Source organism: Pollicipes pollicipes, unplaced genomic scaffold, assembly GCF_011947565.3.
Source record: "Pollicipes pollicipes isolate AB1234 unplaced genomic scaffold, Ppol_2.1 Scaffold_5724;HRSCAF=6776_pilon_pilon_pilon, whole genome shotgun sequence".
Lineage (NCBI taxonomy): Eukaryota > Metazoa > Arthropoda > Thecostraca > Pollicipedomorpha > Pollicipedidae > Pollicipes > Pollicipes pollicipes.
The window spans coordinates 11,483,548-11,555,024 of record NW_023596746.1 but is presented as its reverse complement, the minus strand read 5'-3'; the positions used below and the strand labels follow the sequence as shown (position 1 = coordinate 11,555,024).

General features: G+C 54.4%; 2 protein-coding genes across 2 annotated transcripts; both read right to left on the bottom strand.

The window, feature by feature from the left end:
• Positions 1–53,417: 53,417 nt before the first annotated feature.
• On the bottom strand, positions 53,418–63,720 carry LOC119102665 (trithorax group protein osa). The gene is made up of 10 exons (XM_037226125.1): positions 63,688–63,720; positions 63,525–63,575; positions 61,103–61,291; positions 59,803–60,007; positions 59,130–59,243; positions 58,318–58,462; positions 57,937–58,010; positions 56,105–56,136; positions 54,727–55,638; positions 53,418–54,672 (listed from the first exon to the last, which is right to left on the bottom strand). The coding sequence occupies exons 1-10, from the start codon at positions 63,718–63,720 to the stop codon at positions 53,578–53,580; spliced, it is 2,850 nt and encodes a 949-aa protein (XP_037082020.1). The 3' UTR covers positions 53,418–53,577.
• Positions 63,721–66,365: 2,645 nt separating this feature from the next.
• LOC119102664 (basic proline-rich protein) lies at positions 66,366–69,370 on the bottom strand. Its single transcript, XM_037226124.1, has 5 exons — positions 69,355–69,370; positions 67,836–67,906; positions 67,007–67,469; positions 66,843–66,898; positions 66,366–66,425 (listed from the first exon to the last, which is right to left on the bottom strand). The coding sequence occupies exons 1-5, from the start codon at positions 69,368–69,370 to the stop codon at positions 66,366–66,368; spliced, it is 666 nt and encodes a 221-aa protein (XP_037082019.1).
• Positions 69,371–71,477: the final 2,107 nt, after the last annotated feature.

The window sequence follows — 71,477 nt, the reverse complement described above, 5'->3', positions numbered from 1 at the left end:
CAGATGCCGGGCAGATGAACATTTGACAAATTAATACACTAAGTGCCTTTCTCTCTCTGGCACCGCGATGGGCAGAAAGTCTGGGTCCAAACAGTCGTGCACTGTCGCGACTTCTGTGTTCTCACTTCTTTCTGCAACGAAACATTGATGCAGCACATTTGAGTTTTCGCAGATTGCCATATTTCATAAAATACAGTGGTATATGCCGATTAGCCAAGTCCACAAAACAAACCACGCCTGACAAGCACCCTTGAATTGGAATGGTCCACATTTGTACAGCGTTTTGAGCTGAAATGGCTGTCTTGAAGATCATTTGGTGCAGTTCACAGCCCTGCCTTTCTAAGACCTAAACCCCCGTAGTTTCTGAGCTGAGCGCCCACGAAGATGTGCAGATTGATTCGGGAGACTATTTTAAAGTCATCAATGTACCCATGACACCATAATAATTATTTACACTCTGTCATTATCTTGGTCATGCGGTTGTAAAGACCGATACAAATATAATTGTCGCGTCGGTCATATCCGGCGATCAGAAGCACGATTTCCAAATATAACGGCCGTTAATTGGCTTTCAATCAATGCTGTGCAAGGTATGATGACGTGATTTAACAATGTGGTATTGAGGAGTGTATTTGCTACGCAAAAAGCAGTGTTATTTAGAGCACTCTCTCCACTTAAAAGTAAATAAATCACTGCAAGTTAGCTTCTTTCAACTTATCCTCAGTATCTTAGACTGCGAAACATTCCCGTGAAGTGAAAGTGGTGTGAGTTGCAATCTGTTCGGAACTGAAAGGAATCAGTGCCAACTGAAACACAACATTTGTCTTCGTTTTGGCTCCTTTTCCGGAAATTCCCTTCAAAGGTTTCTTGTGTGAAGTTGCCAGCTGACCTTTTTATATCATCGTGGAACACGCGCTTCCCCCAGACGCTCACACCCAGTGTTGTTGGATCGCGAGTCAAGCATGTACTGTTTTTGGCGTGGGTAGTTTAAAACCAGATGCTGGTTGAACAAGTTCGGAGGTATTTATAATGAGGGAAGTGCTTACCTTAAGAAGGAAAACTCGTCCCGTTAACACAGCACATGTTTCGCGTTACGGTGACCGCAATACCCAGCTTGGGCGTCTTCGCAGGGTCTGACCTTGAAACTGCCACATCATTTCCGCCGTTTACCGATAGCAGGGAAGTTGGCACCTCCCGGCAGTATTATCAGGGAGGTGAATCAGTGACGTAAACACTTTGTGTAAGCATTGTTAGACCGAGTGCATTGTTTGATATGGGCCTTCTCAACCCAGGGAGGGAGACTGCCATGCTTTTGCGCCCATGATGCTGTGTATTTTCACTGTTGCTAAGCGCGACAACTAAATGTAGAGAGCTGAGGGTGAAAGTGACGTCAAGCAAGTCTATAGGCATCCCAAATCATTGCTGGTACTCTGCCGCCGACTATTACAAGGTGCACGTCGCCCACAACAGCATCTGGCAGCAGCATGGCGGCACCACCCTGGCCGAACGTTTCCGAGTCTTCCAACAGATCCCGGTCGACTGTGGATGGTATGCGGGCGCTCTAAAGGGAGGCGCTCGGAGAGACTTGCGGGCCGACTCATCGCGATCGGCAGCGGCATGCAACGCCGGCTGCCCATCTGCAGCCAAAGGGTCACCTAGATTAGCCAATTTCATCTCCGGTCAGCCCGGAGTGAATCGCGGATGGGACGACCTCGCCGCCCGTCTGCCGGCACCGCTCGCTCGTTCAGCCGCCATAGGCCAGGCACTCTGTTTTGAAGGAGAGAACACTACCTAGCAACAGTTGACAGAACAGACCGGGGACTTTGCCCGTTGGTCGTGCTGCTTTATATCAAGTAGGTTGTAAGTATGGCTGGAGGCCCGAACAAATCGAGTCAATCGCAGACCTCAAGAGCCATTACCAAAAACTAATTATTTTCAACTATTAAAAATCCCACACACGTTCTTAACTTATAGTTGGCAAAGACTCCAAAAGTGCCAGATCAGCACCAAGGTCTTGCGTTTCTGAAGGCTTCATCTTAGCGTGATGACGTCGTGTCGGGGAAAGCGCAGCCCACAGCCATGACGCTGAATACCGCAGTCAACTTTGTCATCAAGTCACGTCGGAGCTGTGAGCGAGTCGCTGCGCACCGCGCTTCAATAAAAATGTGTCTTTGTTCAGGAGACGATTCGCCCTCCTTCTTTGGCTGTTGCTGACGGTGATGCGAATGCCACGCCCTGCGGAAACCAGTTTCCGCAGTAATGCTCTGGTATGAGATGTGCTGACCTCTTTTCCATCACGCATCGTTGCCCATTCGTTCGCATACACGCCGTATTTAGCGACATCTTTTTTCCGGCATTGCGAAGTATTAATGGTACACGGCTGTTTAAATGTGTGTGGCTTTGGGATGTGGGTCACAACTAAGCACCTGTTGCGCAGAAGCCGCTCCCTATCGCCCCCCCCCCCCTCCGTCCTCCCCCCTCCCAATGGAGCACAGAGGTGTTTCGAATCGCCAAATCGTAAATGTGTCCAGGCTTATACGAGTTGAGGGTCCGTCACCGCGCATGCATCGTCAGTTGAGGGGCCGTCATCGCGCATGCATCGTCAGTTGAGGGTCCGTCACCGCGCATGCATCGTCAGTTGAGGGTCCGTCATCGCGCATGCATCGTCAGTTGAGGGTCCGTCATCGCGCATGCATCGTCAGTTGAGGGTCCGTCATCGCGCGTGCATCGCCATGGCACAGACATCGACTGTAAATTTGCATCTTGTTCAGCAAGCACGATTCTTCTTGATGATGCTTGGTCGCTCACCGGCCATCACTCATCGCTGCCGAAGCCAGCTTGGCATCCGTACCACCATCTGAACCACATCCATGTGACCCCCGCACCGGCGTGACGTCAGAAAGTTAATCGCTGCTCTCACGGAGCACAAACTTCGCCTTGATTCACCCATAACAGTCCTTCAGGTTTGTTACCAATGATCAAAAGAACAGTCATTTCGTTTGTAGGATGTTTGCTGCAAACTTCTATGCAAACATGGCGCCCTGGGGCATTTCACGAACTGCTACCGCCTGAGGAAGGGTACGTTATCCCGCCTACTGTTATCTCGGGATTCATTCGATCGATCAGGTAAACGTTTCGCTGTTGGAGAAATGGCAACAGTCGATAGCCGGTACTTCTTCTCTGGCAACATTAAGCTGACGTCCACCGCACGGTGTCCGATGTCACAGACGTTGTGAAATGCCTCACAATTCCCTAAAATCCTTATCGTTTTGTGTAGCGCTTTGGCACGGATTTATGTTACACGGTTTAGTGACCCCAGAGTATCCTTAAAATGTTCATGTGGAAGATCGTCTCCTTCCACGTCGGAGGCGTATCACTAGAAACACATTAACAAAGGCAAAGAGAAGGTCAGCGGATGTCAAAATGGAGTCACATCAGGACAGACCGCATCATTTTATACTATTTTGCTACGTCTTCGCGCTACGTGATCGATTGTGTTCTATACTAACCCATTCAGTAGTGATTACTTCGGTAAACATAGTCAATGCGGGTGTTACTTCTTAGTTTAAAAAATGGTAAACGTGGGAAATTTGTGTTCCGTTTTTTAGACGCTGATCTGACGTGATGCTTGTGAAAGGTGGTCATTTTAGTTGTAGGAAAGCTCTTGGCAAGCACCAAGTCAAAACGTTGACTGATCATATCAATGCAATACGAAACAGTGAAAGACAGTTCAAGCTCCTGCAGACAACGACAACCAAAACAGATTTTCCTTAATCGCGTTTCATATTTATGGCGTGAGCTGGTGCGCCACATTTCATTAATTTGTCAAGCTGATTACCTGATAGCTACAGACAATTTGTTGAGCCTTCTGGAAGGACTCGGTACCTGTTTCAGGTCACTTAGAGCTCAATGTTCTCCGGCCTGCGGTCCGTGGTAAGGTGGAAATGTACTCGACTCGTTATCCAGCAGCTCTGGGTATCAGAGCAGATAGATGCATTCTTTGCACTGACGTACAGGGAATGTCAGCTCACAAATTGCCAACGAGGCTCAACCAGGATTTGCCCAACCTCGGTTGGAGTTTTGCCGTTGGCGGTTTTGGTTTTGGCGGTTTTGCCCCAACCTCAGCATTGTTCGACGCGTAAAACCCTCCGCGGTCATGCCTGCGAACAAGACGGCGGTAAATTATCTGTTGTACTGAAACAGCTCACATTGGGTGGCGGGTCCGAGAAAGGGAGCAAGTTCTGCTTAACAAGCATTCTGAGGCCACCCGTAGCCGCCCATTCAAACCATGGCAACGCATTTGATAAAAACAAGACTGTGAGTGACGGGGCCAGTAGGGTAAAGACTGATCCCCTGTACCGCAGAGCCACAGTCTAGCGATTTGAGTCATGCAACACGCTATTCGCTAGGCCTGTTATTATTCGCTGAGCACAAAACTGCATCACCGTTTCGACAAAAATGTCTTGGACCTAGCCGCCAGAATGATTACTATGCCGTCGAAATGTAGGTTTGGCAATGTGCGTCACATTCCTTTGTGCTGACTACCTGTCGTGGTGCCAGAGTTCTTACATTTTGAACCCCAGCCTGTAAACTTTTCATTTCGAAATCAAGGTTCCACGCAGGCGCACAGCAATGTTGCCTGTACGTGCCTATGATATCGTGATTCGACGTGACTGATGTGTGCGACGTCTAACGTTACATCCCTTTAGGATCAAGGTCACATCAGTTCCCGCAACTACCCCAAGTAATGGTAGTGAGCATCTCGTCGTGTACACCGACATTACTATTCTTCGCGGGCCTTTATAGCTCAGTGTACAACAGAGGTACGCCTGGCCTGGGATTTTGCCCTGTTCAGAACGACCCCTCCACTGGTAATGCCAGACAAGGCAAGTACTTTCGGGGCCGGGCAGCCCAACGGAGCCGGATCATTGCTGGCGGCCGATGGTCAGGTCAGCTGGTGCGCGCCGTCGTGCGGCCCTGGACACGTGACCGGTCGCCCGGTGCTGGCCTACTGACCGGACGCTGCACCCCTCCCCTCCCCCTTCGCCCGGGCCGCCGACACTGGCGTCGCTCCTTCCATTGCTGCACACCACTGATTGTGATTGGCGCATTGGGGAGCACAGCTCCACTGCTATTGACCAGCCGTGCGTGGCGTGTGCTGTGTCGGTTTTGGTGGCGTGCGGAAGGTCGCAAACAGTTTGCCGTTCGATTCTGTGAGAAGTGGCCACGTGGCATTGGTCACCTGTTGAGGCATTTCCAACTGTGTCCCAGCTTACAATGCTATTTACGACTTCGCTCTAAGTCATGATGCTTATTCATCTGACATCATCGTGCCAGAGAACTGAAATTATTTGTTTTCTATCGACCAGTTGCTTTTGAGACGACCACATCGACTGCCGGGTACAGTACAAGTGCTCCGATCTTCCAGCTCGCTTAGCCGCCGCATGCCAGCCACTCCTCGACCCGTCACGTCGGACTATCAGCTATGGCTGATGTGTCAGAGTTTCACACCCATTTTCTGGCGGGATGAGGGGGCTCTCAGTGCGTGTCGACGCAGCCAGTCGGAACTATCCGATCGCTGTTTTCCTCACGCCTTTGGACAGGCTGTTAGGCAAGTTTTCTCCGTCCGCGACCTTGGCGCCTTTGAGTCTTCGACAGACGTTGAAAACGGGACACAACAACGACCACACTGCAAAAGAACAGCTTCATCAAACGTTCCTGGGCTCCGTAACCTTGAAGGCCGATGGAGGTGTGTCGTGGAGCAAAGCGGGCTAACTTTTTCAGATGAGGGAAACGGTTTAGGGATGCTGCCTGATCCAACCGACCTGCCGCCGAGGAGAAGACGATCCCCACTCCTTTTCCGTGACTTCAGAAACATCACACGCACCCCTTCTGATGAACGAACCCAGTGACCCATCATGCGGCGTCACAATCAAGCCGGGCGGCTGTATTTACCACCTTCAGGTCACGGGTCCGATCTGCAGTGTACCCGTGCGCACGGACCTGGGCGACTGACGGCTGCCACTCTTTTCGGCGATATTGCATGTTTGCAGACTGCGATATCTCACAGCCACAGTCAACAGGGCGGATTCAGCGAATCCTCAGTCTATCTGAACCTTGAGCCAATACTGGCACGGAGCCACTATCTCTGTCTGGCAGAAGTCACTCGCGAACAGTTCACAGCAAACGCCATGCAAGTTTTGGTCCTGCCTAGAGAAACGTCATTTTTTGACATGGACAACTAGCCAGAATGTACGAGGCTTGCAAATAAATGATGCCGCTCCTCAGTGCCACAGACAGCAATGAAGAAACCTGCCGCCTAAGCACAATAAGTTAGGTCCGTAGTCATTACAGGAGAAAATTGCAATATAATCAAACCACAACAGCCTTCTAAGGTATGGAGTAGGTGCTTGCACAATTATACGTAAAAGGAGTCCAAATAGGGTCCTCACCTGGGAGCCCTCCGGAAGCAGCAGATGCAGGTGATCACCATTTTTGGTCAAGATTGACGGCTTCTTCCGTTAAGCTTTGGTATTCAGCAACAGCCAATGTGAAGTTAACACTGGGCATCTTTCAAGTGTCATCGTTTAAGGGTTCCTTATCGCCCCAGTGCACCTGCGTTTGCTAAGGCGGAAGTACGGGCCCGTAAGCCACCCGTGTCCCTGCGCGCCTCCCCGAAACTACGTCATTCGGGAAAGGTGAGCAGATCACAAGAGCACAAGCGTGTCCTGCGACACCTTTTACAACAGTATTTGTACGAGCGGCTACGAGCTGGTTTATATGACTCATAGCTATCCGTGAAACAAATCACAGTCATCCGTGCAGTAAGGACAGCTTCCAAAGCCAGAAAGCGTCTCCAAACCTACAGGCTGAAGCCCTTCTGGACCGCTCCCCACGTCCGCGTCAGCAGCGCGAGTGCGGCCGGCGACGGTGCTCCCCCTCACCTGGTCACTGGTCGCCAGCCGACCGCCGCTGCGTCTCACTCCCCGGGTCACCGAGCCGCGCGCCGTCGTCTGGCTGCCTGGGCTCGAGCGTCGACGTCGCCTCCGAGCCGAGCGTCGCCGCCGACTGGCTGTCGCCGCGTCGTCGCCGACGGAGCGCGGCCGACCGTCGCCGCCTCCGCCGGACTCCTATCGGCCGCCGAGCCGGCAGATAGCGACCGGCGCAGGACGTCGCGCCGATCGCAGCGACCGTCGCCTGCGGTCCGCGGCGGAGGGAGGCCGCGCGCCCGGCGTCCGCGCGAGGGACGGTCCGCAGCCGACGCACCCTGCGAGGGACGGTCCGCCGCCGACGCGCCCTGCGAGGGACGGCCCTGCCGCCGACGCGCCCTGCGAGGGACGGCCCGACCCTGGCGGGGCGCGTGCCAAGCGTGTGTGATAGGCTGCGACGGATTAGCAACACACTGGGCTCCGTGGAGGCGTCAGACGCCCGGCGTGGTGGCAGCTGTCACTTCGGCCGGCTGCGGTTGCTTGTCGGAAGAGGACAATTACGGGCCTCAAAAGCAAGTATTTATGGGCAGGCGTTTTGTGGAACGTGAGTGTTGGGTGTGCAAAAGAGCTGAACGTCACAAAAGCTGGAAATTCGGGGGCATATAACTTATCGGAGCGCGTTATTAGGTGCTATGCTGCGGGTCCCAGGTACCCTCTCTACGATTCCAGGTCGGTCCGGCAAAGAGGACTCGAAATCGTTCCGTGAAAAGACCGACCAAATTCACCTGGCAAGGCAACCTCAAAACAGAAAATGATCCCTGATCTGTTACCTATGATCTTCTAAACCATGGAGTGTTGTGCAACAGCCTTGAATTTACTGCGGTGTGGGCATCCCTGGGAACCCACCCATAAAGCTCATTTTATCCCCCTAGTGATCCTTGCGGTTTTCGCCATAAAATTTCGTGTGAATGAGAGCGTTTATTTCTCCTCAACTCCGCTTCGGGCTTCTGACCCTGATATCGCCCGACATACGACGTCTTCCGCGTGGCGATCGACAGCTTCACCCATCGATTTTGGTCTGGAAACTGCGCACGATTTCGTTTTATGGGTTCCGAGTCCGACGCCATGCCCTACACTCCGAACCATCCCTCGGCCGCGTAGCATTCAAATGCTGCGATAATTCGGTGCAGCCAATTTGGACAGTCTGCAAAAGGCATGAAGTGATGATGGCGTAGCATGACAAACGCGGAACAACGATTGTTTGAAATAGCTAAATCAAAAATTTATTCAAATTATTCTCATGTGATAAGACCAATTCGATATGTGATAAGTGGATGGTCCAAAGCAGCCGTCGTATTCAGGTGTTAAAGTACGTTTGTTGTTTTTGGTGTGCGCCTGTCTCCTGGATCTTCCGCTTGCCCTACCCCGAGGACAGCCGTTGTGACAAAGTCGTATTGGAAGCGCGTACTGCTACGCGCTGACACTAGCTCCATTCATTACACCTTGTTTACACAAATGCATAGCATCAGCTTTGTCCACTTCTCGGAAGCTATTACCGCGGACGGCTGAATCCAGCACAACGTGGTTTGGCGCGCTCATCCCAAACACGGGTTGATTGTCGGCATCAGGATTCATGCTTCGAAAGAGTTTCAGCGGCAGCATCGTAAATTACATACAAATTACATACAATTACAAACACACATATCGTTAATCACATAGTTTTGCACCGCAGGGTGGGACCCCGTGGCACTTCGCTCGACTCTTTCTCAGCTGGGAAATACCTGCTGAATTGGATCTTTGCTGCACGGTACCGTCGAACCATATTGCAGGTCTTCTTTTGTAGGACCCATTTCGTGATGGAACAGATGAAGTATTGATCTTTTAGATATAATGTAAGGATGAAATGAAACTGCTCGTGGGATCCCCTGGGACCTCAGCCCTGTTATAGATCAAGGATGCCAACAGGGGGTGGTTGACTTATTTGAAGCCAAGTAGACAACTTGTGCTAGTTCAGTTTATTGCACCAGGCAACCAGTTCAGTGCGTAACGTTTTGGCACGAGTTTTACGCATGTGTTAACCTATTTAAAAAATGATGCTGATGACACGTACATACACCAAACTATATTGCGGACTGTTATGTATTTGCCAAGGACAGAAGGTGGAGAGTGCAGCATGAATAGACGAAAATGTACCATTCAACCTGCATGGCCATGATTCAAATCTAGATGTGTTTGAAAAATAAGTTCGCAGACTGAATAATTTAATCGAATGTGTGATTTCCTATATTTAGATGGAGACCTGACTGATTGTGAAATGTGATAGTTATGAGCCTAGCAACAGCTCCGACGATATAACACAGGAAGAGAAAACGCATAAAGGTACGGGCAAAATTGCGCATGCTGACGCAAGCTGATGTGTGCAGACATAGCACACTATCGCGTGCAAACTGTGCGTTCCCCCTTTTTGGGCGTGCTTAAAGGGGGTGTCTCACCTCGTTGCACTTCTTACACCAGGTAAGATCACGCGGATCCGATTAGATCGGTAAGATCAGTTTTCTTGAAATGGTTCCCAAATGACCAGAAATTTGCTTTGATGCAGACGCTTCGACGAGATGACTGTCGTTGGACTCCCTGTACATCGCAATTGAATCCATTATTCATATTTGTGCGACCTTGCCAAACGTGTGTGTTATGTTATATCCTCAGTGCACGAATTTGCCCACATCGTTGTGTGATTAATGGTATGAGATCTTGAAACCCTCGATTTAGGGGAAGAACATGCACAAATATGAGGCCATTCCCACACGAAATCCACGTAACGTAAAAGTGTTATACGAAGCCGTAAATCTCTGGGATACTTTCTCAGGCAACACAACAATTAAATGAACATTACATTGACCTATAGTCAGTTATGAAGGTCACACCAAGGTCAAAATTAACCTGCCCTATTACTCTGGGGCTTAAAGCATGGGATAGTTTCTGGTGCTTATTTCGAATTTATTGATGACAGGAACCGCATTAGACACTTTTCAAACACCTTTTAAACTTCTTAAACGTCAGAATAGGTCCCTGACCTTGAATGGTCCAGGTTAATATTTTGTATTTAGGCACATGCTGCCAAGCGTACTCTATGTCGCTTATCAAAATGCAAAACGCAAATCGGTCTTGTATGACCTTGGTAACCATGACCTTCAAAAGATCAAACGAAGTCACTGACTTTAGATGAGCATACGATCTTTTGCTTAGAATAGTTATATAGGTTCCAGGGGCCTTTGGAGACCAACCTAGAATTTAACCTTGTTTGGCCTTATTTGATCTGAAGATCATGACCCAGAAACCTCAAACTTTGACCTAAGTGAGTTCGCTCATAGTTCAACACACCCTATGAATTTGGTGTCTCTAGCTGTCTGAGTTCAGAATATCTCAGCGGGGCCAAATTGACTCCCACACGAGCGAATGATATTCAATCAGCCACCCGGGCGCGTGCTAACACGCGCCCGGGCGGCCGGCTGGTTGCCATTCGCTCGGATGGGGGGTCAATTTAACCTCGTGAGATCTCCAGAACTCAGGAAGCTAGAGACGCGAAACTAACAAGGTGTATTGAACTGCAGGCAAAGTCACCTAGGTCAAAGTTTAAGGTTTCTAGGTCATTCACTTTGGGTCAAATAAGGTCAAACAATGTCAAACTTCAAGTTGGTCTCTAATGCGCCCCAGAATCTAGATAATTATTTCTAAGCAAAAGGTCACATGCCCATTTACGGTCAGTGAAATTGTTTGATGTTTTGAAGGTCATGGTGACCAAAATCATACAAGACTGCTCTTAGTTTTGCAGCTGAATAAGCGACAAAGATTACGCTAGGCAGTAAATTACTAAAAACAAACTGTTGACCCGGGTCATTTCAGGTCAATGACCCATTCTGACCTCTAAAAAGTCCATGAAAGATGTAAAACGCGGTTCCTGCTATCAAACGATTTGAAATGAGCACCAGAAACTAACCCATACAACAAGACTGCGGGAGTAAAACATGTTGTGTTTGACCTTGGTGTGGCCTTTATACTTGACCTTAGGTCAATGTAATTTGCTCATTCTATTTTTGTGTGGCCTAAGAAAGCATCTCAGAGATGTATGGCTTCGTCTAACACTCCGTTGTCGCATCAGATTGAACGATTCTCTAGGCATTGACTTCGCTGCAACCATGGCCTGACTTTGACCTGCCATAGGTCAACGACCTTACAAGGAAAATCTAAATTGTGACATAAAGCGATCCGCTATTCAATCATCTACAGCTGTGCAAAATTTGGCGCGGCTACGCCGCGTCGTTCGGAAACCATTCTGGAAAAACCTTTGGCGGGGTCAATTTGCCCTCCCCGAGCGCGTGTTGAATAAGTTGGAAAACCAACCTTCTCGTGTTGAGTGGAATATTGTGCAACTGGTGGTACAGGAACTATACAAGTTCCAGTCTCCACCTTTTGCTCAAGTGCATTCATCACAGCTTGCACAATTTTTGGTGCATTTAGCCACATTCACCTGTGCTTGCAAGAATACATGAAATAGTAACGGTAGTGCACATAATTCAGTCCAGCACACAATTTTTCATTTGCTGTGAGAGCAAGAGCACAATATGCTGCGTTTAGAAATCATTTACTCGTGTACAAATCACTCCGCAATATTAACGCTGTACGACCCATAGGTGTACTAACAGAGCATGGAGTCGCCAATGTCAGCTTTTGCGAAACCGGCCTCAAATACAACGTGCTTTGGCCTATACCACAGACAGGTCAGCTCAGAAAATCTATGAAGGTCCATGCATGGCCCGACGTATTCCGACTAATACCCACACCAAATATTAATAATTTTGCATTACTCTAGTCACTATCACCCAAAACGTTAACTAGTCCAAAGTCATCGGTTTGATCGATTAAAATGGCCAGGGCTTTCTGCTGCGGCCTACACCCAGCTAAATTCCGAGATATTTTGTAAGTCTCGGATAAAGATGACAAGTTTGTTTACGATAACCCGATCATCTTAGCCTTCAACCTACTGATCTTTCTGCAGAGTGGTGAATATCAACCTTATGAGGCCAAGTTGGTCTGTTGTTAAACTAATGAAGGGAGGACAGCTCAGATGTAGTCAGTGAGCAAGCGAACCGAGAGAATGAACGCAGTAATACGGGCGAGGCTAGATCTGAGTCTATCTTGTGTGTTCGCTTGTTTGCTTGCTATGCCAATCACACTAAAATGCGTATAAAAGACCGCACGAAGGTAATGGAGATACCGACTGCACGTCATGCTTGCTATTCGTGTGACCTTGAACATTTTCCAAAATTCAAGATGGCGCCCACCACCATCTTGAATACTAACTCATTTTTCTTGTTTGATCGGAATGGCATAAGTGGTCGTGCGTTATCTCTTCATGGGGGTTATCCTGGTTGCCGAACAGCTCATTTTAGACTTGTTTGTGGTCTACAAGGTCTAATTCAACGCCAAATGAGAGGTAAAATATCAAACTCAGTGAAACCTTTGACGTTAAGTGCGGCGACATCGGAAGAGACCTTGAGCGCAGTACTCCAAGCCAGCACCCATCACATCCCTCTAGTACTTTTCAAAGTCATGATCACTGTGTGCGCCCAGCTCACGTTCGTTGTCATTGATGCCCATCTGTTTGCTGGTGCAACGGCAGAGCAGCGATTTCTCCCCAACACTTGCAGCAGTCTTTACGCCAAAGACTAGCGCTTTGGGTGTTACATCAGCAGGGTGCAAGGCTGCATGCAAAGCTTCCAGCGGTGCAGCTGCAGGGCACTACAGCCAGGAGCGCTTCGGGAGTAACTGCGGCTGTTGAGACGGCCGGCATGATGGTAGAGGCTTCGTCGCTTCAACCGAAGCTGACAATATCTCTAGCTTTTCTTTTTCGAGGGGGGGGGAGGCACAGGGAAGCTGCTTCGTGGGATGGGGCTAGTAGTGTAATGAGCCGGGCGATTCTCCAAACTTTCGAACTTGCTTTCTGCGGTCACAGGAACTGGTCAGACGACGCGGTACAGCAGCTGACCAGGGTCAACTGAAATCTGACCTGCTGGCACCGCGGTCTCGCCGCCCGAGTGCCACCAGACGTGTGCTCCCGCCAGTCTCTGGCGCGCTGGGGAAGGTGCTTTCTCCGGCCGATATGTCATCTCACTTAGGAAGCACAGTTCACACGGCGAGAAGAAATACGGCAACATTGCCTTGAGACAGCGCTGAAGAAGGAAGTTGTCGTTCCGTCCCCCGCGTAGGAGCATGCACTCGAGCAGCGTGGGCTGAAAGAGGTATTTCAATCACATGCTTGTGGTCCGGTGCTCTTTGGCTCTCTCCAGGTAGTCACTTAACTACTGCTGTGACATGGCGCATTTCGAGCGCAACCTCTGCAGCAGAACGGCGATAGCAAAGTGTTCTCTTTGCGACTCACCCACTAGGTCATGCAGCTGCGGCGCTTGGAGGGGCCTTTCAATCAAGGGACACCTCAGCTCCCGACAAAGTCTCTGTCCACTGAGGAGTCCACTGCTGTCAGTTTCAGTGAGCAGTGAAACGTGCATGACTGTCGGAAGTCTAAAAAACTGAAAAGCCAGCCGAGTGGATGGGTTTCATGATCAGGAAGACAGACTGGTGGTAGGCTCCGCCCTGGAGTTTATGACTCCGGTGGTGTTCGGGCTGATCGCCGACTCGCCGTCTGACAGCCAGACACCCTTTTGTCTATGATTGTGCGTCTCGAAATGACTCTCAGTGATCTTGGGATGCAGCAGAGCCGTCTCGGACTCAACCTTCAATTGTGTCAGACTGCATGCCTGTTCCAATTTAATAAACCTTAGCGCTGGGTTAGCTTCATCCTCAACTTTCTTTAAGATTTTATCCGAACCCTTTAAATGGATGGATTTCAGGGATCAGAGCTCACGCTAAGCAGTGCTTGTTGTGTGAGCCCTGACCCCTACCATCCGATCGCGCAATTCCATGTCAACGGCAGAATTTTGTGGCGAAAGCTTAACGTGCCGCAATGCCCGGCACGGACCGTCCTGCCCCCTGATGCAGCAGAGCCGTCTCGGACTCAACCTTCAATTGTGTCAGACTGCATGCCTGTTCCAATTTAATAAACCTTAGCGCTGGGTTAGCTTCATCCTCAACTTTCTTCAAGATTTTATCCGAACCCTTTAAATGGATGGATATCAGGGATCAGAGCTCACGCTAAGCAGTGCTTGTTGTGTGAGCCCTGACCCCTACCATCCGATCGCGCAGTTCCATGTCAACGGCAGAATTTTGTGGCGAAAGCTTAACGTGCCGTAATGCCCGGCACGGACCGTCCTGCCCCCTGACGTCAACTGACCTTTAGCGCGACCGCTGCCACCGGCCGCAGGCCATACCTGTCAAGGGCAAACAGCGAGCGCCCTAAAGCGACTCGAACCCACCCCGCCACGGGTGGGTGGACCTGAAGGCAGGCGCTCTAACCAACTGAGCTACCGGGACGGACACGGGAACACACTCATGCTGCACGGGCATGCTTCACACGGACATGATGTTCACCCCATAAGTGTACTGGGCTGTGAGGGGATCGGTTGTGAGCGTAGCCATGAGCACAGCGTTTGGTGGCGGCACTACAAGCAGGACAAACGAGAAGTCCTGGAGTGAAGCCTTAATGACACTGTCTCATCGCCGTGCGGCTGCATGCCTTTTAACGGTGACTAGTCATGACGGGAGCTGAGCGACTTCCTGGAGTCAGCTCAAGAGCACTCGGCCGGAATAGTGTGGGCAAGCTCTTTGGGGGCGGCGGTGCACGTAGGCGGCATAGAAATCATTGTAACGAGCGGCGTGGTATTGAGCGTCGGCAGGATCCGGATCAATCATCCCATTGAGCATAAGCCCTAACGCTCTGGCCTCAAAGGTCCTTCAACGGTTACTTGAACGTGGTTTGAGTTTTCTTGTTAAAAGCTTTACACTGCTTCACTTGTACCCAACTGCGTGGGATTGCCTGTTTTTCTTCCTATCCTGTTTCCTAGACGGCAGACAGTCTCGCTTCAAATCATAGTCACTTTAATAAGACTTCAGCAACTTCCTGAGTACCTGCGATATGAGATATCACAGACTTTCTTGTTTCTTTGCTCCTACTCCTCGAAGCTATATAGTTTCGGCAACATTGTTTTTGAGCCAAGGTATCTCGTCCGGGCACAGTTGTGTGCCACTCATCGCGCGTGTCGTTTGGCAGCGACGAGTTTCTGAACGGACACTTTATTACATCCATAGCACGTGTCTGTGTAATTATTATAATCCCTTCAATACAAGCATCGTGCATATAGCACATGCCCATATTATTATAGTTTAAAACAAATAAAGCTGCTGCGAAGCGTACCCGTAATGTACGAGAAGACATGCAGAGGGGATTTTGGTGATTCATGACCGACCTTGACCTTTAAATTTCCATTTAATACTAAATTTAATCCCATATAATAGAAAAAGGCTGCGCAAAGGGGCTCACTCCCATAAAATCCTAAAAAACCTGTATCACATGAGTTTCCGAGTCATCGAGATAAAACCTTAAAACTGGGCCAGCATTCAAAACGGCGGCTTAATATGAGTAACATGTAAAGTTGCGCAAACCGTGATCAGGCCAATTTGGCTCGCCCAGCTACATAAAACAACTTACATCTAAAATATCCGTAAAACGGAAATTTCATTTAAAGGAAATTCGCGATCGCGGTAGTTGCCGCTGCAGGGTCTTGTGTGAAAAGCATAACGATGGCAGCCCGACTTTACGTGCCCAACGAAGTGAGCAGCGTCTTCTGTAGTACGTGCGTCGTATATCTTGCACATGCTTATATAACCATAGTACATAAAACAAGCAGCGTCTATGAGTGGTACCCACGATGCGTGCGACAAGACAACGAACGACATGCATCGATCAAAGGAGGCGATGTTCGTTATTTGTGATCATTTTCACCTTTGAACTTCAAGTTGACGTTGAATTTGACCCCATGCCGGAGAAATAGCTGCTTAAAAGGGCTTTCTGCTATAGAAAACCGCTCTAAAGTGATATCACGTGACACTTTAAGTCATTGAGAAAAAAACTTTACTATCGGACCAAACTTCAAGATAACGGCGGCTGCCAGCTTGGGTTCTCGGAAATGCTCAAAGTTTTACAAGAAGCAGCTTAACTTATTTGGATATTCGCGCCTTTAAAAACATATTTCCGTGAAAAAGTTCGCGGTAGTCGACATTGCAGGGTCTTCTATAGGATGAATATGGGTGGCAACTCGACTACCGCCGCATTCCTACTGCGCTACATGCTTGGCATGCCAATTCATTCAGTAACCACAAGTGCCATGCTGTGAAAGAATACCTCAGCACGCCAGTCTGCGGTGTGTTCGGACACCTGCAGGTGAATGCATAAGGCACGACCATAATTTGCATTGTATTTGGAACGTGCTAAGCATAACTTCATCAGTTGTGAAAGTTCTTAGAGTCTAAACACCGCATGACCTCACTTGTGCTCAGCTATTGCTCGATACACTGCGCACGTACCGAGTTGACAGAGAGAAGCACGGACAAATATTGCATTAGGCACCAATGAATTCACAAATGAAGCCACGCACTATTTCTGGTTCATGCTACTACTCCAACATAATCGCATCATTGGTATGATGTACCAAACCCGACGGACCCCATCAACTTTCTTTGGACCTCTGAGCGGTGAAAACAACCACGCCTTTAACAATAACAATGTTGTCTGCCCTACGGTGCAAAATGTGCTTAGGTGATATCCAAGGTCGCTAAAAGCTCCCTAATCGCTCCGTTACAGATCAATAAAATCTAATTACCTTTATGGCTTTGCAAATGCTTTGTGTATCGTCTGATCAGTGACCAAAACGACGCATTGTAGCGGCTCGGTTCCGGCCTTTCAAACATGGTGCGTCGCCTAATTTGGAAGATGGCATGCATAATTGCGCTGGTTTTTAACAAGAGTGTTATCGGCTTTCCAAGCGCTAGGCCATGGAGGCAGCTCTCGGGACCCAAAGGAAAACTGGTCCACAAGGTCACGCGGTGACGCAATCAACGGGAACAGGCCTGGGTCTTTGGGCAATGGGTGACGGAACATGAAATGAGCAAAGCGAAGCGTATGACGTGCATGGTCTCTGTTCTAAGAGATAACTTCGCTTTTAACAGAGGCCTTGGTGAATCATGGGCCAATCTGACAGTTGCAACAAACTGGGCAGGTACGTACGTCTCCCAGGCACTTGAAAATTTCTTGGGAGAAAGTCCGAAATGTTCCTTGTAGAAGTAAGGGCTTCTCGTTCAAGGAGCGGGCACGATGTGGCTGAATTTCGTCGACCAAGTCCTTCAGATCACCTGTTACGTCATGCCATTCATTAAATGTCATTTACGTGCAAAGGCTTGTGAAAGAAGTAGTTTTACTGTATGAATGATGGCATATGGCCTGTCAAAGGACGCAAATAAATATCACTTGTAAACCTGTGGCGCATGCCTGAGGGGTCAACAGACGTGCCATACAACCTGCTTTATTTCAAAATGGCATGTTCAAAGGAAAGCGCTCAAACAAGTACTACAAGGCCGCGAGGTGCGCCGAATTCGCTTCAAAACACGCAGCATATTTATCGATTTTTACCTAAGGCTGACCGCACGGCCCCGCCAGCTCGGCAGCGGCCCCTGGCTCACGCGACTTGAGTGCAGCATGATCCAGGGCGCTGGTCCGCATTAGCAGCCGGGTACCGATGCGCTGGGCCCCCGTCACTCCCGCTGCTACATCATTATCGCCTGTAAACATTTGTAGCGAATTTAAACACAGCCCGTTGGGGAACAGTAGCTGGTGTTTCCCGGCACCTCCGACGCGTTAGCGGCACACAGCCCTGCTCAGCGCTGTCCAACTCATCGCCGATGCTCGCTGCTCACCTACACTGGCCGGGTATCAAAAGTAGGATAGGTTCGGTGCTTTTTTTTCTGCAGGAGATGGTACCCGTCGTACATGTTTCTTTAGGTGCTGGCTTCAGTTTCTTTTTTGTATTTAGTCCCCGCACCCTCTTTACACCGCCGTGCTCCTGGATGATTATAGCCGATTGAAGGGAAAGTGCTACATGTTTACCATTTTCGCAGAAACGTTATTAGAAGGGCACCTAATTTGGAACCAAATCTGAATGGGTTTCGCCCTGGTTCATCTCATTTACCGCGGTTTGCAGCACATGAAAGCAGTGGAAAGTAGAGTAAGCATGAGCGAAGCTCATGCATGAGCATGAGCATGAGCTAGCATGAGCAAAGCTCAGGCTTACTCTACTTTCCTTTCCTAGTTTGCCGTCAGGGCTGTCAAAATAATTGCTAAGTGTGTATTCCGGTTTTTTTTTTTGTTTAATCACCATGCACGCGGTCGGCACTTCAACTTGCGTTATTTTACGATTTGTAAAACCCGTATTTCTTCATCTTGTATTCGCGGTGCAGCGCGAGCCACGACACTCTTGCAGCGACGGCCGCCCCAACCTTCCCTCCCCCTGCGCGCCCCGAACATGGCTTCCGCTCTGTGCTAGATTTTAGATATGAGGTTCAAGGTTGAATATCTATGTATATATATATATATATACATTTATATTTATATTTATGTGTATATATATATATATAAATATATGTATATGTATATATATATAAATATATGTATATATATATATATATATATATATATATATATATATATATATATATGTATGTATGATATCGTAGCGCCTCATACATAAGACCCTGCAACGTGAGGTGCCGTGAACTTTTGACGGAAATCGTTTATGTGACCGGATTTATGTAGCTAGGAAAGCCACCCTAACAAGCCACCTTAACTTGTTGGTAATTGCGTACCTTCACGCATTTCTTAGAATTAAAGATGGCGGCCGACGCCATTTTGAATGTTAGTCCAGTCTCAAAGTCTTGTCCGGACGACATGGAGGGTCGTGTGATGCCGTTTTTAGTAATTTTCCATGGCAGGGAGCCCATTTCTGTTGTTATTTTTAATGTTTGGGTAAACGTCAAGGTCAAATCGAGAGTCAACGGTCAAACTTGATGATGAATCGCCAAAATTCCCCGTACCGATCGATGCATGCCATCTGTTGTCTTCTCGTAGTTGTCTTCTTTTCTCTAGTTGTCTCCTCGTAGTTGTCTTCTCTCCTCTCCCGTACTCATTGTAAGGATACAAATCGCAGTGGCTACAGGCGTTATAAACCATGATAATGTGATCGCATGCTTTATGCGCGACGCATGTATTATAGGAGACTATAATACATACATAAGCATACATTATCGGATGCACTATAATGTCCGTTCAGGAACTTGCCTCTGGAAAGCAATAAGCCAAGAGTGGCACGCAGCCTTGACAGGACGGGATATTTTAGCTTGCAAATCATACTACTACAGCTACATATCAAGAAAAAGAAACAACGAAACAAGAAAGTCTCCGCGGAGTCGACGACGATTATCAGCAGATTACTGGAGTCCTATTATAATGGCAATGCTTTGAAGCGAGACGGTATGCTGTCTAGGAAACGGGGTAAGCCGAAAGACAGCTAGACACTTACAGCTGGGTAAAGACGCAGTTATTGCATCGGCCGCATTGTGCGCGTGCGCTACAAGGAGCATGTACTACTCCAGCTACTCCAATTCGGTCTTTTTTCGTAAAAGTTCCCAAATGCCTGGGAGACGTACGTACCTGCCCAGTTTGTTGCAGCTGTCGAAATGGGCCCAAGATTCACCGAAGCCTCTGTTAAAAGCAAAGTTATCTCTTAGATCAGAGACTTCGCACGTCATACGCTTCGCCTTGTTCATTTCATGTTTCGCCACGCATTGCCCTTAGACCCAGGCCTGTTCCCGTTGATTGCGTCACCGTTTGACCTTGTGGACCAGTTTTCCTTAAGGTCCCGAGGGCTGCCTGCATTGCCTAGCGCTTGGAAAGCCGATAGCACTCCTATTAAAAGCCAGTGCAATTATGCATGCAATCTTCCAGATGAGGTGACGTACCATGTTTGAAAAGCCGGAACCGAGCCGCTACAATGCGTCGCTTTTGTCACTGATCAGGCGATATGCATGGCATCTGCAAAGCCATAAAGGTAATGAGATTTTACTGGACTACAATGGAGCGATTAGGCTGTTTTTAGCCGCTTTGCTAGCTAGACAGCTAGACACATTTTGCAGTGTAGGATAGGCAATATTGTTATTGCTAAAGACGTGTTTGTTGTCACCACTAGGATATCCAAAACTTGAGTTAATGGGGTCCGTCGTCTTTGGTAACCCATACCGATGCGGCTTCGATCACGTTGGAGTAGTAAACGTATGCATAGCATGAACCAGAAAAAGTGAGGGATTTCATTCGCCAATCGTTTCTAATGCAATATTTGTCCGTATTTCGCTCAGTCAATTCAGTACGTACCCAGTGTATCGAGCAATAGTTGAACACCAGTGAGTTTATGCAATGTTTAGACTCTGTGAGAACTTTCAGAACTGATGCTTAGCACTTTCCAAATGCAAATGAAAATTACGTTCTTACTTTGTGTATTAACCTGCAGGTGTCCGAACACACCGCGCACTCGCGCGTTGAAGTATTCCTCCAAAACACGTCACTGGCGCTTGCTGAATGAATTGGCACGCCAAGTATGAAGTGCAGTAGGTATGCCGTGGTAGTCGAGTTGCCATCCTTTTTATCCTACAGAAGACCCTGCAATGTCGACTACCACGAACGTTCTCCCCGGAAATATGTCCTTTGTAGCGAGGAGATCCAATTAAGTTAAGATGCCACTTGTACAACTTTGAAATATCAGCTTGATATATGTACGGTTCAGTTTTATTGTTTTTATGGATTTTTCTCAGAATCCAAGCTGGCGACAGCCGCCATTTTGAATCTGGTCCAGTTTCAAAGCTTTTCTCGATGACTTGGGGGCCGTGTGACACTGTTTTGAAGGGATCTGCTATAGCAGGGAGTTCTTTCACGCAGATAGTTTTTTAAGTATGTTGTCAAATTCAGGGTCAAATTGAGATTCAAACGTCAAAATAATCGCGAATAATGAAATCACCTCTTTTGATCGATGTATGTCGTTCGTTGTCTTCTCATACTCATTGTAGGGGTAATGCTCACAGAAGCTATATGTACTATGGTGATATAAGGATGTGCGACACATACGACGCATCTACTATAGGAGACGCTTTTCAGTTGGTCAGGTACATGTCGTCGAGTTGCCATCCTTATGCTTCTTAGATGAAACCATGTAATGGTAACTACCGTGAACGTTTGACGGAAATTTTCTATGCAGCTAGTTTCATGTGGCTAGGAGAGTCAAAATGGCTTGTTGCTACTTGTGCAACTTTGCACATTTCTCACAAATCAAGACGGCGACTACCGCCGGGGGAGGTCGGAACCAGGGGGGCCGGAACCTAGTCGGGACCAGACCTGGCAATTCCATGATGACGTCACCATAGGATTGCCCCAGGGCATTTACGTATCGAAGGGTATTGCAATGCGTATTTTTTAAAGAATCGTTTGCGAATACTTCTAAGCCGTTCTCTCCCATAAAACAAGTCTCAAGACGTTTGCCAGTATGTCTCCTAGCCATACCAGGAGTTAAAACAGCTGTGGCTGCTCAGCTATTCCAGCACCAGCCCGTATCCCCATGTACCATGTCTTACATCCAATTAGGGCGACTTTTACGAACATAAGATGTGATTATCACCCTTACTATCACGGAGCGTTTCTAACTGCGATCCAGATGCAGGTTACTTCAAACTAGTGATACGTATAAAAGAGCGGTGAGCTCAATGGAAAGGAAATATTTGAGTGCACAACCGCTGAGAAGGCGGCAACGGCTACATTAAATGTTAACACGCGCCAGGGTGGCTGGTTGGATATCCTTCGCTCGGAGGGTTAATCTGACCCCCTAAGATTTCAGGAACTAAGAGAGCTAGAAACATCAAATTCACCTGGTGTACTTACCTGTACGTGATCTCATGTGAGCCAAAGTTTTAGGTTCCTTGCCAACGATCCGCCATGCAATCGTCTACAGCTATGCAAAATTTGGCGCGGCTACGCTGCGTCGTTCGAAAACCATTTCGCAAAAAAACTTTGTGGGGAGGTCATTTGACTCCCCACCCGAGCGCGTGTTAAGAGAGGCACTAGGAGCGTTGCTGGGCAGAAGGGCCCGAAAGGCAAATACGATCTGATTTCGCATGATGTCGGCGATAGCAATGCATGAATCACTTTTGAGCACATGCATGAGCTCAGAACTGGAACTTTCCCTCAAAAGGTAAGAGCGTATGTGCCATTTTTTGGCCTGCTCCTTCTGTGCACCGTCGTAGCCAAACCTAACCTCACGTTGTTTGCAATTTTGGGCCGGAGCAGTTATTGTCTCTAATGCGTTGTAATGAGATTACACCCAGGCAAACTTAAATGCAGGTAAAAAACGACAGCCAGGCTTCTGCAAGTCATTCTGAGAAGAAACTGTTGTGCTACAGGCTTACATTACGAGCAGGGACAACATGGATTCTCGAATATAGTTTTGAGGAGTTATGTCCGGTCAATGTCCATAGGGTCAGCATTAAATTTTCAGAGAGGTTGAAGACCAGCCCCGAGCTGTACTTTTCTCACCCTCCCCCGCCCCTCCCATGCCCCTGACCTCCAAAAGCCAAGAAATGATAGAAATTGGGCCTGAATATATTGCACATTTGTAGGTAACTTGTGACATAGATGATCCTGGCGCAGCGAGGCCTTACAAAGTTGGTTTGATGTGTCAAACATAGTTAGCTGCACATCTAAAGGCAAAACTTTAAGTGTCGAACTGAAACATTTTGTGTGATTTCTTCGATATCTGCTGGTAGGCCGAGACAGACTTGAGATTTGAGTGTGTAGGGCAGGACATCATCTTCCAAAGTATAAAGATGAGAAAGAAATTACAGCTCTAGTCGGCATGCAATGCCGACTGGCTCCACAGAACCTAACAGGATATAGGGACAGGGTAGTTCATCCATGTGCAGTGCAGTACTAATAGTTGCAGCTAGTCCTTTTCCAACAGCATAAGGAGTTGCCTGTGTGGAGGACACCCTGTGCCAACCTTCGCCTGTGCCCCAAATGGCATGCGCTAGACATACTTCTGTAATTGTACCAGTACTAGAAACATAAGAGCATCATGCGTGTGCTGGGTCACACTTGACATCGGTAACTATAAAGACATGCCTAACACTGACTGTCATTTGGTAAGAGTGTAGTTTCCTTTTTAGTCAGGCGCTCCACCCCCACCCACCCCCCCCAAAAAAAATATTTTGACCTGCAGCCTGACTTTGAGAACAGAATGAGTCAAATCTGGGAAGAAACAAACCTGTTCGTTGGTGTATTTTGAGGGTGGGTCACATCATTTCCATACTGCTCAGTTCGCTGAGGCTGAGTGGAGTGAGTTGAGGTAAGCATGAATTGAAGGCCCCAACTCATTTGGCATCCTTGACCACTTACCACTGGTGTAACACTCAAAACTATGTGTTAACATTATTATCATTGTTATAAAAAGTAGGAAGCATTATGACTGACTGCATGCCAATGATTGTATTTTAACACGCGCTGGGGTGGGGGGTCAAATTGACCCCCCCCCCCGAAGGTTTTTCAGAATGGTTTCCAAACGGCGCAGCTGTTCCAGAATGGTTTCCCAATTTTGCGCAGCTGTCGACAATTTAGTAGCGGGTCGTTTGGCATAAAAAATTGATTTACCTTGTAAGGTCGCTGACCTATGGCAGGTCAAAGTCATGTCAAGGTTTCAGCGAAGGCAATTTCTAGGGAATCCTTCAATCTGATCCAACAGCAAAGTGTTAGACGAAGCCATACATCTCTGAAATGCTCTCTTAGGCAACGCGACAGTTGAATGAGCAAATTATATTGATCTAAGGTCAGGCATGAAGGTCACGCCAAGGTCAAAACCAACTTGTTTTGTTGCTCTAGGGCTTTCTGTGCGGGATAGTTTCTGGTGCTCATTTTAAATTTATTAATAGCAGGAACCGCCTTATACGTCTTCCATGGACTTCTTGGAGGTCAGAATAGGTCATTGATCTAAAATGACTCAGGTCAACATTTTGTTTTAGGAGCATATTGACTAGCGTTATCTTCGTTGCTTAGTCAAATCCAAAACTCAAAGCAATCTTGTGTGATTTTGGTTATATTGACCTTCAAGAGGCCAAACAAGATCACTGACGTCAAATGAGTATGTCACCTTTCGCTCAGAAACGGTTATCTAGGTTCCGGGGGCAGTTTGAAGGCCGACCTGGAACTTGAACTTGTTTCCCCTTTTTTACCCGAAGGTTATGACCTAGGAACTTGAAACTTTAACCTAAGTGAGTTCACGTACAGGCCAATATACCATGTAAATTTGGTGTCTCTAACTTTCTTAGTTCCCGAGATCTCAGGGGGTCAAATTGACCCCCACACGAGCGACGGGTGTCTAGCCGGTTACCCAGGCGCGTGTTCAACATCAAAACATGGTAGGTGACAGCCTGAGGACAACCAGTGCATGGCTTGATGCTGAATGCTCTTGGTATGTTTCGCCTCATTATGTCTGAAATTGTATTATTGGCGTGAAATAGCACATACATGTCCTGATTGCAATGTCTATGAAGAGATACATCTGGACTGACACACAGATGGACCTTCCATGACAAATTTGAATGTAACACCGGTGCAGGGTCCAAAGATTAGGGGTTTTGTTTATTTGTAGGCTACTTTAGGACACAATTTAGGGAAGATGATTACATAAACGTCCGGAAAGTGTCATTGTAGTTACTCTTTCGAAAATGTTCACCAGGATTGCCGAGCAATGAACGGCGGAAAATGGCTGTACTCCCCTGCATGCTGCCAGTAGAAACAGTGCAGTTTTGCTATGTCACCGGAATAACATAATTCCAACATTGCCAGATTTAGTCAAAGTTTTAGGCTACCGAAGATGCTAATCTACATATTTCTTCTAACAAATTATAATCCTTCGCCAGATATTTTGTGTTTCCCAATTTTTATTTAAATGCCAATATTGCAGAAATAATCGATAAAAAGCAGCATATGAGATCGTTGCACTGGTACCAATTTGATATCTAGTATATTCTGGTATTATCCTGCCACCCAACCTGCTGTTTTAGGGTCTTGGCTACCGCCACTATGAATGTTCGTCCAGTTTCAAGATTTCATTTCGACGACTTGAAGCGCGCGTGATGCAGTTGTTGGGATTCTGTGGCAGGGAGATCATTTTTACAGCGTTTCTCATGTACCGGGCTGAATTCAAGATTAGATGGGAAGTGAGATGTCAAAGCTGATCGTGAATCACCAAAATGCCCTCTACTGATCGAAATATGCCGTTTGTTGTGTTCTCATACTCATGGTAAGGGCAAGTACGCTTCTCAGCAGCTGCATTTGTACTACACTATAATAATATGGTCATTTGTTGCATGCACGATACGTGTATGAAAGGGGATTATAAAGCATACATTGACACGTACTATGGATGTACTAAAGCTTCCGGTCAAAAACTCGCCAGGCGATACGCGATGAGTGGCGCACAACTATGTCAGGACGTGATACCTTAGCTAAAAAATAATGCTAATAAAACTACATATCGGGGAGTAGGAGCAATGAAACGAGGAAGTCTTTGATAGCTCATATCGCAGTTCCCCAAAAGTTGCTGAAGTCCTGTCAAAGTGACCTTGATTTGAAGTGAGACTGTCTTCCGTCCAGGAAACAGTGTAAGAAGAAAACAGTTAAGCCCACGAGGTTGGGTTTAAGTGAAGCAGTGTGCAATCGTACGAAAGTGTAGCGAGATCACGTTCAAGTAACGTTTGGAGTATCTCTGAGGCTAGAGTGATGGTGCTTATTCTCAGTTGAGTGACTGATCTGTATTTTGCTGGCCCCCAATGCCATGAACCTTGTTGCAATCGTGTCCGTGGTGTTCCCGTGCAACGCCCCTCCACCAAGGAGCATCTCCGTATTCCCCCGATCGATTGCTCTCTGTCTGACTCCAGGAAGCCGTTCAGCTCCTGTATGACTTGGTATCATTAAGTATGCAGCATGGCGACATGCGACACGCTCAGCCTTCAGCACAGCACATATCAGCAGCACGGCGATAATGAGGCGTGGTTGCCCTTTGGGTGTTGTTCCAGACCTTCCCGTTTCTCTGCTAATGACACCGCCACCAGACGCTGCGCTCATGGTTACGCCCACGGCAGATGCCCCCCCTCCCTCCCCCCCCCTAATCAGTGTCTCTACATAGCCCAGGGCACTCATGGGAGTGCGTATCATGCCTGTGTGAAGCATGCCCGTGCATTATGAGTGTGCGTTATGCCCTTGTGAGTGAAATATGAGATTGGTCCAGCGCTGAGGGTCCTTGGATTATCCACGCATGCAGTCGAATACAAGTGGAGGTTGGTTGTGAGATGGTTCTGCTGCATCCCGAGAACGTTGTGAGTCCTTTCAAGCCTTCAAGCGCAGATGGATTATCGATATGATAGATACGTCTGGCTGCCAGGCGGCGAGGCAACCATCAGCCCGAACACCCCTGGTGTCGAAACTTCGGGGCAGAACCCGCCACCAGCCGGTCTTGCTGATCAGTGGAACCCGTCCACTCGGCCGGCTTTCCAATTTTGTGGACTTCCGACAGTCATGCACGTTTCACTGCCGACTGAATCTGACGGCAGTGGACTGAATCCATGACTCTTCGGCGCACAGAGCCTTTGTCGGGAGCTGAAGTGCGGTCAGACTGGAACGCCTCTTACAGCGCTGCAGCTGCATAGCCTGGTGGGTGGGTCGCAAAAAGGACATCCCACTGTCGCCGTTCTGCTACAGAGAATGTGCCCGAAAGGCTTCAAGACATACCAGGAGCTGGCAGACTATCTGGGGACAGCTAACGAGCACCGGACCAGAGGATGTGAGTGGAAGGCCTCTCCAGGCCGACACTGCTGGTGCTCATGCTCCTGCGCGGAGGACAGAACGGCAGATTCCTCCTCCAGCAGCACTGTCTTAAGGCAATTCTGTCGTACTTTTTCGTGCCAGGTCAATTATGTCACCACAGTTATGTTCGCTGACTGGGCTGACATGTGAGACAGATGAAGCACCTTTCCATCGCGCCAGGGATGGTCTACTGGCGGGCACGCACGGCTGGTGACGCTCAGACAGCGAGACTGCAATGCCAGCAGATGAGATGTTGGTTGACCTTGGTCAGCTGCTGTACCGCGTCGTTTGACCAGTTCCTTGGACCGCAGAGGGCATGGTCGAAAGTTTGGAGAATCTCCTGGCTCACTACACTTAAAGCCCCCCCCCCTCCCCGCCCCCCAAGGAGAGAAGCTAGAGATATGGCCAACTTCAGTTGGAGCGTCAAAGCGTCTACCATCATGCCGTCTAAGTAGCCGCAGTTACTCCCGAAGCGCTCCTGGCTGTAGTACCCTGCAGCTCCGCCGCTGAAAACAAAGCATGCAGCGTTGCATACCGGTAGTGCAACAGCCACAGCGCAGGCCTTTGACGTACAGACTGCTGCAAGTGTTGCAGAGAAATATCTGCTATGCCGTTACACCAGCAAGCAGATGGACATCAAAGACAACGAAGGAGAGCTGGGTGCACACAGTGATGATGACTATGCAAAGAAGTAGAGGAGCGTGACAGGTGCTAGCTGGAATACGGCGCTCAAAGTCTCTTTCAGGCGTCGTGACACCGTACCTCAAGGGTGTTATCTGAGTTTGATATCTGACCTCTGATTTGACGCTGAATTATATCTCGCAAGAGGAAAATGAATATATGATATGAAATTTCAGTACATCATCGCAAAATATATCGTCATATATGGCCTCCCCATGACAGATCACCAGCGCCAGCGGGAGAATCGAAAGACGTTACCCCTCTTAAAAAAGAGATACACTCTAACTTTCAACTATTGTTTGTCCCGCAGAGGTTCATAGTTCTGAGGTGACGGGCTCCTTGCTTTGCGTTACGTTCCGGGCATGAACGCCGCTTAAACGGGCGAGACGCTGCGGCGTTCCCATGGGAATCCCTGACCCAGTCCGTCTTCCAAATATTACCCCCTCTTACATAGCAGATTAGTGCTGCCAGGAGAGGTGGCGTATGGTCTGGAGCTCACCATGCCGATAATTTGACAGAAGCTGGGTTGTCGAAATTCCATGTTGTCGGCGACGTTCAAGTGTGTTTCAGTGCGTTCTTTCATTCATCACGGTGTTTCACGAGAAAAACGCAAACACTACGGTAGAGGAGGCAGGGAGCAAGTGCATCTCGTGCTCTATTACTGCGTCGGAAATGCCTGCCCGGCCTCACCTGTCGCTGGCTTCTCGCACGCCGTACTGAGGGTACATGGAAACACGCCCGGTGGGAGCGGTGAGGGGCGTACCCATCACAGGCTCTGAACAATACGCAAGTCACTCACAAACTTAATTGGCAATGATTGCATTCGTGGGTGTAGGCTTTTGCTGGCAGACTTCTCCAAGTACTGCTATTGCACGTAAAAAAGTAATTATCTGATATTGTTGCAAAGTACTACCATAGGGACCACGCATGGTCACCACACTTAATAGCAAGCATCAGGCACTAAGCTCCAAGCAACGGCCGGACCTTCTTCGCAATGCAAACTGGGTTACTGCGAGCCTAACTCGCATTTCTGTAAGTGGCGAGCGGGGCCGAGAAGCCGTTGGTATCAGATTTTGTGTACGTCTAAAACACACAGCTGAAATGAAACACGACGGAATCGATCGGACTTATTACGTGTGGAACGGGCTACGTCACGCATTCTCTACTCCGCGCACCGTCATATTCACTGCTTCGCGTCGCCGGCGGAGGAGTCTGCCACCCCGGTCTTGATCCTCGCGCTCGGCTGCGGCGCCCTTCCCGCGCACTCAGGAGGAGTGAAGCGAGCCGCGAGACGTCTCGCCGATGCTCGAGAGGCTGGCGCGGCTTCGTTCGCGCCTGCGCCGCTTCTGCCGCAGCAGCGACGCCACAGACGATGCCAGGCTGGACGGCTTGGAGCCGGCGTGGTCGGCGCGCGCCGCCGCCGGCAGCCGCATGCCCAGTACGTCCTCCAGCGTCTCGCAGCGCAGGCCCAGGCGGCGCATGCGCGCTGACACCGGCAGGCCGGCCGGCTCCGGCAGCGCCGCCAGCGGGTACAGGCGCAGCGCCTTAAATGGCGTGCAGGCGTGGATTAGGCGCACAGACTCCTCCCGGCCGGCCGCCTGCCGGCCCATCAGCCGGTTGGTGGAGAGGTTGTTGAGCGCCGGCCGCGGGATAGCTGGCACGCGCATCTCGATGAAGGTTTGCGGCGCCTCCTCCAGCGCGCGGAGGTACTCCAGGATGGCGGCCTCGGTCTCCCTCGCCGTCGCAGACTCCTCGGACGGCGAGGACGCCCGCGGCGGCGGAAGCAGCGGCGGCGGCGGTGGCGCCCGCCGGCGGGCCCTGCCGGCCGCCGGCCTGAGTGCCCTTGCCGCCGCCGCCGCTGCCGGCGCTGCTGCTGCTGCTGTCGCCGTGCGCGACTGGGTGACCATGGAAGAGCGGCGGCTGTGGCGAGGGCTGCGCAGGCTGACCGGCAGCAGACGGTCTCCGGAGGAGCCCACCGCCTGGGAGCCGGTCCGCTCCTGCCGGGCGGAGAGCACCTTATCGGCTGGGCCGGTGTGGGGAAGCGAAGCGGGAGGGGGTGTGCACTGCACGAGATTGTATGGCGTCCGTGGACGTGTGACGCACTCCTGAAACGTTGAGTGCTCTTTTCTTTTGTCCGGGCGAGTTTTGCGTGCAGCGAATTGTCGGACTACTCTCAACAACCTTAAGTCATTCGTGACTTTGAGGATTTCGTGGGATGATTGATTTAGGTGACTCGGTTGACTGGTGCTGGGTAAAGCTCAGAGGTGAACTTAGCGCGGGGTAAAATTCAGACTTGAAATTTACGTTGGGTGAACTCGCTGGTTAGCTAAGAGGGGAACTAAGCGCAGGTTCAAAGTCGGAGATGAACTTAGTGCGGGCTGAAGCTCAGAGGTGAGCTTAGCGCGCGGTCCAACTCAGAAGTGAACTTAGCGCGGGGTAGAAGTCATAGGTGAACTTAGCGTGGGGTAAACGTCAGAGTTAAACTTAGCGCGGATAAAGCTCAGAGTTGGACTTAGCGCGGGGTAAAGGTCAGAGGTAAACTTAGCGCGGGGTAGAGGTAAGAAGTAAACTCAAAGGGCACGGCGATATGAGAAGTTATCAATAATCAGAATGGGGGCCTGCAGCATGGAGGCCTGCAGTGGAGGTGCTTTTTGGCCGAATAAGCAGGTGCGGTACCAGGAAGTACGTCATCATATTTGTGCAAGACACGGATGATAAAAGGATCAGTCGCTCTTTGCTTGTCTCTGGACTTGGACGAGCGACGACCAGCAAGCACACGACAATCACGACGTGGGTGATACATTTTCTCCCTCAGCCTCTGCTGGTTTTGACTGTTTGGGGTGGGCTGATGGCGTTGGATTACGCCCCTCTCTCTGAGCTCATGACCCGGCTGAGAGTACATAATTCATCTGCGATGGTTTTCCCATTATTGACCCCTCATCATCTGCTGGCGCGGCGAGCTGGCAGTGGATTTCCCCTGTCGCCCACTGCCTCACCTGCTGAAAAGGCCTGTCAGCGGTGCGTTTCCGTCTCTGGTTCTCTTGCTCACCAATTGGAGCCGCCAGTCGGCGATTGATTGTCTTCTCCCGCCCTATTCTCACTATTGGAGATGGGCCTGCCGGGGGTCGATTTCTCCCTCTCGTCCTCCCTCACCTGTTTGAAAGCGGCCAGTCGGCGATGGATTGTCTTCTCCCGCCCAATTCTCCCCTACTGGAGATGAGCCACCCGGGGATGGATTTCTCCCTCTCTTCCTCCCTCACCTGTTTGAAAGCGGCCAGCCGGCGACGGATAGCCCGCTCGTCGATGTCGCCGGCCCTGGTCGGCTGGCGCACGAACAGCTGGTTCACGACGTCGCTGAAGAGGATGATCACCGACCGAAATTTGGGCGTGATGGACACGATCGACCGGATGCCAAACTCGGGTCGCAGTACGTTCCTGGACGGGGGCGACTCGAGGAGGACTGACTGCAGAAGCAGGTGCTGCTCGGCGTCCCAGACGTTTACCACCTGCGACGACATGAGGACATTGAAAGAGGACTCGGCCCGCAACGCTGACAGCGATTGCTGATAGCCGGGGTCGTATTCAGAGGGGGCACCCGGGCACGTTCCTCCTTATTCATTTTTGCGTGAAGTGTGGTAAATATTGGCAATGAAAAATCTCACAATGGGATTTCGTTAAAGATATCGCGTTGTGTTCCTGCCCCATTAGAAATCCTGCAAACGTCCCCGCGGACAACTGTATGGAAATGAACCTTTTTGCTCGTTTTCCTGAAAATTATCATCAGAACACTTAAGAATGCGACTACGAATGCTAAGAATACTACGATTTCCCCTGTCTACTAAGAATACTACGAGACTACTACTAAGAATACTACGAATGCGACAGCACCTCTCATCCGCAATCTGAAAGCACCTAACACGGATTTCACACACTAGAATAATGGTTTAGTTTAAGCAAGGTCCGAATAATACGTCAAAGACTTCGGAAGCACCAAAAAGCACATAAGCAGCATGAAAGTGCCCGGATCATAAGAAAATGTCACGGATCCCAACGAGTTTTTCCGCCAAGTTAGTGGAAGGATCCCAGATCCCAAAGCATCTGTTGACGACATGCCAAACACGGTTCAAGATGCCGGAACCCTTCTTCGAAACTGGGAACTGGACCCTGGATTGCAGGAGCTCCTCCAACAAACAAAAAATGTGGCTCTTGGCAGGACGACTCAAGATCTAGGACATAAGTATCCCGTTCTGTGATCCATTTCCCAAAGGCAAAGGCACGGCTTCTTGGCTTGGCAAATTTAACTAGCCTAGCTGCAAGCTTTTGACATGCTGTGGGCTGGGCATGTGGGGTTTTCTTGAGTCAGTCACCAGGAACAGAGCAAAATTCAAAATTGGGATATCAATTGAGAGAATGCATACAAATACGTCCATTGGTTCGAGCACACACACATTTATATATATATATATATATATATATATATATATATCAATGGAGAGTGAAGTTTGACTTATGAAACTGCACGTTGTGCTGAGAACAAACCACAACTTCTGACTTATATCACGTGAGCATATACAAGGTAAAGCGATAGCACTAGCAAGCCAGTTTATCACCTAGGGACACTAATCCTTACTGCCAAATTTTCAGTTCATTACGTTCAGTGTTCAGTACGTAAATTTCAGTATGGCTGTTGTGATACACTAGACGTAATCATGCGCTAGAGTTTCAATTTTCATTAAACGTTTGATAGCCTGTGATTGGAGGTTGCGGCCGCAGACACTTCGACGGTGAATTTGTTTCTCATTTAATTGGATGTTATACCCTGAATTTTCACAGGAAGCTGTCAAGCAAACAAATGCTGCGTCATACTGACAGCACGTATTAGCTGCTAGCTAACAGTGCATCCCATGCCTTAGGGTGCTGATAAGAAGGACTCAAGCCGGCTTGGGCTTGAGCGCACGCCTAGGGCATGACAGAACTGTAAGAAACGTAGCGACATCTGCTCCTTCTGCGTGCATTCTGCACCGCACTTCTGATGGCATTTACACGCTTCCCAGCATATTGAAGCTGATGGTGTTGAAATATTTAAATGGAGTTTTCTCTGAATTACCCTGGCACGTGATTCCGGAACCCATTCCGTGGAGAATACGTTTCTTCTGTAAGTGGAACACGTTCAGCGTGCGGAGCATTTTAGACCAGCAGCGATCCAGAAGTGTCGCAAGTTGCGCGCGCATGATAAACTCGAGTGGTGAAAAGGAAGAAACATAAGAAGTGCATTTCCTACTCGCGCATTTCATAGATGAAGGGCAAAATGGACACTTAACTGGCTACCACGTAAAAGAGACAGCCAGTTTAACTACAATATTTTACAGGGCAGGGCAGCTAGCAACTGCGCTGGGCGCGAAGCTTCTGTCACAGATATGGGAAATTTATTTCCTCGCGTCACTAAGATGATATGCACATATGGCGGCTCACTGGCGATCTGAGCGCAATATCACGTCTCCCTCCTATAGGAGGCGGATATTGTGCCATACCGGGAGGTCAGTCAGGCCACGTTCAATGCGCGCCACCGCGTACCTGTGCCAGGCGACAAAGGTAGCAAAGCAGGATGAACGCGGCCTTACAGCTGACTTGCCAGACAGCATAAATAAAGCTATTGAACAACAGGAAAATAATGTTCGGTCTCGTTGACGTCAGAATGACGCCTGCCTTTCAAAAGGATGACAGTTATGCCAATAAGAGCATGGTACAAATCTATTGCGCAGCATGCATTCATGATTACGGGCCACGCAGTGGAAAACAGAGTTCTGCGGACTGCCTCAGCGGCTAATGATTACCGCGAAGTCTGGAAGGTGAGTCAAGTATATGTGCGTCACTAATCATCTGTGAGCTGGGTCCTGGTGATGGGCAGCAACATGTTTCCGACGGCGACACGGACAGGTCAATGCGGGAAGATGGAGAGACCAGCCCCTGCTCCCCCTGCAGGACTCCGGGTGACCTGTTGAAGTGACGTCACGTGCATGGAGACCTTTCAGTGAGCGGCCGAAACACGATTATGAGTTTATAATTATGCGTTAATGTTGTTCATGCATCGCCGCAGGTTTCGGTTCCTTCTTTTTATCAGTGCTGATGGATGATGCAAAAGTGAACTGGGAACAATACTGCGCACATAATGATTGTGCCAAACTTTAAAATGGAGTGAAAACCATGGCTTAAACGGCTCCCCCGTTCCCTTGCCTGAGAGTCAATTAACGCCGATTAGTGATTACTGCCTTCTAAAGGGCTTCAAAACGCGTCTTGCCAATGCCTTGACACACGACCGTGTATGCATTACAAATTTCCCTCAACGTTTTTGTTTTGTGATTGTTTTGTTTTGTTTTGTTTTTGCTTGTCTCTAGGTTTTGTACCCAATGTTCTTGCAAAGGGTACCTGTGCTTGGCAGATCATCTCGACATGCCCATCATGGGCTCCTCATGTTCAGCCCAGAATCCTTTTTACTTGTCATGTTGTGAAACTTCTTTTACTTGCTTTCAGGGTTTGTAAACACTTCACTTAGTACTGGCAGTCCCTCTGAGCTGGTCACCCAATGTGTCTACGAGTCACAACTCTAAAAAGATTATACAAAACTGTCAGAGACTCAGGAAATGGAGCGTCCGAGGAACTTCTTGATACACGCACGACTACATCCTCAGGTTGTTATCAGGGCCAAGGGCGACCTTGTAAGGAGGCTACGACAGGATGTTTCAACGGATTTGTCACACATTGGCTCGCCTTTTATTTCTTTCAAAGCATCGGTTTGCCCATAATTGTTAGAATGGTTTCGCTGGATTGAAACCACAAGAAGCATGATTGCCTTTTTGGCCAAAACGCCTTGATTAATCGCGATGGTGCCTTGGATTCAGAAATTACATCAGGAAAATGTTTAATTATTCTTCTATTTCAGACATCCCGTTCGGTTTCCTTGGTCTGAAATCGATTGTATGTTATGCAGGGCGGCCGGGCAGTGTCGATACGGGCGGTGCGAGGTGACAGCCGTTAGGGTGCGCTGCCAATCTCGGAAGGGTTTGGTCCGTGGCGCCGGGGGGTGTGATCCGGCAACTGGTCAGATGCCCTGGTCTCGTGACACCGACCGTCCGTGCCGTGCAAGTGATGCTGCCGACCGCCGCCGAGGTTGACACCTCGAGCCGCCGCTGGGGCTGATACCTCGAGCTGCCGCCGAGGCTGACACCTCCAGCCGCCGCCGGGGCTGACACCTTCAGCCGCCGCCGGGGCTGATACCTCCGGCCGCCGCCGGGGCTGACACATTTAGCCGCCGCCGGCGCTGACACCTCCAGCCGCCGCCGGGGCTGACACATTCAGCCGCCGCCGGGGCTGACACCTCCAGCCGCCGCCGGGGCTGATATCTCGAGCTGCCGCCGGGGCTGACACCTCGAGCCGCCGGGCCTCACCGCGTCCATGTCGAGACTGATGACGACCGACTGGAACTCATGAATGGTGACGTCCACCAGTCGGCTGCAGTGTCCGGCCAGGGTGGCCAGCGGACGCGCGGGCACCACGGGGTTCCAGAGCCGCAGCCGCCGGTCCTCGCCGCCCGTCGCCAGCAGCTGGCGGCGCCATGAGTAGTCCACCACTCTCACGCCCTGTCGCCAGCCGCGCAGCTGGCGTCAAAATGAGGCCAAGCGCTAGCCATCTCGCTAGCTCGTACGCGTACCCAACACAAAATACACTGAATGTTAGTATTTATTCAACTTGTATTAGTCTGTCATGCTTCTAGGGCATGCTAATATTCATATCATGATCGAGCCAATATTTTTCAGCATCCCGGCAAACATGTTTTGACAAGGATATGGATCAACCCAGCCCCAAAGTTCACCAGCGGCTCTATTCCCAGTAAGCTATGTGCAAACTTACAACACTAAAGCACCGCGCAATGGAGCGCCCCGCAAGGTACGACTGAGACCCATCAAACGACGTCAATGTGTTTCCAAATCTCAGGGTCCCAACGACCACCGAATTAAGTTACATGGACTGCTGTTTTCTGCCGTTGCCAATGTCGAACGCATTTAGCCGACGCGGGTCAACACGACTCAAATTCGCATCCGCATTTGCATTTGAAACCGGACTATCATCCCTTTCTTCAAGCTAAGCCCTGGGGTGCTGGAATAGCCGCTGATCTCAGGGTATGTTTCCCAAACCGTTGTTCATTACATGGAAAACTACGGGCTTCAGAGGTCCCCGAGGGTCGAGGTTGTCAAGGCAGGGCAAGTACGATTTCTTTCAGACATTGCCCGCATGCATTTCGCGGCGTGCTGTTTCTATGGTGACGGTTGCTTTTCGCTACGGAAAACAATTCTGATTCGAGTCACAAAGGTGACACGCGTTTTGGCGGGGGAGCCAATTTAACCTCTCCCCCAAGTTTTTATTAGAAAAACCTCCGAACGATGCAGCATGGCGACGCCAAATTTTGCATAGATGTAGTTAATTGAATAGCCGAACTTGTTTCTTGCCGTTAATATTTTAAGCGTTTAACGTACTGAAAGACTTACATCACCTAGAGATTCAGAGTGTTGTGAAGTAACTTAGGTTTGAGCATTAAACAAAACGTGGGAATTCAATGACTCGGATCTTATGTGACTCCTGGATGCTACGGCTTTTGGTGCTGTCAGCAAATGTTCGTAACGCAAGAACCAGTATATCAAGGAGAATTTTACAGCTAGGTTTGAAGGACTTCGTGGCATTCCGATGACTTTGGAATTTGCTATTGTTTGAGCCGTGAGATCCAACACGTCGAAAAGAGCTTTACGGCTAATTTCAAAGGGCATATTGGTGTATTGTGACTCAGATTATGTTCAATGTGCAGTATGCTTTGCACAGTATGGTAAAGTTTGGAATAGTTCGTGACGCGCCGACGTGGAAAGAAGCGTGAATACGAATATAAGTTGCCTTCTTTCACGCGTACAGTCAGTCTCCCTATCGCATATATCATTTTGAGGTCTTAAACAAACCAAAAACAACGGGTTGTGAAAACAAAATTTCTTTGGTGTACGATAACATCAGTTGATCACTGCCTTTGGGACGACGAAGATATAATCCTTCCACTTTGAGTTGAGCTGCTGAATGATGACGGAGGTTCCATGGTCTTCGGCCGACGAGATCACGGTCCGGTTTTTGGCGCAAAAGCCGAGGGACGTCACGGACGTGTTATGCCGAGCTCTTAGGGGGATCAGCTCCACGTGTGAAGAGTGCTCCGACATTTCCTGGTAAACAAAACACACAATCAGCTGAAACGACATGAGGCCACCAAACTGTAGAACGAGAGTGAAGGGCAGGCTTGTCCGGAGATTTTGTACTCTTTTCGCCAGCCCTAGCACATCGCTATTTGTTGCTAAGTAATGTCAGAGACATGGATTCCTTCCATGGCGGACCGAACCTCAGAGACAATGTCGACCCGCACAAACTACCCGAACATTCCAAGAAGACCTTCCATGGCGGACCGAACCTCAGAGACAATGTCGACCCGCACAAACTACCCGAACATTCCAAGAAGAAGCGGGGGCAGTGCAGTCCTAAATCAAATGTGGGAGACTGATTTTTCCGACAAGCCAGAAATACATTTCTCGCGACCTCGCGGGGTTTGTTTCATCCAACCACGCACTGGCCCGACACGCCCACAGTTCGTCTTGCCCGCCAGCACAACCCATTAAATACTGACGCATGTTCAGGCTGATTTAATCGCGACTGTGACCGTAGTTCCGCCAAATGTACACGGCAACGAAGCCGGAGAGCTATCCCCGGGGAAACGACCGGGAAACAGATGGTGTGACGTCATCCTGTGCTTGGGAGTGTCTGACCGGTGGGTCCAAACGAGTAGGGTGAGAGTCCAAAAAGGCCAGAGTATTGCGGTCATGCCGAGGGCCCGTGAGCCCAAGATAACCCAGGGTCACTGACTTGACCCGACAGACCTACAGCCATCCTCATGACCATGCACATGTTTTGATATCTTTCACTGTTCTCCGACTCCCATTGCTTCTCCGCCATGCATTAGCATATTGTTGTCATTCCAAAAGTTTCTGTTCGGTCTGCATGCAGTCTCTGCCAAGGTTGCGTTATTACATACTAAGGTCGCGTTATTACATACGATATGGTTCATTAACATGTCACGACACTCTAGCTACTGCGAAATTTGCTCACGCAGATCTGGGAAGAACAAACATGCGAAAACCTGACAGCAACTCCGATAATTTTCAACAATCTATATCTTGTATCTGCATGCGTTATGCAGATACAAGATATAGATTGTTGTATCTTGCATGCGTTCTTGTATCTTGTATCTACATGCGATACCAGAGTGGCTGACACCTGGCAGGATTTATTTGCACTTACTGGCGTGTTTCGCTTCCCTCTGCCTTCTTTGTCGCAGGGGATTGCGAGGCGATTGGCAATTACTGAATTATTGCACCATGAATAAATCAGACGGATATTAAGGTCCACTCGACGCATCTTTTGTAGTCCTGAGCAGAGCACCGTGGCGCTTTGGTTACCTAACAGAGCGTACCGGAAACATGTCTGCTTACCTGCCACTTGCACACCTGACTATATTAAACGCGAATTGTTGTAGTGCATTAGGGAAAATGATTGCAATAAGAACAAGACCTTTGTCTCTCCAAGAAAACTAAATGGCTAGCTGGTAGATGGTGCAGAATATTGCTCATTCTGGATCATCGACATGGGATAGTTTGAAAAAGGGCATGGAATTTGATTGTTCGCCCTCAGATATCCTCTTCCGCTTCCCAGCCCCCTGCCCGATGACCCCTTCATTGTTTTTCTTTACAAAACAGGCTGCTCATATCTATTGTGCCGCTTTCATAAATGTATTGCTGTTCTGTTTGCGTTATACGATACGTTTCCACAGTTTTTTCCGGAAATGATAAAAAGCCCCCTGTGTGCAACTGCGGATGAAAGCAATACTTTGTCATAATCGTGTAAGTGTAACAAGCTACATTGCCTCGATACTCACATCATCTGCGGGACAGAGCAATTACCGGCGGAATAACCCTGCGCCTCACTGACCTTCCCTGTGAGGCGAGAAATTACCATCCGCCTGACTGACCCTCCCTACGAGACGGAGGAATTTCGCTCCGCCTCACTCCACCCTCCCTACAAGACGGAAGAATTTTCCTCCGCCTCACTCCACCCTCCCTGCGAGGCGGAGGAATTTTCCTCCGCCTCACTCCACCCTCCCCGCGAGGCGGAGGAATTTCGCTCCGCCTCACTCCACCCTCCCTGCGAGGCAAAGGGCAATCTGAAGTCCTGACATCCCGGCACCTAATACTGGCTGTCTTGTTCGATAACACAGGAAGCTCAGCCTTACGGCGATTGAACTTCCTGTTGACTTTGAAAACTTTTGAAATAATGCCAGCGGAAAGATCGGCAGGGGATGCGTAGGGTAAACATGCTATATAATGCTGCGTGTTAGTGATTTTAATATGTGGTGTCAGCCATTATTCTTTTAAGGTTCTTGTGCATGCCATTCATAAACAGAAAGCTTTCTTACTATGCGCAGCCATAGAAGACTTAGAGTGGTACGTATGCACCTACATGGAGCGTGTAAATTTTCTCTAGACCGTGGTAAATCCTGTCATTTTGAGGCGAAACATCTCGGATAATTTATGGCAAAATGAGCTAAAGTTGGCTACGAAATACCATCCAAGTCCAGCATGGTAATTGATTCCAAGATTTTTAGGGCTATCTGGTCTCCAGCGGCTAAACGGCTAGTCGATTTGGTCAGTTGATAGTGAGTGATGCAGAGTTCTTATTTTTACAGTAATAAATGAGTAAAACCTAACCTGCCTTCAATTGTGTTTGGAACGTGATGTACAGGTGTAATGAGTGTCAAATTCGGCAACCAACGGATGACATATACCACGTCGGTGGCGTGTAAAATTGTCTTGGGCAATGGTGTGTACAACTTCATTGGAACCTACCTGACTGTTTTTATGCGGCTGAGGTGACATGAAAAGTCGTTATCGTATAAATCAAGGAATTGTGTACGTGAGCTAATTTAGCCAGGCCAGCAGCGACGAGCTGGCGAAACGCCATGAGTAACTGGAATGCTAACGCTCACGAGCACAATTGGGACCTTCGGCATCAGAGTAAGGTTCTTCTGACTTCGTCGGAAGAGCTGACGAGCAAGGTGGAGGTGATCACGACTCCGGCTGCGGAGCGATCACGACTCCGGCTGCGGAGCGATTACGAGTCCGGCTCCGGAGCGATTACGAGTCCGGCTCCGGAGCGATCACGAGTCCGGCTCCGGAGCGATTACGAGTTCGGCTCCGGAGTGATCACGAGTCCGGCTCCGGAGTGATTACGAGTCAGGCTCCGGAGCGATCACGAGTGCCCCGGAGAGTTAACATTTAGGTCCAGGTCAACAGTGTGGTCCTTCCGATAAAATGGCAAAACTCGATGACAATCTACAAAGTGCCTGAACGCTCTAACAATCGAGGAAGTCGCAGCAGATCAGTACAGAGGCTCCCGTCAACAGGGTAGGGCCCTCCACAAAAACAATAAAACCCAGGACTAATATGGTTGGCCTGTGAACAATCGGGAGTGCCCCGGCAAGTTAACAAATTAATGTCCTTGAGCGATCGCAACTGGCTGGGAAAATTAGCGTATTGAGTCCCCAACGACGGGCGATTAGAGCCTTACGGGCAATTGGGCAGAATCCACAAATTAGCTTAGGGCTCTCGATCGATCAAGAATGTCTCAGTACGTTAGCATATATAGCCCTTACAGCCGTGTAGAGTCTCTGGACTGCGTATTGAGCATTGAAACCTCCCCAATCATCACCCTTTCAATAAGCAAAGAATTATTTATGTATGCTCATTGGACGTCGAGTTTGCTTGCGACTGTTCTTAGTTGCCTGGAGGCACAAGCACGCCCAATTTTGTTGTGTTTTGTTTCCTTAAAAACTGCATCCGTTCGGCTGGTCGTTGCCCCTTGGGAGCCTAGAGCCGCTTTGGGTCCCAATGGGGCCATGGTCCTTGAAGGAACTGCGCAGAATCGAACCCCGTGCCTATGGTTTTCTGTTGCCAAAAATGTGACGCGATCGATTTTGTCTTTGCGTGGCAGATGTAGCTTCAGCGTCTGAGTGCGTCATAAAGCCCCAACAGACGGCAAGGAAATGTCGTGCGTGTCGGCGTGCGTATTTCGTGCGCCAGTGGCCAGAAAACAAGAGCATAATGACCATGTTATGTCACCGCTGGTCTCAGAATATGTCATCATTATGGCCCGCGCAGTCTAGTTTCCTGGCAATTCCTCTGTAGATGAAGTTTTTGTTTTTCTATATATGATGCGCTACATGCTTGCATTTCGATATCCGAAGCTTCTCTGACCTCTGCTAGCAATAATGCATTGTTCCCGTAAGTTATTCAGCCTGGCTCGTGTGGAACTAAAGGTTCTCAAGGTTCTCAGAACTAAAGGTTCTCCTCCCGATGCGCCTTGGCCTGGCCCCGGCAGTCCACATGCGGCACACGTCACTGGAATGCGATCAGCCTCGATGAACAAGGCTGTGTTATGACTAACTTCAAGCAAACATCGGCACAGTGTCATCGAAGAGATGGGAACCGCAAACGCACCACGCATAGCCCGAGATTTACCCTGATATGCCTCACACAAAGGGATCCTGAAATCGACTCTGGGATTTTGTTTGTGACAGTTTATGTGGAATCAATTTTGGGAAAAGCCATCAGCTTTTAGATAGCTAATTCCAGCTATTTCGAAGGCAGTTCCAAATACCAGTGGGTATCGATATGGAACCCGCACGAAAATAGATTCGAGAGGCTGCTGCAACGGTTCAGCAACCTTTTAAAACTGTTTTCGTCGATATCCGGCTCACTAAATACATTGTTGTGGAAAACGACTCCAGGGAAATTTTCCGTAAGAAATGTGGAATTTAGTTCTTAACTCGGCACTCGGCATAATTCATCTGTTTGATTTCTTGTGTTCCCAATTTGGTTGCCTGCGTATGGGATATCCTGATCCTATGGTGATTATTAGTGCCGTTCATACTTACCATCGTGTGGACGGATCTATTATATATACATATATATATATATATATATATATATTGTGGACGGATCTATCTACGCAGATCATTCTGGCACGCGCCGTTCGTACTGGCCGCCGCGTGGGCGGATCTGCAGGATCGCAACAGATTTCGGCGCTCCCAATGCCGTAAGCCGAGGCTTACTGGAGGTGGCAGCTTCTCAGGCCGTCTATATGGGACCGGGGGATGAGACCGTCGCGCATACGGTCAGGGTAATATGATAGTTTTTTTCGGATCCTGTGGATGACAAGAAGATTTGTCTCGGTGCAGTGTTGTTGGGTCGATGGGTTGCCCTTTTATTCTCATTAATACGCAGAGCATGGGTGTCGATAAAAGGACTAAAGAGAATGAAATTATACGATATTATATCCACTTATATGCACTTTGCTGAGTTAGCCACGCTTTTAAAGCTCCGTAGTCGTGCCGTGTTTACTTGATTTTTTTTCCTGCATACTGCATGTTTTTAACTACGCGATTTTCTCTCTTCTTGGCTGTGGTCTAGTTGACGTTATCATAGAAGTGTTTTTGAACTATTCAGCAATTTTGCAAACCATACAGACCGCAGCAAGCCGCGTTAAGCTGCTTTGATGTTTTATCGAAAAATGAAAACGGAGCGGTGGAATACTGGCACCCAAAAACGTGGCCAAGTTATTAGCCGTCTACGTTCGGTGAAGATCTTGAAATGTGTCGACCTCCACCTCAGCGTGAACATTCGATGAAACGGTTGCAAAAACTTAACGATCGACGACAGCCGACTAGACCGATAACGGCAATTATCCTTCCGGGATCACCAACACTGGCCGTGTCGGACATGCCCAACGGGAGTGATGCGCGTGCACCCCACCTTGCGCCAATCAGCCGGGATTTCCACGGCAGACATGACTGGCCACGCAAATCAACCAGCGCTTTTTGCTCCCGAGGCCGTACCAAGGCCCTAGAATAGATGGCCGTATAAGTCCAACAATGTTTGAAGTCGCACAATATCGACCCTGTGTTGATTACTGGAAACGTGGCTTCAAGGCTCGACGCCGAACAAAATCATAATGATGCCCTATGGCAGCATCTTTCGCCGAGACAGAGCAAGCAAACGTATTAGACCAGAGTTGCATTTTCCTTTTATGTTGGGGGGAGGGGGACTCAACTCCATAGCATCTTTGAGAGAAGACAGGACCAAATCCGGAAAGTAAACTTTTTTAGAGCATCTGATGCTGGTTTTTTTCCTGTTTGGCCTCGCCAATCACATTTTTTGAAACCACACTTCTATTGCGTAGTCTTAACGCCCGTGGCACGCGAAAGATTTTTCACCCGATTGTATTCCAGGGTCAGGCCTTGGACTTGGACCCACTTTCCCAGCGGGGATAAGGGTCGTGTGGCGGCAAGTGCCTAACCGGGGTGGTGTGGCGGCAATTGGTCCGAGTCGGCCAGGAGCGGTGTTTGAGGGGCCCGTAGAGGGGCCGAAGGGTCCCTTGAGACCAAAAATCAAGGGCCCGATTGGAAGCTATACGGCCCAAAGGGCTGGCTGAAGGGCACGTTAAGGATCCCCGCCCGTAGGGTCGTGATCCCAAATGTTAGTTAGAGAGCCTCTTGCACCGATTGGGGACCCCTGAGGCAAAGCATTCCTCTGTTTCAGCCAGAAATCACCAACACCGAACAGTCAGCTCCGTGTCGGTCTGAGTTCTGGGGGTCCATTTCCCAAGCAGGGACATGGGCGAGATCCGCCATTTACATTAGTCGGGGCCCTTAAGCCAACGAGTGGCCCCTGCGTCAGTCAGGGGATCACAGTGCAGGGGATCACAGAGGCCCGGTGTTGACATGGAACCCACAGTCAGCCCGGCGCGGTGCTCGCGGGGCACGCAGAGGAGCAGAAGGGTTCCTCGGGACCGGTGATCGAGCTGCCAATTATAGGGCACGCAAACAGGGCCGGGCCATCAAATGTCAGTTGGGGGTCTCTCGCACCAACTAGGGACACCCTGGGACAATGCGGGTCTCAGTTTCGGCTACAGACCACCAACACCAAACAGTCGGCTGCGCGTCGATCTGAGCCCTGCGGGTCTATGTCCTAAACGGGGGCAAGGTCAGGACCCGCGAATTGCATTTTTGCAAATTGCAGGTCGGGACCCTTGAAGCAATGACGGTTTCTTGTTGGCCACGGGTCCTCGGTGCCTAAAAGAGGGCTTAATGTTTGCAAGGCGCCTTAAATCGACCAGGGCAAGGTTTCCAGGACAGGGCCAGGAACGGGACCACGAAAGCCAGGGGCCTCTTGCGTTGATCGAGGCCTTCTGACAATGAAAATTAAACTGAGGGTTTGCGATGTAAGTCCACAGTGCGGCAATGGAAGGTATTTGCCAGGCAGGGCGCTGGTATAGAACGGAGGACTCTCCATCCCATTTTAGCCAAGGGCCCGTTATGCTGAGCTGTAGTCTCCATGCCAATTATTGGACACCTGTGACGATAACGGATATCTTGCATCATTGAGGGCCGCTGCGTCTATCTGGGGACTAGAATCCGGACCAGGGGCCTCGGACGTCCGGCAGACGACCAATGTGTGAGGTATCCCTCTGAGTGTTTTCGTATCGATAGAAAGTGTATTTCGTGTCACCATTGTGACAGTCGGCAGGCACCCCACGCTGTAAACGACTGGCGCTGAGGCCACTGACTGGGAAATATATTCGCCCCCCCCCCCCCCCATTGGTTTTACCCCCTTGGTCCCTTGCCCAGAAAAGGTAAAGGGCTTCATAGGTGTTCAATAGAGCGGGTCACAGTGAGGTCAAAAGTGAAAAGGCTAACACAAACGAGACGTGCATTCTTGTTCAGGATCGACGTATGAGACAAATAACGCAGAACAGCCTTGAGCCTGCGTGCTCACAAGCTAAGGCGCCAGAACACCAAGAGCCAGGGCTGTAATTTACATAAAACGGAGCGGCGTTGGCCACTGCAGCTAATATCGGGCGGTGGGCGAGTGGCGTCCCGGCACAGCCATCGTGAAACAATGCAAACACACACACACACACACACACACACACACGCACACGCACACGCACACGCACACGCACACACACACACACACACACACACACACACACACACACACACACACACACACACACACACACACACACACACACACACACACACACACACACACACACACAATCACACACACACACACACATACACACACACAACCAGAGCATAAGGCACGAAATCCGAGGACCTTTTAGACATGCCCTTTATGACGATTTCCATGAATCCGCCCCCCCCCCCCCCCCCCGATCACTTTGAGAACACCCGTGACTCAGGGGTGGTGACGGCAGAACTGAAGTCCCTAAACGTCAGCACCAAGACGTTGCTAAGCGATCCAAGATGGCCCTGATTATCGCTGCTCCTGGAAAGCGACAGAGGCACGAACCTGCCATGCCATCACTTGCTTGCGGTCGATGACCAGTTTCTTGAACAGCGACAGGGTGGGCTTGAGAAATCGCAGGATAAAGATGTCGCCACCGTCGTCCCCGATAATCAGCATAGACGGCGCCTCGTCGTCGTCGGGGTCACAGTGCACCACCATGCAGGTGGGGGTGTCCGGTAGGCCGGTGAGCTGCGGTGACGAGAAACTAATTCGATTTACCGATTTGTTATGCTTGTTAAGGGAGCTCGGTCAAAATGGATTCGTCTCAGGCCTACTTCGACACAAGGTAGGACGTAAGACTGAACGATGCCATTTTGCTTTCATCCGGCGTTGCTCGGGGGGGACACATCTGCTACTCTGTCGAATACTGACAGTTTCTCAAAATCACTTTGAGAAGATGCCGTTGCGATTTTTTTAAACTGTCAATTGGCCAGTCCTTTACACTGCGTGAGCACGAAAAGTGGAAACTCGTCATAGATCAAGTGTGAGTGACGTTGGAGTCAGGGGCAGATTCACGATTTCGTCAAGGGGGCGGGGCACCCACCATGATGGGCCCCATGGAGTTAAGCTCAACCTCCCCCCCCCCACCCAAAAAAATGTTCGAAGTTCGGCCATCAAATATTAAGATTCTTAGTATGTTATGTTTATAAGGAGCCCCATGTTGCTGTGCGCATCCATAGAAAACTAGGCGTGCCAGGTATGCACACGCTTGGAACTTATTCGTCTTTCCCAGATCATGGTGAATCCTGCCATTTTGAGGCCTAGTTTTTCAGAAAATTAGCCAAAAGGCTAAAGCTCACCGCTAAATGTCATTAAAATCAAGCACAAATCTGATTTGATTCCAAGCATTTTTACAGCTAGGCGGCTGGTCGATGCGATCGGCTAATGGCTAATGGCTAATGCATTGTTTTGTTAATAAGGAGTACAAAATATCCTACCATTAAAATGCATTACATACAATGGATATGGACACGATGCATAATAAGTATAACAAAGTGTAACAAAGTGTAGCAAATTAATACAAGTATAATAACATAAGCGTAACAAATTCAGTAACCAACCGAAATACCACGTACGACGTCGGCGGCACGTAAAATGATGCTCGGCAATTGCGCGTAAAAATTAATCGGTTCATATCCGAGTGCTGCTCTAAGACCAAGGCACCAAGACGGACAGCGACGAAACCTGAGCAATGATGGATGCCGACAGGCCCAAAAAGGAGGCTTCCATCAGCTAGTGAGGTGTCCTCAAAGCCAGCGAGAAGAACGCAAGACCAACGTGATAGGCCCCTGAACGATCTGGAATGCCTCGGCAGGCTAGCATGTAGGACCTCAGCCAGAGCACAGGGCCCTTTGAGCAAAGCGGCCAGTGTGCGCGTGCGCACCCAAGACCAGACCAACGTGCATGAATGAATGCCCTGCGCGATCAAGAGTGCCCAGGAGGTTGACGGAAAGGGCCACAATGGGAGTGAAGGTTCCTCCGCAAACGAGACAGAGGAAAAAGAGTCCAACATCAATATAGAGGACCCCTGAGCATTGAGCGCCTCAGTTCCTTGCCTAATGTTGGCCCCAACAACAGCACAAGGCCCTCCGAGCAAGTGGACAGAACTGGAGACCAATATGAAGGGCTCCTGAGTAACTGAGTGAGCCCCGGCATATGGGGCCTCAACAAAAGCGTATGGAGCCTTTCGGGCAAATGGAAAGAATGCATGGAGGGCCCCTGATCTATCAAGAGTGCCCAGGCATATGAGCAGATAGTGCCCCAACAGCAGCGTAGCGCCCTACGAGAAAATGCAAAAGGATCAAAGGCAACGCGAAAGGCTCCTTAGCGATCGGACTGACCCGGCAAGTGGACATATAGGGCACCGGCAACGGCGTGACGCCTCTGGACAGCATAATGAGTTTGCCTGCTCACGGGCTTCACTTCCGCTTGCGACTGTTCTTGGTCGTCTGGAGACCCAAAGACGTCCAACTTGGCTGCGTCTTGTGCTTGAAAGCTGCGTCCGTTCGTCTGGTCATGGCCGCTTCAGAGCCTACGGGTCCCCAAGGGGCACAGAGGGCAAGCACAGTTCGGTACCCCCCCCCCCCCCCTCCCCGCTCTTCCAGATCCGCCATGGGCCCGAACAGTTTGATTGATGGTGCCCCGACAAGAGCATAGAGCCATCCATTCAAATAATAAGTGCCCAAGACACAATATGGAGGGCTCAGGAATGATCGAATGTGCCCGAGTACGTTAAGTGGTAGGGGCCCCCTGGCAAGAGCGTGGGACGCTCCATTCAAATAATAAATAGCCACGACACAATATGGAGGGCGCCAAACGATCGAGGGAACCCGAGCAGGTTAGCAACAGGGCCCCCGACAGGAGCGTGATTCCTCCATTCAAACAGGCGGTGCTGAAGACCCAATATAGATGAACCCCTAACGATCAAGCGTGCCAGAGTAGGTTAACAGATATGGGCCCGGCAAGAGTGAAGGGCCCTCCACTTAAATATAAAGTACCCCAGACCCAACGAAGAGGGCCCCCGAACGATCGTGTGTGCCCGAGGAGGTTATCAGATGGGACGCTGACAAGAGCGTAGGGCTCTCCATTCAAATAATAAGTACCTAAAACCCAATGCGGAGGGCCCCCCGGAAGGTCGAGTGTACCCAAGTCGGCTATCAGATGGCCCCAACCGGAGCGTAGTGCCCTACATTTAAATACCAAAACCCAATGTGCACGGCCCCCGAAAAATCAGGCGCATCCGAGCAGATTAACAGATACGGGCCCCGATAAGTGCATAGGGCCCTCTATTTAAATAGGAAGCACCCAAGACCCAATTTGAACGGCCCGAACGATCGATTGAGCATGAGGAAGTTAACGAGTGAGCCCCAGACAACAGCGTAGGGCCCTAAGCAAGTGACAGAAAATTGGAAGGGCCCTAGACCAATGCAGAGGGCTCATGAGTACATCGTGAATGTGCCGGTAGGTTAACCGTGACCAACGTGAAGGGCCCCTGAGCAAACAAGTAGACCCGGGCACGTCAACATGTGGGGCCTCCGCGGCTCTTGCGTGAAGAGTATTTCAAGCGAATGCCCCGGCACGCTGGCAGGAAGGACCCAAGCAACAGCGCAGGGCCCTCCGAGCAAATACAAAGAAATCAAGGGCAATGTAGAACGTTCCCTAACGATCAGGTTGACCGCGCAAGTGGACATATAAGGTCCCAAGAAACAGCGTAGGGCGTCTGGACAGCGTTAGCAGTCTTAAGGCCTCCCAATCAACACCCTCTCAATCAGCGAAGACTGAGTTCTGTCTGCTCGTGTGCCCTTCACTTTCGCTGGCAACTGCTATTGGTCGCATGGAAGCCCAAAGGCGCCCGATATTATTGCGTTCTGTGTAAAAAAAAACTGCGTCTGTTCGGCCAGCTATGGGCCTCCCTTGGAGCCAATGGGCTCCGTCGGGGCCCAGGTGGGAGCGGGGTGGGGGGACATGACCCCGTGTCCCCTCCTCTGGATCCGCCCCTGATTGGAGTGACGTCGTGCTTACCTATTTTTCAAGAAAATATATTGCTCTGACCCTCAATATATTTGCTATCCGTGGACGGTAAACGTAAGCCGCGTAGTTCCTAATTCACACGCTTTGTCTTTGTTTTGTTTCAGCTTCACATTGAAATAGAGGCACGTCAGTTAAGAAATATCGATTAAATGAACGCTAAAAATTTTCGGCCATGGAATCAAAACTTTTTGGGCACCGAAATATCGCATGCCATTTTGTTTACTGGCGTCGTTCCTGCGCATTTCGAGCTGTTACATATTGAAACATGGAAACGTCGAATACGAATATATCCGTAAAACGTACGCTAAATATTATGTCCTTAGACTCAAAACTTGTTGGTTGCCGAGTCGTGGCATGTCTGTTTGTTTACTGAAATCATCCAAACACTTTTTCAGCTATCCGTTTTCAAATAGTTAGAATGTGAGCCTACCTAGCAAGAACCCAGAACGGGATTCGCGGGAGACATGCATTCGGGTGAATGTAACATTGGACAACGGCGGTGAGTAGTAGCTGACATTTGAATGAGGTCAAACTCGGCTGAGGGTGATCGTTTAGTTGCAGTTTCATCATTAGGTCGGCTGATGCCAAGTAGGTTAAGCGAATATTCTACACTGACATGGGAACAGGTAAAGGGAAAATCTCCAGTTGCAAACGGAGCATGGAGTTTACCAAGTGTCAGGTAGTTACCCATTCCAGTACACCCTGACATATCTAAAAGCTAGTTCGACAGGGAGCGTCTTTGCGCCACACCAAAGCCCCTTCAACACCACTCCCCGCCCCGCCTCAAAGACCAGGGACATGACGGTCAGAACTCTGTGCCCACCTGATACTCGGGCAGATGCACCGTGGCCGAGGCGTCGTAGAAATGCAGGGCTCGATCCGACGTGGCGTATACGAAGTGCATCGAGTTGGACTGGTGAACGGCATCGTTGACGCGCACGCGAGGAGACGAGCCTGCTGGCAGCCGATGTGGTCAAGGCAGGCGGGCACGCGCGACCGACCGACCCGATGACCAGGGGGTCAGCAGGCTGCTGAAGAGTGAGCGCCGGTGGTGGCCGGTGAGGCAGGTCGGAGAGGAGCGCCGGTGGTGGCCGGTGCGGCAGGTCGGAGAGGAGGGCCTGTGGTGGCCGGTGAGGCAGGTCGGAGAGGAGAGCCTGTGGTGGCCGGTGCGGCAGGTCGGAGAGGAGGGCCTGTGGTGGCCGGTGCGGCAGGTTGGAGAGGAGGATCTGTGGTGGCCGGTGTGGCAGGTCGGAGAGGAGGGCCTGTGGTGGCCGGTGAGGCACGTCGGAAAGGAGGGTCTGTGGTGGCCGGTGTGGCAGGTCGGAGAGGAGGGTCTGTGGTGGCCGGTGAGGCAGGTCGGAGAGGAGGGCCTGTGGTGGCCGGTGCGGCAGGTCGGAGAGGAGGGCCTGTGGTGGCCGGTGAGGCAGGTCGGAGAGGAGGGCCTGTGGTGGCCGGTGCGGCAGGTCGGAGAGGAGGGTCTGTGGTGGCCGGTGTGGCAGGTCGGAGAGGAGGATCTGTGGTGGCCGGTGTGGCAGGTCGGAGAGGAGGGCCTGTGGTGGCCGGTGAGGCACGTCGGAAAGGAGGGTCTGTGGTGGCCGGTGAGGCACGTCGGAGAGGAGGGCCTGTGGTGGCCGGTGAGGCACGTCGGAGAGGAGAGCCTGTGGTGGCCGGTGCGGCAGGTCGGAGTACCCACTGACGTCTCTGTCTCTGTACGTGAGAAGAAACTGTCGTGGGTGTGATGAGGCCATCCAAACTCGATCGGCATAGCGCTGGGGCCGAGGGAAGAGATCTGAGGCGGTAAACGTCCTCACACCCACGCCTAGGCTAGTCTCCGCCTTCAACATCCCGCCTTTTCGGCGCCGCTCATCTTCAGGGGCGGTCCCCATCCTCACAGCTTATATTCACGCTTGGAGCGGGACCTACCCGCTCACCCACCTCTGGACCGACCCCTGATGTCGCCCAGCGGCAGCTGGTAGCCCCGCTGGTAGCGCAGGCTGGCGTCGTACATCGAGACGGTGCCGCCGACGGAGACGGACAGGTACGTGTGCACCGGCTCTGTCACCACGAGCAGCTTCACGGTCGTGGACCGCTGCGGGCCGGAGAAGAAAGAGTCACGAGGAAGTTTGGAGAGGTAGAGCTACGCGAAAGTCATAGGTGAAAAATTGTGGTGCTTTGGTAGGCTGATTTGTTCCTTGTAGAAGATAAAAGAGTAGTTGTGCATAAGGATGTTATGCATGGCAAGTTTTCTGGTCTGATCGGTGTAAATGAAAGAAGGCTGAACAGAGAAACACTGATCACCTCCTTCGCCTAAGAAGGCATTGGTGACGATCTAACCCGTAATATTCAGCAGCATAAACTGATCTCCGCTGAGTTGCATTGCTCTTTTGAATACTTACATGATTTTCCTTTAAGACAGTGGCTACAACATCGTCTTTGAAAGGCCGCTCCAGCTCCTGTGACTCCGGCTTCATGTGAAGCAAGAAGTGGTCAAGCACGTCCATCCATGTTATAAAACCTTGCCCTCTGACATCGATCCGGTCGAACAGCTGAGGCTGCAGCAGATCCGGCAGGTAGGCGAGAACGTAGGCGGCGAACTCTTCCCTGGCCACGGCTCTGGTCAGCTGTGAGCTCTCCGTGGTGTTGGACGGCTGTGAGAGGCCTCGGGAGGTGTATACATGCCGGACGGGGGAGCAGGCCGACGGCGGCGGCCGAGCAGAGCTGCCCTCTCGTGCGCGGGCGCCCAGCCTCGCCGCCCTGCTCGTGCGGCGCCTGTGGGAGAGCAGCGACGCTGGGCCGTCGGAGCTGGTCGCTTCAGCCCGCGGGACGCAGTCTGATGCTCCGCTGGGCTGCCGGGAGCCGGCGAGCGGCGACGGAGGGCTGTCTGGGTCGAGCCTCCCAGTCTCTAGGTGCGAGGCGGATCCCCGGTACCGCTGACCGGTAGACTGGGCCTCCGTTCTGAGTCCGGCCATGGGCAGCACCGTCGAGGCTCTACTGGAGCGGCGACTGGTAGAACGGTTGTCTGTGCTGAAGCCCATGGCCTGAGGACGATGAGATGATCTGCTGGAGGGACGGCTGCTGGAACATTCCGCCACTGCATCGTTGCTTACTTCACCGTCCGTAACCAGCCCGACCTCCAGGTCATCTCCCTCTGACGTACAGCGCGACACAGAAATTCTGGTTCCTAAGATAGCTGGCGGCACCAGCTGCTGGTCAGAAAATGATCCACAGCGCGTGCTTCGGCCGGTGAAAGACGCTCTCGGCCCTCTGCGGCGGTTGCCTGGTGGCATCGTGACCGCCTGAGCCGTGGTGGACTCTGAGGAATCACTGCGAAACAGACGTGGACAGTTGTGGTTCACTGAATGGCTAACATAACGAACGGCATGGCCAGAGTCAGCACTGGTCCTCCACGGGAGCGCCTGGTAGCTAAGCCACCCGTCAGCTTCTTGCTGACTACTTACCAAACTATGCTGTTTCAGCTTTCGAACGGCAGATTCTTCCGCCAGCGGTCATTTAGCCGTGACCATTTGGGGAGACATTCGTACTATTCTGAGGCCCAGTATCACGGGCTCCACAGCTGTCCGCAGGGTTCCGCCAACCTCAGGCGTCTGTTGATGCCCTCCATTGGGTGATCTCTCAAACATCCCGTGGTACTTTTGAGAATCTTGAGACCCCGAACCCGAACCACGTCTTGAGGGAAGCTGTACAGCTCTCCAGCCCCCCCCCCCTCGCCCCATCTTTCTAACGACTTTTGACGATTTGATGTGCGTTCCCTGGCGCAGCTCGCGGACCGCGCCCTGACCTGATACCGGCGCTGGGTTCGTCGCTGGCGAAGAGGCGTCGGAGTGTGTTCAGCTGGGCTGCGCTGAGCAGCACAGCAGCAGGGGAAGAGGCGTCCCCTTCGTCGCTGCTGAGAACCCGTGACCGGTGTCATACATGTCGCCGCTGCATACAGCATGAGTGCGGCCGGAGCAGAAGCCATTTCTAAGTACGTGCAACGCTTAACCAGTAGGCTGGTGTTTTCATGCAACGGTGGCTGGGTTTTGTATTCGTACCAGCCTCGCCGCTCCACGAGTTAGCTTGGACATTCCGCGAAGACATCGGCGCTTTAGAACGTCCGCGCCGTCCGAAGAGCAAGCCGCTTGACCCTCTGGGGATCAAGCCATGACTTTGCTTACCTTTCGTGTCGTTCAGCTGTGGTCATGATGAAGCTCTTCAGATCTATAGATTGTGGTTCAGTGGTAGCTGACTATCACAACAGCGGCGTGAAAAATTGTGTGAAAGGTAATGAGGACCACGGCGGCAGCGTTCCGCTCACTTCCTAAAGATAAATACGTCCTTTACACGACGCGCCATCTTAAGCGGCACGGAACCAGGAATCACGTCGGGCTAGATTGGACGCGGCGAACTGCGGCCTCCCGACAGGTGATCGCCACTGAGGGGGCACGCCTGGCCCCTTCATCGGTCCCGACGCAATGGCAGACGCCGCCGGTCTGTGCGTTTGATCAATACTGTGGCCGACCAGCGCCGCCGTGGTTTTGTTACATGCACGGTGACGCCTGGCAGGAATAACGCTCCACATCCGTCGCCACGCCGTCCGGTTCGTAGCGAACCCTGGTATAAAACGCGCAGCCTGACCCCAGACGAGCTCATGACGGTAACTGTGAAGGTAGGTATGCTTGACGTCACATGTAATTGATGTCGTCAGGTAACTGGGCGTTCATTAGCGCGACGGCCACCCAGGGGACCTCCTCCGCAGCTCGCCACGACCGGACCAGCTTCCGACGGCAGCAACAGCCCGCCTGCTATCAACAGATGAACATTTATTCAGGAATTCGACAGCTGACAACCCAGAGCGCTTTGGACATGTACAATATGAATACAACAGCCGGTGTGCGATGAACAATGGCGTCCGTGCACCCTGATCACAGCGGCGAGCAGCCTTCGCAGCGGCAGCGGCGGCGGCGGCCGGACGCTACGACTCGGCCGCCTCCGGCCACGTCACGCCGTACAGCACCTGCGCCAGCGCCGCCGCTACGCGCTGGTCCAGGATCTGCGAGGTGACCAGCGCCAGCAGACGGTGCTCGCAGCGCACGAGCGCCGGCCGGCTCTCGGGCAGACGCGCCAGGCTGAGCAGCAGGCCGGCGGCGCGGCCCAGCAGGTCCAGGCTCGTGCCCATCAGGTCGGGGTTGTCACGCAGCGCGTTCACGCCCTGCGCGCTGGCCACGCCCAGCGCACTCGCCTCGGCCGCCTCCACGAACCGCACGAGCGTCGGCACGAAGTCGGGCTGCGCCGTCAGCAGGCACGCCACGCGCTCGTCGACCGCCGCCAGCGCGTGCAGCAGCGTCAGCGCCATCTCGCGGCGCACCTGGTCGTCGGCGCGGCCGACCCAGCGCGCCGCCAGCTGGCACACGCGCTCCAGCCGCCAGCTGGGTGGCGTCGCCAGCAGCAGGTCGACGTTCTCCGCGTGCACGCAGATCCGGCACAGCGCCTCGAGCGCCAGCCGCTGCGCCGACACGGCCGAGGCGCCGGTGGGCAGGGGGTCGGCCGCGTAAGAGGCCGGACACTGGAGCCAGTGGAGCAGGCCGTCCAGCAGTGGCCGCACCACCGGCTCGTCCAGAGCGCCCAGCCGCAGCTGGCCGCCGATGTTGGCCAGCGTGACGAGCGCGCTCTCGTGCAGCGCCGGCAGGTGGTCGGCCCACCAGGCGTCGCCGCCCAGCGCCGGGCACAGCTCGCGCTGGTCAGCGTCCTCGTCACGATCGTAGTTGGTGTGCGCGGCGGCGCGCGCCGGGTGCCGGTGGTGCAGCTGCAGCAGGTCGCCCAGCAGCGACAGCACCGGCTCGGCCGCCAGCTCCGCCTCGTTGCCCGGCACGAACGAGAGGTTGCGCAGCACGGTGGCGACGGCCAGGCAGCGCGCCGCCATGCCCTCCTGCGTCTCGGACGTCAGGAACAGGCTCGCCTCGTCGCGCTGCTGGCACTCGTCCTCCTCGTCCGGCCGGCGCCGCTTCAGCGTGCCGGCCGGGTCACGAATCTCGAGCCGCGGCCGCGCCGGCGACCCGTCCGGCGACGCGGTGCCGTTCACCAGCGGCGGCGGCGCCGGCGAGCGGGAGCGCTCGCGCTTCACGCCCGCCAGCGCCGCCTCCGGCGACGGCTCGCACTTGATCGCCGGCTCCGACTTCGGCGCCGCCGCGCCGTCGACGCCCGCCTCGCCGCCGTTCGCTTCGGGGATAGTCACGGCGGCGGCCCGGCGCAGCCGCGCCAGGAAGAAGCCCGGGTCGTCGAAGCCGGCCAGCCGGTCATTGGCGGCGTCGGTCGCCGCCCTCTCCGTCTCGGAGTCCATCTGAGCGTCAGCCGGCTCTGCCTTCACCACCGCACTCCCTGCACCACCACCGCCGCCGTCACCACCGCCACCACCGTCACCAGCGCCGCGGCCGTCCGGGAGCCGCCGCTGGTGCGGCACGCGACCCGACTCGACCTTGACGTGCGTCAGCACGTGGTCCCAGGCGTCGTCGGCGCCGGGCGCGTGCGCCTCCCACGCCTTGCGCCGGTCCACCACCAGAATGGCGTCGCCACGCTCGGCGATCTCCACCGGCCGGCCGTGGCGCGTCACGCGGCTGTAGTCGACGCCCGAGAGCAGCGGCTGCCGCTCGGCCGGGTCGGCCGGCCGGCAGGCGCCCAGGTCGGGCTCCGGCTCGGCGGGCGGCGCGCCGTCCTCGAACCACTCGCCGGCGGCGCGGCGCGCGAACACGGCCGCCAGCGCCTGCCGGAAGTGGTGCAGCAGCGCGTCCAGCAGGCCGGGCATGTGCGCCAGGCCCAGCCACGACACCGACGTGTCGTCGAAGCTGAGGATCTGAAGCACGTCCAGCGCCCAGCGGCTCTCGGCCAGCTGGCCCGAGCGCAGCGCCAGCACCAGCCGCCAGCCGTCCAGCGCGCCCACGTCGGCTCGCGTGCCGCGCCGCCGCCGCGCCAGCACCGGCAGCGTGGCCTCCACGCTGTCGGGTGGGAAGGCGGGGCGCAGGTAGGCGGCCGTCACCGACTGCAACAGAGCGGCGCCGCGTCAGCCGGCGGACAGGGGGCGGCGAACGGGCGGAGAAGCATGTCAGGCAACCTGCAGACGGTACAGTGAGCACGGAGCGGAGTGAGCGCATCAGCGAGCATACGAGCACGGGCGACCGACGTGGATGCCTGACGTAGCACTGATCTCAAGCTCCGAAAACAGATGGTCCGAGACGCGCACATGACACGACGAATGTCCAGCCACCGGCGGCGGAGCGCGGACCAGCGCAGCCGGCGCCGAACAGCCTGTCGTCCCGCCACAGGCCTGGCCCGGCCCACGGTTGCGAGCCCGGATAGCGCCGGAGACAGCCCGCGAGGCTCACCTTGGCCGGCTGTCCGGGCCGGTCTGGCCGTCCGGCGGGCCGCGGGCCGGCGGCGCCGCCCTGCGCGCCGCTCCACTGGGCCGGCGCGGGGCCGGGGTACCGCTGCGACCACTGGCCGCCCGCCTGGTGCTGGGTGTACGTGCCGCCCCGCCAGCCTGCCGGCGGAGGCACAACACGTGCTCAGACCGCGGCACCGGTCACGGCCGCCGCTCCACAGTCACGGCATGGGTCCTGCGGCGTCGCTTGACATGCATGTCGGACACATTCGTGAACACGCGTCGTTAGGAAGTTCATTGACTCACCGGTTGTACTATTGCGTGGTTAGAAAAACCGCTAGAATAGCAATCACTTTTATACTACCCACCGGTGGGAAGAACACGAGAAGGATGCCTACCTAGCACGCAAACTATTATTCCGCTCTTTTCAACACAATCCGGCCGTTCGAGTGGTTCGTTGCGCGCGTCCCCACGTCGTCCCAATCGCTGCCACCCCAGCGCCTATGCCGGACGCCGGTCCACCAGCATCACTAGGCCACGTACCGTACGCCTGCTGCTGCTGCTGCGGCTGGGAGTAGGAGAGCGCGCCGGCCGGTGGCGGCGGCCGGCGCGGCCCCACCGCCCCGGGCGGCGCGGCGGCACGGTACGGCGCCGCCATGCTGGCCGCGGCCGCCGAGGGCGCCGCGCTGTGGTTGTACGGCTGCGGGGGACGGAGCGGTCGGTCACGAGCGCGGCCGGCGCTGGCTGGACGTCGCCGGCGGGCGCGAGCGCAGGTCGGCAGCGATGTGGGATAGCGAGTCGAAAGACATGCGAGACGCCAGTGAGGCGTGACAACTCGCCCCAACCCCCCCAGCGAACATAACACTCCTGCACGGCTCGGAGACAGCTGCTCGTTATAGCGCCCATTCCCTCCCGCGTCTGCTCCATCTGCGGCAGCGTCCACCTCGGTCGCTGCATGGCAGGGGTCCCCGATCTCCCGCACCATCGCCGCACCAGCGCGCGTCCGGTGCGGCCCGACCCCGTACTCACTGCGCCGTGGCGCGCCAGACTGAGCTGCTGCGCGGCCGGCGACACGACGGCCGGCGGCGCCGCCAGCTGGCGCGAGAGGGTGGGCGCCGCCGCCTTCGACGGGCTCATCTAGAACACACGGCCGGCCGGCAGCGGCGTGAGCCGGCGCGGCGCGCGGCCGAAGCGACACGGGCGGCGTCCAGGCACACAACACCAAGCAACACATATCAACGGAAATCAAACGCGCCGGAGGCGACAAGCGAGGCGAGGCATCGACAGAGAGAGAGAGAGAGGAGAGAGAGAGAGCGGGAAGGCGGGCGCGAGTCTGGACGCCCTGCGGAAGCGGCCGGCACAGGCCGTACGTACTGTGGTGGAGGCGCGAGGCGCGCCGGACGGCGCCGACAGCTGCCGCGCCAGCTGCGAGCTGAAGCCGGCGCCGGGCGGCATCTACAGGAATGCACACGACAACCGCTGACTACGGAGCATCCACGGCGCCCGGCGCGGCGCTCGCCGGACTCGGGCGCCCGAGGACTCAGCCGCGGTGACCGACCAATGCCACAGACAACGGCCAGCGACCCGAGACGAGCCAAACCAAGCAAACGCAAAGCGGTCACGTGCTATGTACACGCTTCAGCGCAGGCAGGGCAACAAAAAGCGTACGAAGCTTATATGCACACGCGTCAAGGATGCGAACACCACGAACACAGCACTCCAGGTGGCCGACCTGCCCCGTCGCCCCTCCACTCACGGCCGTATAGGACGCGTCGGTGGCCGAAGCCGGCGGGTACGGCTCGCCGGCGCTGCTGTAGACGGGCGGCGGCGGCGGCGTGCCTGCCGGGCTGGCGGCGGCGGCGGCAGCGGCGGCAGCGCCGGTCGGCGGCGGCGTGCGCTGCGGCGCCGGCGGCCCGGCGCCGTACAGCGGCCGCGCCGCCGCGCCGTACGTGGTCGGGCCCGGCGGCGGGCCCGGGTAGCGGTACTCGGCGCCCGGCGGCTGCCCGGCCGGTGCCGACACAGCGCCGCCGTACCTGCCGGGCACAGGGCACGCTCAGCTGAACGGCCGGCAGCTGGAGGCCCGCACGGAGGGCGACGCGACGCGGGACGCGGCCGCAAACCGGGATCGCACTGTCGCAACGCGATCGAACCACACCGAAAAGGGACCACGGTGTGTACATACATTCATCGCGACGAAACTCCCAGGAAGCCGCACCCTCAGTCACTCTCAGTCGCTACAACCCCCGCGCCCCTACCAACTGAACCGCCACCCTCGCCTCCACGCCGGCGGGACATCGAACCTCACGTGGCAGCGTCACGGCACCCCTCCGAGCGGCCTACCGGTTGGGGTATGGCTGCATATACTGCTGCTGCTGCTGGGGCGGGTACTCCTGTCCGGGCGGGCCGGGCCGCGCCTGGCCGCCCGGGTAGTGTCCGTAGCCCGGCTGGGACGCCGCCTGGCCCGGGTAGCCGTGGCCCGGGTAGCCTGCAGCAGGGCACACGCGGGGTCACGTGGCCGGCAGTCATCGCTGGCGGGGCCATGATTTGGGCGCTTGAGGGCGCTTCACACGCATGGTCGTACGTTATCCACTGTGGTGATCACTATTCTGTGGGCACAGCCCAACAGCCCGTCGGACCGATCAGCACTTCACGAGTGCGGCACTTTCATGAACACGCCGCAGGGACGACGTCATCAACGTTCCGTTCCGATAAAGGCAAGGACTGAAAAGCCGGAGCAGCCGGCCGGGGCGGGCTCTGCAGACCGCGGCGGCGGGACACCGCTCAGCACCACCCCATCACCGCGAGCCGCTGCCCCTCCCACCTCCAGCGCCGGACCGGAGTCCCGTCACCCTCCCACCTCCCAACACCGCCAAACAGCCCAGCGGCGGGACACCGCTCAGCACCACCCGATCACCGCGAGCCGCTCCCCTCCCACCCCCAGCGCCGGACCGGAGTCCCGTCACCCTCCCACCTCTCAACACCGCCAAACAGCTCAGCGGCGGGACACCCTCCACTCCGGCCGGCGTCGCCCCAGTCTCATGCGGCTGAGGGCCGCCGCCGGCGGCAGTCCGGCACGCCTGGCGGTGGCGCGGCGGCAGCTGTCGCGTCGCGAGCACGCGGCGCCACCCCTGCCGGTCTCTCTCTGCGCTCACCCTGCGGCGACATGGCCGGTCCGGTGCCGTTGTACTCGGGCCGCGGGTAGCCGGGCGGGTAGCCGCCGGGGAAGCCGTCCAGCGAGCCTGAGTTGGAGAAGCCCTCCGGCGGACCTGCCGACGCCGGGACAACGGTCACCGACGGCTCGCCACGCCGGCTGGGGGCCGGCCGGCAATGCAGTCATACCCCTGACGGCCCGAGCCCTCAGCAGCCATCAACACCACACTCTTTGATGAAGAGGTGACTGGTGTTTGAAACCGCCTTTCCCCGTGCCGCTACTGGCGGTAAGCAAGCATAGCGAAATCATACAACGCGCCTCTTTCCGGAAGAGGAGGCCCGGCTCCAACAACAGAGATAAATCGTGTCGATGAAGACGGCTCGGACCGATAGCCGCCATATTACGGTCTCATTGGATGGCCAGTAGCTCCCAATCACCACCATGGCGCCCACTGTCCAACCTCTGGCACCCAGACGAGCTGCAAACACCAGCCCCACCCCGCCACATCCGTCAATCAGTCACGTAGTCCTTACAACACTGAACAGCGGGCAACAATACCTGCAACACAATAAAACGGGCAGCACGCCACAGGGAGAAACATAACACCAGGACAAAACAAGCGACAGGACGACACACGCCGAGCACGTAACACCACATGCCACGCGCGCACGCACCGGGCGAGGAGGAGCGCTTCTTCTTGCTGCTCTTGGTCTCGAACTTGGCCACGATCGGGGCCGGATCCTGGCCGCCGCGGTCGAAGTGGCACTCGAACGCCAGCAGGTTCTTCATGTAGTGCTTCCGCAGCGTGTAGGCGCCGCTGGACGAGCCGCCGATGCCCATCACGGTCGCCACATCCTTCCAGGTCTTGCTGGTGGTCACCTGCGGCGGCCGGAGGCGCGTCACGCGCGGCCGATCGGGCGGCGCCGGGGCGCGCGAGCCGCGGCCAGGCACGGCGCGGGAGGCGGCCGTCTCGGGGACAGGGTCGGGACCAGAGGAGAACCAGTGACCGGCCGGGTGATCACCGATTCAGATGACAGTGAGCTGGCCCATGCCACAACAGCTCAGCCGCCACCAGCCAATGTCAGCAGAAGGCAGCTGGACAGCACGGTCTCACTATCCGACCAACAGGCAGCCAGTCGGAGCCTGTCTGGCGGTATGATGGTCTCACCATCCGACCGACAGGCAGCCAGTCGGAGCCTGTCTGGCGGTATGACGGTCTCACCCTCCGACCGACAGGCAGCCAGTCGGAGCCTTTCTGGTGGTATGATGGTCTCACCATCCGACCGACAGGCAGCCAGTCGGAGCCTGTCTGGTGGTAAGATAGTCTCACCATCCGACCGAGATGGCAGCCAGTCGTAGCCTCTCTGACGGCATGCTCTCTCCACCGCAGTCAGTCCGCCGACTCCCGCAATACCCACGCGCCGTCCCGTTTGCCAGACAAACGCGGGCGGCACTCAGCCGCCAGCCGCACCCTACCTTCCGTATGGGTATATCCCTGCCGCGTCACTTGGCGAGTTTGTACTAACGATCGGCACCTGCCCCGCCTCCTCCCGTAAAGCGCTTTATGACGCGGGCGCGGCGAGAGAGGTAGCACAGGTGGGAGACGGCTCGATCGTCGGTCTGACGGGCTCGACGCCACCTGACTATCGCGGCACCTGCTCACCTCCCCAATGAAAAACACCGACCGACTGCGGCATGGCGGCAACAGCGAACATCACCTGTTGATGGTGACGAAGGAGAGAAGCACCAAAATGGAGCGGCTGAACGTACTAGTCTCAGGCCACACAATCACGACAGCAAGACGACTGCAGCAATGAGCCACTGCACGACAACCACTGCAAGGGGCCGCGGCACACCGCACACACATGACGCCGGTGGCGGATGCACGGAGTCCGATCAGAGGGAGGCGTCCAGGGGTGGCCCGACGTGCGGCAGACGGTCTTTCCACCAGGGCCCGCTGCTCGCTCCACTGACCTCGACGAAGCCGCCGCGCTCCTTGGTGAAGTGATACAGCTTGAAGAGGTCCAGCGGCTGCTTGGAGACGGTCGGGCACTGCAGGATGGGCGAGCCGCGCTCCTCCATGAAGGCCAGCAGCCGGCCCACCCACTCCCGGCGGCCCGGCGCGTCGTCCATCTCGAACAGCCGGCTGAGACTCTCCGCCTTCTGTCGACAGCGGCGGGGGACGTCGGTTCGCGACACGCGCCGGCCGGCCCGGCCCGGCCCGGCCGCACAGCGTCCGCACGCGCGCGAGCGGCCCTCAACGGTGTCCGGTCTCGCCAAACGCGACGACCGCCGCCGCGCCACCGTCGAGATCGGGGGGGGGGGGGGGAGCGGAGGGGGGGGGGGGGACTGCCACGTGACTGGCCTACAGACGTTTACCCATGCACTCGCTCAGGGTGATTGCTAGGAGAACATAGCTCTGCTGTTATTTCTTACGACAGTCACCATTTTTAATGGCGCTTCCTCAAATTGGTCGGTTTTGATGGTCAGAATGATTGTCGTCTAAAGAAAGGCATGCCGTGCCCGGGAGGCGAAACTGTTCTTACAACTGATCGACATACCGTGCCGCAGCCGAAAAGCGGATGTCGCGAATGATCGCAGGCAAGTACCAATATCTGGGTAGCGAGAGGTCTCGAGGAAGCTGATTCTGCCCGCTGGCAAGACAGGATCCGGTGAGGTCGCACCGGGCGGCTCATGACATACTGGGAGTGCACTCGGGACACCCCCACCCTCCCCCATCATCAACGCTGTAACTACGCTTCCAGCCCAACCCTAACGACAGCACCATCCTCATACAGGCCGGGACGATGATACAGCTACACAGGTAAAGCGATGCGCATGCACGTTACGCGTCAGAGGAGTCGGGTCGACGGGCGGTGACCGCGCTTGGTGTTGCCGTCCGTACCGGAGCCTGGCGGCGGCGAAACCTGACTGCCAGGCCGCGAGGTGCCACTTCCAGCTACGGCACGCCGTCAGCCGTCCCAAAATGCGGTGACGCCGCAGCATCCCCCGAGTGGCTTTACTATCATCCGCAGCAATGCCGCTAAATGGGACCACCCACCGATACGCCCGTAAAAGCCTTGCAGTACACTGTTCCCAAGCGTCGCACCCCAATGTTCAGCCTCCAGTTACAAGTATGCAAAATCGATGTGGCACCTGCGCTCTTCAAAGCACAAAAACAAAAGCACATGAGGCCACCAATCGTGGAGAGAGCACCGCCATCACCGAACGGAGCCCCACCAGTATGCACCGAGGTGGTGTTCGATAATTTACTTTGATTTTTGGGACTGCACAGGGGATCATCTTCTCAATTCACGCATCATCCAAAAACCATATTCGAAGAAATTATCATGGCGTGAGCAATTTGAAACAGAGAATACGGCTTCAAAGCTTGAAGAACCCACCAGCTACCATTGACAATGGCTTGTTTCCAATATGCGTAGCGACATTCTACACCCCAGATGACTCAAAGGGACATATCAGGGCCCCGCAGTTGCAATATTAAATTTGTTTCATAACCAAGATGAAGCTTATATTAACTGTAGCGCAGTGTTTCAATATTCGGCCACTTGGGTGATAGGGGTGTGATATTTGTTCATGATATTACAGCCCCGGCTTGGAGTTCGCGCCCTCCTGCCTCCCCCCCCCCCCCCCACTCACTCAAAATCGGTCAATAAGCACCGAACCCGGGGCGGGCAAACCAGCATATAAGCGCCTAAGGCTTCACGACTGGGTCCGGCAGGTCACATGTCCGGGTTCGGGGTCAAAGGGCAACGGATTAGCGCCAACGACTTGCGTGCGGAGGCCACCGGAGAGCCGGCATTCTGACAGCATGCATTCATATTTACATACTGCACGCCTACTGGTTGCGTTTTGGTAGGCTGCTGTAGCGTTGGGCAGCACCTTGAAGCCCAGTTGGACCCTGAATATCCTAGTTAGTTAGTTAGTTGTTGAGCTTTAAGGGTGCGTCAACTGCTAATTATTTGCGCCCGGAGGGGAATATCCGCCGAAACGAGTTGGACTCGGCTTCTGCGACCCAAAGCTTACCCACATATCAACTAGACGGCCTGAGCGCCCCAACACGGAACATTACCAGGCGGCCAATGCATTGCAAATGAATACGCCCGTGTCAGTAACGTATAGCTGATGCTGCGACGGTCCACAGACGGCACACACAAAGTGCTACAACAGAAAGCCAAGCGTAGCGCCGATCAGCTGCAGCCCCAACATCAGCGGCCAATCAGCGCCACGGAGCACCGAAGCCCAGCCGAGCAACAGCGTGATTAGCAAGCGTCACAGTGCGGTTGTGGAAGCGAAAAATCACAGCCGCCGGACGGCGCGCTGAGGAGCCGGTCACGACAGCACAGCGGCGCCGTAACACAGCGCCGGTGTGGACCTTTGACGGCGGGTACGCCTCCCGGGCCGGCGGCTCGCTGTACGTCTGCTGCTCACGGTGGGAGGGGAGAGGGGGCGTTAGTGGGGGCACTACACCGCGGCGCACCGGGCGAGCTCGGCAGCGTTAGTGGGTGGCGGCGCAGTCTCACAGCAAAGGATCGCACCGCATTCCTGGCTCCGCCGCCATACACGAGCATGCTACTGTTATCCTGACAACAGACGGGCACGTGCGAAGAGCCGAAGGGGAGGGACGGGCCAGGCCGGCGCGCCGGGCCCGCCAACCCTCCTTCGCCCGCCGCCGGTTCCGTCACATCTGCACGACCACATCTGGGCCACGCGGACGGCCGCACTAAAAAATATAAAAAACAAAACAAAAAGAAAACGATGATGATTTAGGCTTTAGGGCGCGCCATCTGCTCTGGTCATATTGCGTCCGACCAGAAAATAATAATACGAAAAAGCAACGCCACCAAAGTGGGCCCCATCAGACCGGCACCAGAGATCGGCACTACAGAGCGGCCTCGGCTCGCTGTGGCTGTCCGCTGGCGCAGCCGCGCCGCCTCACCGTGCCCGGCGAGCGCGTCCAGGCGACGCCGGGGCCGCCGAGGCCGCCGCTTGGCTCCGGCTCGTCGAGTCCGGGCGCCGGGCCGCCGGGCGAGGCCAGGCCCGACAGCGGCGTTGGCGGCTGGCTGCCCGGGCCGTCGCGGCGCGGCGGCTTCGGCGAGCGGCACGCCTCCTCAGAGTCTGCCCGGGCACACAGGCACGCCGTCACAGGGAGTGTCACGTCTGCACGGCGCTCCCACGACAGCGGAGCCTTGGTCACAGCACGGGTGCTGGGTCACGGCAGGGGCGTTGGGTTAGGGCAGGGGAGCTGGGTCACAGCAGGGGGCAGGGACACAACAGGGGTGCTGAGTCAGAGCGGGGACCTTGTGTCGGAGCACGGGCTAGGTCAGAGCGGGGGCGCTGGATCAGAGCGGACCAGGTTAGATAACAGGTTACGTCAGCACGGCTCACGACAGTTGGCTAGTTATCGCTGCTTAAGGGCCTGCACACTGCTGGGGTCATTTTGCTCCGGGCGAGGTTACGTCAGAGACGGGGTCACGTCAGATGGGGACATGCCCACAACGGAGTTTGACGGAAGAGAGAACGGCCACGTCCAAAACATGCCGACAGCACCGGAGACAAGGCAGGATACAATCACACTGTGAATTGTGCACAGCGACGGAAGCAGGAAGAAACCAGATCGAGACACTTTACACGATAGGAGATCTAATCGTGGATGGAGATGAGGAAACACAGAGAACAGCTCGCGAAGAGCGTGGCTCGGTCATAACGGCGCTCAGTCACAACAGGATGGTGGCCGATCCCAGCCACGTGACCGGTCGAAGCCAAGTCGCAACATGGGACAAGGCAGACTGCTATCACGGCACCCCAGCCGGCGAGTACACGCTACGCGGGTCGGATCAGCCGCGGACCTGCAGCTCCACCACACAGCGAGCGGGTTTGACGTGATCGAGACCAGAACTGGTGGCCAACGGCAGGCGTATTAGGTGGCTCGACAAGTGGAACAATGTCTCAGAACTGGGCCAGGGTGGACCGCGGCTCACGTGCGGCTTTTGCAGCAGGCACGCTATGCGCCATGGTCAGCACAGCTCAAACACGATGCTCAAAAACACCACCAACCAGACAACACTTACATCAACATGTCAACACAACCAGCAACATAAATTTCACCAACGTCGTCACCAGCATTTTTATCCGATGTCGAATGCATAGCACCACACGCCCGGCGCGCACCGGTGCCTTTCTTGGAACTGGATGATCCGTATTATTTTCGGGACTGAGCAGTCTACACGAACGCGGCCGGTGGATTTGTTCGGGCGACATCGTGAGTTAAGCCTCCTTCGGATACGGCCAACAAGACAGTCACTAATCCATGTCAGCTCGTGCAAAACGCTCAGGTATGCAACGATGCTGTCATCAAATCAGATAGCCAGTAAGAGGGTTTTGCGGGGGGTGCTATCATTAAACAGCAATATTAACGCCAGTACCTGTCCCGGTTTACAGCCGAAATCCGACGTGCACTGGCAGCTAGCGCAACAAGTAACATCGCGTTACATTCACTGGGCCTAACTGAGGAATACACCGGAGGCTGTGCTGAGGCTAAGAGAGAGGGAGAGAGAGAGAGAGAGGGCGGCCGGCAGTATTCACAAGCGCATGTGACGTCCCCACCGGACGGTCAGCACGGCGATTGGGTCTGCGGACGCACGAGCTCCCGGATACACCCGGGGCTGCGGGGGTGAACGCAGGGCGGTGCACCATCAGAGCCGGCACTGAGCAGGGCGCGTGGCGCCACACACCTCTGTCTGGCAGCTTGCGCACAAGCTGCCAGACAGAGCCGAGCAGCCGTCATCACGCGGCAAATTCGAAAGACACCTCGAGGGCATAAACACGGCGAACGGCATCCGACTGCCAGTTCAGCGGCGGCCCTCGCCGCGCTACCGCTGGCCACTCACTGGCGCTGGCGTTGGAGAGCGTGCTGTGCTGCGAGCCGTCGTCGAGCGCGGTGCCGTCGGGACCGATGAGCGCCGGCGCGGCGGCCAGCGTCGGCTCGCCGCCGCCTCCCGGCTGCGAGGCGTCGCTGCCCTGCGAGGCGGGCCGCGGCGGCGGCGGCATGGCCGGCGGCGGCGCGCCGGCCCCGTACTGCAGCTTCTGCTGCATCTGGTGCCGCAGGTAAAGCGGCGAGAGCGGCGAGCGCGGCGGCGCGGCGCCCGGCGGCGCTGGCTTGCCGGTCGGCGGCGGCGCCGGCCCGCCCGGCCACGGCTGCCGAGGGAAGCATGGGTCAGGCGGCGGCGCGCCGGCGGGACACGAGACAGAGCGGGCACGGCGGAGGCAGGCGGCGCTGGAGACACAGCAGAATGGAAACGGACCGCAGAGACAGACGGAGGATGCAGAAGGCGAGGAATGTGAGTGCAGACTGGAGGCGGGCCGGCCAGATGGCGCTTGACACACACACATAAGGCGGCGGACATGGCCCAGACAACAGGCTGACAGCGCGCCGCCGAACAGTCCCATGTTTTGCGAACATGGGAGGCGACATCGGTACCTCCATGCGCAAACATAAGCCAGCCCTCTTTTTGAGGGGACAAAAACCGAATCGTTGACATCCGGTGCGGCAAAAACGGAGCCAACAGCACACAACACACATCCCGAACGACCGATGAAGACCCCGCAGACAAAACGACTAACGTGACCTCGGCCGCATCCCCTCCGTCTGCCGACCCTGAACCTCCGCTGCCGGCCAGCCCGGTCGGCTCACCTGGTGTCCGGGGTAGGGGTAGTGCTGGCCGGGCGGCGGCGGCACCGGCGCCGGCGCTGCCCGGCCGTACGGCGAGCCGTACGTGCCGGCGTGGCCGCCGTACGACAGCGGGGCGCCGCTTGGCGGCGGCGGCTCCGGGGCGCCCCGGTAGCCCGCCTCGGGACCTGGCCGGTACCCGGCTTCAGGGCCCGGTCGGAAGCCAGGCTGGTCGGAACCAGGCCGGTAGCCGGGCTGGTCAGGGCTGGGCCTGTAGCCAGGCTGGTCAGGGCCCGGTCGGTAGCCGGGCTGGTCGGGGCTGGGCCGGTAGCCAGGCTGGTCAGGGCTGGGCCGGTAACCGGGCTGGTCGGGGCCCGGTCGGTAGCCAGGCTGGTCGGAACCAGGCCGGTAGCCGGGCTGGTCGGGGCTGGGCCGGTAGCCAGGCTGGTCAGGGCTGGGCCGGTAACCCGGCTGGTCGGGGCTGGGCCGGTAGCCGGGCTGGTCAGGGCCCGGTCGGTAGCCGGTCTGGTCGGGGCCCGGTCGGAAGCCGGGCTGCTCGGGCGCCGACCGGTAGCCGGGCTGGTCAGGGCTGGGCCGGTAGCCAGGCTGCTCGGGCGCCGGCCGGTAGCCGGGGTGCGGAAGATAGCCGGGCTTGTGGGCCAGGCTGGCAGCGCCGGGCGGCGGGTAGGGCAGCGGCGGTGGCGCCAGGCGCTGGCCGCCCGCCTCTTGCGGCGCCGGAGGTCGCGGCGGCAACCCCAGGCTCGGTTGACCTGCGAACACCACGGTCAGGTCCAGACCCCTGGCGGCGCAGGCACACGTGGCGGCCGGGCCCGACCGAGCGCCCGCGGCGCGGGCAGACACGGGGATCGGAGCCTCACGCCTCGCGTCAGGGACAGGCCCGCCACAGCGGCCAAACTTGGTACAATGGGGTTGACCGACTCCACCACGGGCACACCGGGCTCCCGGATATACACCAGAGCACAACGATACGAGCCTCAACACAGAGTACCCACGTACGTAGTACGTGATACCATCCCGACGCACCAGCTTGCCGGGACGGGCATCCCGTGCGCCCGTCTCCTGTCCACCTGCCGGACAGCGGGGATTCCCGGCCGGGGCGACCACTCGACTTTCCGCCGTACTACCGAGCCACTACGGCCGCCACACAGGAGATCAGTTGTCAGCGCCGATTCGTGCCAACACATGCCAATACGCCGAACTGACTCGCTGACCCCAGCTGAACGCGCTGAACGCCGGCTAAACCCATCACCCGCGCTGAGAGCTCAGCCCGGCCCACGTGTTGCGTGACGGCGCCGTAAGCGCCGCTGCCGCATCGGCCGGGGCGGATCGCCGCGACAGCGTCGGCTTCCGGCCAGCGCGCTCAAGCCACTGCCGGAAGCCCTCCCTCGGCGCGCCCCTCCCATCTCCGGTCAGTCGGCGGACGCTTCGGCGCGGCGGCGCCGTCAGCTGGCCGCCCGGTCATCCATCAGGAGAGGGCGAAGAGTGGCCGGGCGGCGGGCGGCGGGCGGCCCGCCCTCGCCCCCGCCGGATAACGGTCTGGCACGCGCCCAGACAGCCGGCACGCGTCACGGTCAGGGCCACAGATCACACGTGCCGCCTTCGCCGTCGTCGACCCCCCCCCCCCCTCACACGCTGTCCTGCCCCTCCCCCGCAGCCAGCTGGAAACGTAGCCGGCCGGCCGCCGGGTGACCGTGAGCGGGGAGGGGGGGGGGAGGAGCAGGCTATTATCGAGCCCATTCAGAGGCGCCACGGTCCGCGTAATGGGCACACCGACGACCCGGTCAGCTGGGACCGAGGCGGCGCGGCGCCCACCCCGGATGGCAAGATCTGGCTGACAACACAGCCCGGCAGAGCTGCCGGGCCGAGGCGCACGTGCCTCCGGTGACGGTGGCATCAGTGGATGTGCATGCACATTGATAACGCGATAGGGAATAAAAATAGCCTCGCTATGACGCGCGGATAACGTGCAGGAGACAGGACATGGCCTCCTTACGCCCCTGTCCTCACCTCGCACGCGTTGCTGGGATACTGCATGTGCGCCTACACAAGCTGCTGTGTGGTTTGCATAGCTAGCTGCTTCGTTCTAATAAGCTGGCCTTGCCGCGTAACCCAACCATTTCACGCAGGTGACAAGTGCGAACTATTGCACTCGCCTCTGGCCCACACTCGGGCTGCACTCCTCTGTCTCACACTCAGACTGCGTTCCTTTGTCTCACACTCAGACTGCGCTGCTCTGTCTCACAATCAGACTGCACCCCTCTGTTTCAAACTCAAACTGCGCTCCTCTGTATCACACTCAGACTGCACTCCTGTCTCACAATCAGCCTGTACTCCTCTGTCTCACACTCAGGCTGCACTGAAACTGCACTCGAAAGCACGCCGTCGCCGCAGCCGGCGCGTGGCCGACAGGTGGCGGCGCGGCCCTATCTCCGCAGGTGACCGTGGCCCTGTCCCCTGACCGGCGGCCAACCAAGCACCGCCTGCCCCGGGCGCCGACACGACGGCGGAAACTCACCTACGGCGGGCGCCATGGCGCTGAGTCGGACCGGCGGTGGCGGCGGCGGCCGGCCGGCCAGCGGGCCCGGCTCGCGCTCCGTCGCCGGCGCCGCCGGCTCGCTGGCGCCCAGCTCCTGCCGGCAGAGACAGACGGGACGACCGGTCAGCCGCTGCCGGCTCGGCTCCGGCCGCCGTGGGCAGCACCGCCCACCGGCAGGCAACGCCAGCGCGCTGCGAACCAGCCGCCGGCGAGGACAGTAGCACACTCACTCACACACACGCGCGCCCGCGCTGAGAGCGCCCGCTCATGTCGAGTGCGAGCGCCGCAGCTGGGCGGCTGAGTGCTGTCCGCGGACAGAGACCCGCGACTGGGCGTGGCACGACGCGGCCCGAAGCCCGTCCTGGCCGGCGCCAACCCGGACCGGACCGGACCACCAGTGGCGGTCCCCACCGCGGCGGCAGCGCACGTCGGGACGGCGGCGGTGCTGGCGGCGGTGCTGAGATGATCCTGGCCCTGAGGCGTGTACGAGGGGGGGGGACGCGTCACAATCACGGAACTACCTCAACCGTCTTCCCAATTCTTCCGCCCCCACCATCCCCAGGAAGCATGACATTTGACAAAGCCAAGACGACACGCGAAAGCGTCCCGCGGCGAGCAGATCGACCCTGGCCGTGCGGCGTGCCCGGCCGCCCGCCGCACGCGCATGACGTGGGGAGTAATCCGGCCGGCGCGTGTGGGGTCTGACTCACGGGCGGCGGCCAGCAACCACGTGCTATCGCCCAAGGCTTGTTTACTACCACGGCATTTGCTCCTCTTGTCACACGGGGACTGACACAGACGCCTCATTTGAAGGTGGCTTAAAAAAAATATTTCCTGCACTCGGCTATTTTTTTGCTCGGGAATAAGATGACCGCAGCTTTTTGCTCTTGGATAGGTGACATAATACAGCAAGTGCGATCGCGTCATCAACGCATACTTTCCTGTAAATCGGAATCGCTATCTTAAAAGCCGGCACATCGCAAAATTAACAACCCACCAAGCCGGTCGTCGGCTGAAGGAGCCGCGAACCCCCGTCTGCCATCCCCACCGCGATGGCCATGCAAAAACCCAGGCTCTTCTTGATGGACCCATTCAACGATCAGCTGATCTGAAGGAATTCGTGAAATGTCAAGTCACGTGCCATTGTTGTCGTGGGCGGGGCTCCATCACATCGCATGAAACAAGGGTGCTTGTGCGAGCTTCCTGAGTGTTTCGACAGCTCGGACATGAGCATATTATTCTCGGAACACTGGACACGTGACCCGCCGGGACTTTAATTGCAATACAAAATCACGCCTGAGAGAAAAATATATATCACGGGACATGCACACAGCACACAGAAAAAGACGCCGCGCAGCTGCCCCCTGAACAAAGAGAATATGAAAGCGCCGAAACCGATACCATGAATTTAGGCAATGCAACTTACAACCCTGCCATAAAACATAAGAGCCTATGTGCATGACCATCCTCGCAAAATATCAGAACAAAATCTCTGCCAAAACAATTTCATCGCCATTACCAACCGAGCAGACATTCAACCCGCACAACGTACCACCATGCACGGCAGAGCCGTGAAGTCTTCCGCGTGGTCTCCCCACTTGTCCAACAATGATCAAATTCGGTCAGGCCACCCTCTCCACGCAGGGGTTCCCTCGGAGCACACAGGAGCACACAGCGAGCAGCCGCGGCCGGGCCGACGACGGCCGTATCGAGCAGCCGGCGAGCGGAGCACAGAGTCGGCCGGCCGGCGGCGGCGGCGGCGGCGGCGGCCGGGCAGCCGGCACCGGTACAGTCTCCGGCAGCGGCGGCCGCGCCGCCGTACGGCCGCTGACACGGCGTCCGCCGGCCAGCCGCCCGGCCGGGGGAGGAGCGCGGCGGGGATGGTCCAATTTATCCAGATGGGAAGGGCCATGGTCGATCGTAATTGTTGTGCGTAAAAACTGGGCGCGGTGGGTCGCAGACGGCGAACAAAGGTACATCACGACCGTAATGTCCAGTCCTGATATATCGCAAACCCGGTTGAAAAAGCCAGACATTCCATGCCACGCGAAAAAGTCCGATCATTTGGAAGGTGAGTATTGGAGTGAGGTGCTTGTCACGTG

Bases quoted from the DNA above. Each gene is read 5' to 3' on its own strand.
- LOC119102665 (XM_037226125.1), bottom strand. From the start codon at position 63,720: ATGCTCGTGTATGGCGGCGGAGCCAGGAATGCG. The intron at 61,292-63,524 runs GTCCACACCGGC...CGCTGTCGACAG, and splicing joins AGGCGTACCCGCCGTCAAAG to AAGGCGGAGAGTCTCAGCCG. The intron at 56,137-57,936 runs GCCCGACCACGT...CTCCGCCGGCAG, and splicing joins CTACCCGGGCCCGCCGCCGG to GCTGGCGGGGCGGCACGTAC.
- LOC119102664 (XM_037226124.1), bottom strand. The intron at 67,470-67,835 runs GTACGTGGGTAC...CTGGCCCACAAG, and splicing joins GGGATGGTATCACGTACTAC to CCCGGCTATCTTCCGCACCC. The intron at 66,426-66,842 runs GTGAGCCGACCG...CTGTGTCTCCAG, and splicing joins ACCCCTACCCCGGACACCAG to CGCCGCCTGCCTCCGCCGTG.